Raw genomic sequence first — 71,611 nt, forward strand, 5'->3', positions numbered from 1 at the left:
GCTGGTGTCCCGTGTCTCTCCTACACCTGGGAATTTCCCCGTTCTGCGGGCAACAAAGATCCATCTGAAAATGCGGCTTTCACTCACCCTCTGCGTCTTCACTGAGAGCTGCAATCCTGATTTGCTCCTACCGTGCCATCTTCTTTTTCCCCGTCTCAAATAGTTTTTACCATCTCCTAAAAATATTTACCTTTTTTTCCTGCTGGATTTTCATCAGTTAACTAAATAATAAAATTAAACTCTGAACAGCATCTTTCCCACAAATTTCACACTAAGCTGATTTTTCTGGAACTAGACAATAGCAAAGGAGAACAAAATTAAATTGTTTAGACAAGGAAGAAAAAAATCTATTTTCAGTTTACATTTTATTAGTGGTAGCTTGCCAGTCAGATGATTAAAATTATCCAGAATAAAGAAAGAATGAGGCCGGGTGTGGTGGCTCATGCCTGTAATCTCAGCACTTTGGGAGGCTGAGGCAGGGGGATCACCTGAGGTCAGGAGTTCAAGACCAGCCTGGCCAACATGGTAAAACCCCATCTCTACTAAAAATACAAAAATTAGCCAGGCATGAGAGCAGGCACCTGTAATCCCAGCTACTCAGGAGGCTGAGGAAGGAGAATGCTTCAACCTGGAAGGTGGAGTTTTCAGTAAGCAGAGATCATGCCAGTGTACTCTAGTCTGGCTGACAGAGCAAGACTTTGTCTCAAAAAAAAAGAGTAGTTTTTTGAAACCCTCTTTTAAAATTTGTTCTTAAGCACTCTGCCAAAGAATTATCCATCTATTAAAATTCTAGGTGACTTTAGCAGTGGGCTGAAAAGAGAGTAGAATACCAAGTTTCGCTCTTGCTATGAAGGCCTTTATGAATTTCTTTTATGCACATGCGTAAAAGTTGTTGTAGGTATGTATTAGTGAAATTTCTGGGTTACAGGGTATGTAACTTAGACTCCCAGCCAAATCTAATGGAATCTGGACTAAGGCTGCCCTTTTATTGAGTGATATAAGATCCGTCTCTCCCACTGTCTCCTTTGGACAGATATCATTGAAAATCACAGAATAGAGAGCTCCAAAATGTTATGTCTCCACAAAAGCAACAAATAAGATTGCAAAAATTATCACAATGAACTTTTTCGGAACTTTAGAATCTCATCAAAAACAACAACCAGGGGAGAACTTAATGATGAAAAGAAGCTGCCTTTCAATAAGTAAGCTTTGTGAATTTTGGGCCGGGTGTGGTCGCTCACGCCCGTAATCCTAGCACTTTGGGAGGCCGAGGCGGGTGGATCACGAGGTCAAGAGATCGAGACCATCCTGGTCAACATGGTGAAACCCTGTAGCTACTAAAAATACAAAAAAAATTAGCTGGGCATGGTGGCGCAGGCCTGTAATCCCAGCTACTCGGGAGACTGAGGCAGGAGAATTGCCTGAACCCAGGAGGCAGAGGTTGCCGTGAGCCGAGGTAGCACCACTGCACTCCAGCCTGGGTAACAAGAGCGAAACTCTGTGTCAAAAATAAGTAAATAAAGAAAGCTTTGTGAATTTTAACTTACCTGGTTACTGTCCCCAGCTCCCCAACTCAGCTGCAGACTTGAACACTAAAGCCCATTTTTCTGCTGCAGATTGCTGTTAAGAGAGGGACCAGTACAGACCTTATTCTCAAATAATTGTTGTTCTGTGTTATGACCCATATGGTAGCTACCTGAAGGATCTTCTCACGGGCTTACCTGTATTTTACTTGCCTTTCAGTTTCCTCAGAGTTGAGGCTACTTCCAGGGTGATGTTTGTCAAACCTATTTAAAGGCAAAGGTATTAATTATTGCCACCTGTGGCAAAGGGTAACAGTTGTGTAAGCAACAGAAAAACCAAAAAGCCGGGGGAAAAGGAAGCTGGAGATAAACATACTTCAGCAAAGAAGGGTTTTGAAAAGCTCTCATGTTACTATGGATTGAATGTTTGTTGCTTTCAGAACTCATGTTGAAACTGAGTCCCCACTATGGCAATATTGACAGGTCCGGCCTTTGAGAGGTGATTGGGCCCTGAAGGCAGGGGCCTCATGGATTAATCTATTCATGGATTAATGAATTAATGGGTTGATGAATTAAAGAATTACTATCACTGGAGAGGAACTGGTAGCTTTATAAGAAGAGGAAAAGACACCTGAGCTAGCATGCTCAGCAACCTCGCCATGTAATGACTTGTACCACCTTGGAACACTGAAGAATGTCCCATCAGCACAAAGGCTTTTAACAGAATGAAGGCTCTAACCAGATGTAGTCCCTTGAAGTTGGACTTCTCAGCCTCCATCACTGTAAGAAATAAATTTCTTTTCTTTATAAATTACCCAGTTTAGGTATTCCGTTACAAGCAAGAGAAAATGAATTCAAACACATGTATCCCAGGGAATTGGGCCAGGTGCAGTGGCCCATGCCTGTAATCTCAGCACTTTGGGAGGCTGAGGTGGGAGGATCACCTGAGATCAGGAGTTTGAGACCAGCCTGGCCAACATGGAGAAACCCTGTCTCTACAAAAAATACAAAAATTAGCCTGGCATGGTGGCACATGCCTGTAATCCCAGCTACTCAGGAGGCTGAGATAATTGCTTAAACCTGGGAGGTGGAGGTTGCAGTGAGCCAGGATTATGCCACTGCACTCCAAAACAGAATGAGACTTCATCTCAAAATAAATAAATAAACAAATACAATTTTAAAAATACAAAATACAAAAGTTAGGTGGATGTGTTGGCACACACATGTAATCCCAGCTACTCAGAAGGCTAAGGCATGAGAATCGCTTGAACCTGGGAGGCAGAGGTTGCAGTGAGCGGAGATCACACCACTGCACCCTACCTGGGTGACAGAGTGACACTGTCTCAACAAAAAAAAAGAGTTTTAAAAGAGGAGGACAAAGAGAAAGGGGCAGAGAGAGTATCTGAAGAAATAATGGCCAAAATTTCTCAAAGGTAATGAAAGATATGACTTTTTACATCCAAGAAACTCAACAAACTTGAAGTATTATACACTGAGACACATTATAACCAAGCTATCAAAAGCCAAAGAGAGAATCTTGAAAGCAGCAGAAGAGAGGCAACTCATTATTTACCAGAAATTCTAAACAACATTAACAATTGATTCGTCATTAGAAACTATGAAAGCCACAGGTAGTGGATTACATATTTAAAGTAATGAAAGAAAAAAAGGGTCAACAACAAAAAATTTCTGTCTTTTGAGACAAGGGAGTACAGGCTGGAGTGTAGTGGGATGATCTCAACTCACTGCACCCTCACCTTCCCAGGTGCAAGTGACTCCAGCCTCAGCCTCCCCAGTAGCAGGGACGACAGGCACAAGCCCCCAATGCTGGGCTATTTTTTGTAAAGATGGGGTTTTGCCATGTTGCCCAGGCTGGTCTCAAACTCCTGAGCTCACAACAATCCTCCCGCCTCAGCCTCCCAAATTGCTGGGATTACAGGCATGAGCCAGCAAGCCTGGCCAAAAAGGTTTTATCTGGAAAAACTATATTCAGCAATGAAGTAGAAATTAAGACACTCCCAGATTAACAAAAACTGCGGAAATTTGTCACTAGTAGATCAACCCTACAGAAACTGCTAAAAGGAGTCCTTCAGGCTGATATGAAAGGACAACATACAGTAACTTGAAGCCATATAAAGAAAGAACATCAGAAAAGGTATTATAACTACAAAAGCCAGCATTATGGCATTTTTGCTTTATAAATCCCTTTTTTGTATGATTTAAAAGATAAGTACATAAACAATATTTATAAATATGTTAATCAGCACAAAATGCATGAAGATGTAGTTTGTAGCAATGCAACATAAAGGAGGGATGAAGCAATGGAGGAACAAAGTTTTGTATGCTACTGAAACTAATCTAGTATAAATTCAAACTTGATTGTTATAAATTATAATGTTAACTGTAATCCTCAGGATAATCACTAGGAAAATAACTAAAAAATATAAAGTAGATCCAGGTGGCAGTGCATGTATTTTTTATAAAGATGAGATTTTTGTAAAGAGGTTGAGGTGTGGGGATCACTTGAATCCAGGATTTGAGCAGTTAGCTTTGATCATACCTGTAAATAGCCACTTCACTCTGGGTTGGGCAAGAAAGTGAACCCCCACTCTAAAACACAGAGGTAAAAGCTACATGACCTCGGATTTGGCAATGGTTTCTTAGCTATGAAATAAAAACCACATGCAAGAGAAGAAAAATTAAATAAAATTGGCCAGGAGTGGTGGCTAGTGCCTGTAATCCCAGCACTTTGGGAGGCCAAGGCAGGTAGGTCACTTGAGGTCAGGTTGAATCCCTGTCTCTACTAAAAATAAAAAATTAGCCAGGTGTGGTGGTGGGTGCCTGTAATCCCAGCTTCTCAGGAGGCTAAGGCAAGAGAATTGCTTGAATCCAGGAGGCAGAGGTTGCAGTGAGCCAAGATCATGACACTGCACTCCAGCCTGGGCAACAGATTGACACTTTGTCTCAAAAAAAGTAAAAGTAGATAAATTGAGCTTCATCAAAATAAAAACTTTTGTGCATCTAAAGACGCTATCAAGAAAACGAAAAGACAACCTTTGGAATAGGAGAAATTACTGAAAATCATCTATGTGATGAGTTAATATCTCTAATACATGAATAGCCCTTACAATTCAACAAGAAAAAAGACAAGCAAACCAAATAAAATATAAGCAAAGGACATGAATAGATAATTCTTCAAATAAGACATTATAATGGCCAGTAAACACATAAACATATGCTCACCATTAATCACAAAGGAGATGCAAATCAAAAATCACAAGATACCACTTTATACCTATTAGGATGGTTATAATTTTCAGCTGTTGTTTTTGTGTTTTTGGTTTTAAGAATGGTTTTAATTTTTAAAAAACTTGTTTTTGTTTTCAGGCTGGAGGGCAGTGGTGTGATCACAGCTCATTGCAGCCTTGACCTCCTGGGCTCAGGAGGGTGATCTTGCCACCGCAGACTCCCAGGTATCTGGAACCACAGGTATGCACTACCATGCCTGGATATTTTGGATTTGTTGTAGAGATGAGGTTTCTCCATGCTACCCAGGCTGGTCTTGAACTCAAGTGATCCACCTGCCTCAGCCTCCCAAAGTGCTGGGATTACAGGTATGAGTCATTGCACCCAGCCTAAAACATTTTTTAAACCAGAAAATAAGTGTTGGCAAAGACGTAGAAAATTGCAACTCTTGTACATTGCTGATGAGAATGTAAAATGGTGCAGCTGCTGCGGAAAACAGTTTGGTGGTTCCTCAAAAAGCTAAACAAAGAAATACACACAAGAGTAAGCAATTCCACTCCTAGGTGTTTACCCAAAAGAATTAAAAATAGGAACTCAAAATCGAAAAAAGGAACTAAAAATACTGTCATATTCTTAGCAGTTTTATTCACAATAGCCAAAAGGTAGAAATAACCCAAATGCCCATTAACTGATAAGTGGATAAACAAAAGTAGCATGTCCATATAATGGAATATTATTCAGGCATAAAAAGAATTAAAATTTGGCCGGGTACAGTGGCTCATGCCTGTATTCCCAGCACTTTGGGAGGCTGAGGCAGGTGGATCACTTGAGCCTAGGAGTTTGAGACCGGCCTGGGCAACATGATGAAACCCTGTCTCTTCAAAACTGTATGAAAATTAGCCAGGCATGCAGTGCATGCCTGTAGTCCCAGCTACTCGGGAAGCTGATGTGGGAGAATTGCTTGAACCTGGAAGGCGGAGGCTGCAGTGAGTCGGAAGCTGCAGTGAGCCTAGATTGTTGATAAACACAACTTAGGTGGACCTCAAGGGTATCACGAGTTAAAAAAAAAAAAGCTGGTCTATTCTATGATTCCACTTATTTAACATTCTCACTATGACACATTACAGAGAGGAAAGACAGATGAGTGGTTGCCAGGTACAGTGGAAGAAAGGGGCAGTGTAACTGAAAAGGGAGGTGTTGGGTGATCAAATGTTCTGTGTCATGAAGTAGTGGTGTGCACTCATGCAGGAACCTCCACATGGGACACAATGACATAGAAGTATCCACATATTTATGAATCATCTATTCAATAAGAAACACATCTAGAATATATAAAGAACTCTAGCAATCTAATTTTAGACCATTTCCATCATCCCCACAATAAACTTTGCCCAGGTTGGTATGCAGTGGCATGATCTCGACTCACTGCAACTTCCACCTCACAAATTCAAGCAATTCTCCTGTCTCAGCCTTCTGAGTAGCTGGGATTACAGGTGCATGCCACCGCGCCCAGCTAGATTTTTTTTGTCTTTTTAGTAGAAATGGAGTTTCACCATGTTGGCCAGGCTGGTCTTGAACTCCTGACTTCATGATCTGCCCACCTCGGCCTCCCAAAGTGCTGAGATTACAGGAGTGAGCCACTGTGCCCGGCCAAGTTTTGAAATATTAATTGCTGGTATGCAGAAATACATTTGATTTTTGGTATACTGATTTTTTTTTTTTTTTTGAGACGGAGTTTCGCTCTTGTTACCCAGGCTGGAGTGCAATGGCGCGATCTCGGCTCACCGCAACCTCCGCCTCCTGGGTTCAGGCAATTCTCCTGCCTCAGCCTCCCGAGTAGCTGGGATTACAGGCAAGCACCACCGTGCCCAGCTAAATTTTTTGTATTTTTAGTAGAGACGGGGTTTCACCATGTTGACCAGGATGGTCTCGATCTCTCGACCTCGTGATCCACCCGCCTTGGCCTCCCAAAGTGCTGGGATTACAGGCTTGAGCCACCGCGCCCGGCCATGGTATACTGATTTTATATCCTGTGACTTGAGTGAACTTGTTTATTAATTCTGATAGTTTTATAGTGAACTGTTCATAATTTTCTACAAACAAAGTCATGTCATCTGGAACTGCAGAGTTTGGTAACTGCCTCCACCCAACGGGTTATGTCCGTCCACTGCACAATAAAGACCACAGCAGTGCAGTGAAGAGTTTGACACGAGGCCAGCCATATCTTGTGGGAGAAAGAGTTATTACTCAAATCAATCTCCCGCAGAATTTAGGGACTGGGGTTTTTAAGGATAATTTGGTGGGTAGGGGGTCAGAATGTGGGGAGCGCTGATTGGGTCAAAGATGAAATCTTAGGGAGTCAAAGCTGTTCTCTTGTGCTGAGTCAGTTCCTAGGTGGGGACCACAAGACCAGGCAAGCTAATTTATCGATCTGGGTGGTGCACTGGAATGTAGGGTCTGCAAAATATCTCAAGTACTGATCTCAGGTTTTACAACAGTGACTCCTAAATCTTAATTTCTAATCTTGTGGTGAATTTGTTAGTCCTGCAAAGGCAGTCTAGTCTTCAGCCAACAAGGGGGTTTGTTTTGGGAAAGGGCTGTTATTGTCTTTGTTTCAAAGTTAAACTATGAACTAAGTTCCTCCCAAAGTTAGTTCAGCCTACATCCAGGAATGAACAAGGACAGTTCTTGCCGGTTAGAAGCAAAATGAAGTCGGTTTGGTCAGATCTCTTTCACTGCAATAATTATGTTAGTTTTTGCAAAGGCTAATTTTCTAGATGCCTTTTTGTTTTCTTGTCTAAACACCCTGGATAGAACCTCCAGGGTAATGCTGAATAGATGTGGTAAGAGTAAATATCTTATTTCTGATTTTAAGATAAAATCATTTAGTCTTTTCACTATTATGTTAGCTATAGAATTGTCATAGATGCTCTCATCATGTTGAAGACAGTCTTTTCTTTCTTAGTTTGATGAGGTTTTTAACAAATCAATAGGTAATGAATTTTTTCAAATGCTTTTTTGCATCTATTCTAGTGAGCATGTGTTTCTTGTCTTTTATTAATAAAATGTATTACCGTAACTGATTTTCAGATATTGAACCAGCCTTGCATTCTTAGGATAAGTTTTATTTAGTCCAACTGTATAATCCTTTTTATATGTTGCTGGATTTGGTTTCCTAGTATTTTGTTAAGAGTTTCTTGGCATCTTAATGTCTGGAGAATATTGGTCTGCAGTTATTTTATGTGCCTAGTTTCAGCATCAGGTAATACTGCCTCACAGAATCAAGTGGGAAGCTTTCTTTCCTCTACATTCTGGTAGATTTTGTGAAAGATCTGTAAGCAATTTTTCTTCAATTTGGGTAGAATATGCTAGTGAAATTTTCTGAGCCTTGACTTTTCTTTTGGAGAAGATTTTTAATTGATAATTCAATCTATTGTTTTAGATTTACTTAGATTTCTATTTCTTCTTTTTGGGACAGGGTCTCACTCTATTGCTCAGACTGGAGTGCAGTGGTGTGATCTCAGCTCACTGCTGCCTTGACCTCCTGGGCTCAAGCAATCCTTCCACCTCAGCCTTCCAAGTAGCTGGGACAACAGGCATGTGCCACCACAACTGGCTAATTTTTGCACTTTTTTCTGTAGAGACAAGGGTTTCACCATGTTGCCCAGGATGATCTCAAACTCCTGAGCTCAAGTGATCTGCTTGCCTCAGCCTCCCAAAGTGCTGAGATTACAGATGTGAGCCACTGTGCTCGGCCTCTATTTCTTCTTGTGTCAGTTTCATTGTGAGTCTTGGAATTTGCTCATTTCACGTAAGTTGACTAATTTGTTGCCATGCAGTTATTCAGAGTATTTTTTAAAATAATCTGTAACTTCTGTAAGATTGGTAGTGATGTCCATGTTTTCATTCTTGATTTTAATAATTTGAGACTTCACTGTTTTTTCTTGGTCAGTTAACTAAGGTTTGTCAATTTCTTGATCTTTTCAAAAAACTAACTTTTGGTTTTACTGATTTCTTCTATTTCCTTTCTTTTTATTATTTCCTTCTTTCTGGTTGCTTTGTTTGGGTTTGTTGTTCTTTTTCTACTTTCCAAAAGTATAATGTCAAGTTATTGATTTGAGATCTTCTTTTCTAATACAGGAGCTTACAGCTATTCCCTGTACATTGCTTTCACTGTATCCCAGAAATTTTGATACTTTTTAAAATTTTTTCTTCCTTTTTTGAGATGAGTCTCACTCTGTTGCCCAGGCTGGAGTGCAGTGGCATGACCATGGCTCACTGCAATCTTGCCCTTTCAGGCTCCAGTGAATCACCCACCCCAGTCTCCCAAGTAGCTAGGACAATGAGCATGTGCTACCAAGCTTGACTAATTTTTTTTTTTTTTTTTTTTTGAGACGGGGGTCTCACTATGTTGCTGGGATAGCCTTGAACTCTTGGGCTCAAGTGGTCCTTCTGCCTCAGCCTTCCAAAGTGCTGGGATTACACGGGTGAGCCACCACACCAGGCTCTTGTATTTAATTTTCATTCATCTCAAATAATTTTATAATTTCTATTTTTTTAATCCATTGGTAACACAGTGCATCATTTAATTCTTACATATTTGTGTTTTCCAAAATATTTATGTTTGTATTGTGGCCTGAGAAAACACTCTGTATGATTTTAATTCTTTTAAAATTTTTGAGACTTGTTTTATGGCCAAGCATATAGTCTATCCTGAAGAATGTTCCATATGCACTTAACAAGATGTCTAGTCTGCTATTGTTGTTAGAATGTTCTATAGGCATTCAATAATATTGTTCAAGTGTTCTACATTTTTGCTAATTTTATGTTCAGGTTTTATCTATTATAAAGAGTGGAGTGGCTGGCGCGGTGGCTCACGCCTGCAATCCTAGCACTTTGGGAGGCTGAGGGGGGTGGATCACTTGAGTTTGAGACCAGCCTGGCCAAGATCGTGAAACTCCATCTCTATTCAAAATACAAAAATTATTTGCACATGACAGCATGTGTCTATAATCCTAGCTACTCTGAAGGCTGAGGCAGTAGAATCACTAGAACCTGGGAGGCGGAGGTTGCAGTGAGCTGAGATCACGCCACTGCACTCAAGCCTGGGTGACAGAGTGAGACTCTAACTCGAAAAAAAAAAAAAGAGAGAGAGAGAGTGGAATACTGATGTCTTCATTTGTTTTGTTGAATTTTCTATTACTCCCTTCAATTACTTTCTCATTATTCTTAACAGCAAACCTAGAGTGATCTTTTACAAAAATAGGGATTACGTCACTCCTCTTCAAAACCCTCTACTGCCTTCATATCTCACTCAGAGTAAAAATCAAAGTACCTGCAATACCTAAACATCTCACAAAATGTGCTTCATTACCTCTCCCTGCATTCTACACTACACTCCTTCTCCTGTTACCCAGCCACTGACCTCCCATGCCCTTGCTTAAATGTACCAGACACTTTGTCCACAGGATCTTTGTGTTTCTTCTCTGTAATACTCATCTTTCAGAGACCTGCACGGCTCCCTTCCTCAGTTTCTTCAGATATTTGTTCAAATGTCCTTCTTGGTGAAGTCTTTTCTGCTAACTCTATGTTAAATGGTAATGTCTGCTCATTTCCACTTTCTTCATTTTTTCTCCATGACACTTTTCTCCCTCTGTCATAATGTATGTATTGTAATCATGTAACTAATGTAATATTTATTGTCTTTTCTCACTAGAATGTAAATTTAAAATGCATAGGGACTTCTGCCTGTTTTATTCTCATGTATCTTCAGCACAGTGCCTGTCACATAGGTGGCCAATAAATGTATGCTTCATGAACAAATAAATGTCCTGAGAACTGCTTGAGGAAACCAGTCAGCTGGGAAGTAAACTAAGTCACATTCATTGGTTAATCTCAAATGAACCCTAAACACTAATTCTTTCTTTAAGTCTCTGCAACTGCGAACAATCATTTTCTTAAAATTCTGTCATTCTATTAAAATTACATGTAATAACACTGATATTGTTGAGCCAGCTCATTGCTCCCTTCCACTTTCATCTTTTCCCTCTCTCTTTCCAAATATTTCTTGAGCACTTGCTATCTGCTAAGCACTGGATATAACGTGGTGAACCATACCTAAGGGTATGACAAAGCCCACACCCTTATGAAATCTGCAGTATAATGATCTGAAATTCACCATGCCAAAGTTACTCAGACCACTGTCCCCACAGTTGCTTTATCCAGTTTACTTTCCAGTTTCAAGAATCTTCTCCTAGATAGACCAAAATTAAATAGAAGTCTAGTGAACAATTTACATTAAACCTTGCCAAATTCGTGCACATAAGTCAGCTTTCAAATACAGTCAGCCCTCCACATCATGGGTTGCACATCTGTGAATTCAAACGAAATTTTATGGAAAATATTTGGAAAAAAAATGTTAAATGGCAATATAATAAACAATACAGTATAATACTTACATAACATTGTACTAGGTATTAATGTAGAGATGATTTAAACTATTAGGAGGATGTGTGTAGGTTATATGAAAATACTATGCCATTTTATATCAGGGACTTGAGCATTCATGAATTTTTGTATCTGATTAGTTCTGGAAGCCATTCCCCCAGATATTGAGAGAGGACTGTAGTAGAGAAGGGAAAAGTAAAGCATCACAGGTATTTTTATTTTTATTTATTTATATTGTGAGGGAGTCTTGCTCTGTTGCCAGCCTAGAGTGCAGTGGCATGATCTCAGCTCACTGTAACCTCCGCCTCCCGGGTTGAAGGGATTCTCCTGCCTCAGCTGTCCGAGTAGCTGGGATTACAGTTATGCATCACCATACCCAGCTAATTTTTGTATTTTTAGTATAGACAGGGTTCCACCATGCTGGCCAGGATGGTCTCAATCTCCTGACCTCATGATCCACCCACTTCGGCCTTCCAAAGTGCTGGGATTACAGGCGTAAGCCACCACACCGGGCCACATCATGGGTATTTTTAAAATGAAGAAAATAATTGGTACTAAAATTGCATTTATAGATTTTGAAATCTAATTACAAATTAGTAGTATTAAACTAATGTCTGACAAATGTTCTTCAGATCACATTTTATGCTCCAGCTACAAATCCTAGTGCAAAAACTTTTAAAGGCATTTCATATCAACTGTTGTGCAGAAATATTTTTTTGGCATCGTGGTTCATTGCAGTGGTTAAAGTTATCGTCAGTTTTCAAAAAATAAGGTCTATTTCAAAAATTCCTGGCATACATGAAACTTTAGCCAGAGTAATTTTTCTAATGGCTAAAAAGGTTTTCGTCTTTTGTCAACAAGTACTGTAGTCAAAATATTTCAACCACAGATTCTTCATATTACATCAGAGGACAGCCAAGTATCTGAATGATGGCTCGAAGGCACAGAAAGGACACTATAGCAGTCAGCAGAAATATTTTAATCTACTTATTGGACATAAGTCTAGTTGCTCACCTATTTCATTTGACAACCAGAAAGACTGTTTTGATAAAAATTTTGTGGGTTTCTTTTTAAACAAGCATAACCAACTGCTAGTTCACTGACTTTCCCATAAAATTTTACCTGGTTGATTTGTAAGCAGTTTCACTAGAAATCTAAGGACATGACAGAATATCAGTGAAGCAAAATCAGCATAATTACAGGACAAATTAAAGTAAAAATCCTAGACTTCAGTTAGAGGCAATTCAGCAAAGTTGTACTATGACCTGCCCAGAAACAAAGCAAAACAGAAATAATCCCATGAGTCTGCTGTGTTCCTGGAAAACTTAGCAGAAGCAAGATCACCGTGGGAACGTGTATATTTTGGTCTGGGACTCACCCAAATAACATAATAATCAAAGTTTGCTAAAAAAGGAGATTACTTTAGGAACTTCCAGTGAGGACCCTGGTTTTCCTCTGAGAGAGTCAAAGCAGAACCAGTAGAAGAAATAGTGGAATGGGGCAGTGCTCATAAGCTTTTTGGTCTCGGGAAATTTTTACCTGTCAAAAAATTACTGAGGATGAATAACAACTTTTGCTTGTGTGATTTTATCTAACAATATTAACCATATCAGAAGTCAAAATGAAGAATTTTCATAAAAATAATTTTTTAAATTCTACATATTAACATAAACAACATTTTATAACAACATTTTCCAGAAAAAAATATAAGAAGTGTGGCATTGTTTTTAATGTTTGCAATGTCTTTATTTAATGTCTAGGTTAATCAAAGATAGCTAGATATTCACATCTGCTTTTGTGCTGAATCTATTGCCATATGCTGTTTGGCTGAAGTACAGGAATATGAGGAAAATGCAGCCTCACACAGATGTTATAAAAGGGAGAGGTATTTTAGTAACCTTTCCAGATAACTGCAGCTATCCTTATTTGATCCTATCCCAGTGCTTAAGTGTCAGATTTTTTAAAAGATGAGTTGCAGTGTGAAATCTGAAACCCTAGCAATGAAGTTTTCCTACTCTTCTATATTAAAACTTATTTTTCTAACTTACACTTCAAATGGATGTTTTCTCATTTATTAGTTTGTAACATTATGTACTGGTCATTTGGAAAATATGGTTTACTCAGTTACACAGATTACCCAAATATTAACACATTTGTTATACAATGTAAAACAAAACACATTTGTTATACAATGTAAAACAAAACACATTTGTTAATATCATCACTGATCTCATCAGAAAAATGTTTTGGGAGCTGTAAAGCTCACAGTTATGGATATAAGTTTTCCAAGACACAAATTTTCACTTAAAAGCTCAAATTTTCATTGGCAACAAATATTATCAGTTGTTTTCACTGACGTGGCAATCTGGATTAGCTCATTTTTCAAAAATGTCTGCCAAATATCCAAGTCTGAAGCACCACTGTTTGTCAATCTTTCAAATAAAAACTGTTCAATGGAATAAAGTGGTGGTGAAGTTCAGCTGTCAAGTGAAACAACAGCAAAGTACTTTTCCTCCAGCTAATCATCATACTGATTAGAAGGCACGTTTCATTGCTGTACTTCTCCTGCCTCGGCCTCTTAATGAATGTTATGTGACAAAGCAGGAAGTCTGAAACACTTAAGATCATTAAGATGTGGACAGTGGGCTCTATGACCCTTGCCCCAGCTACTAGAAAGGCTGAGATGGGAGGATCACACGAGTCCAAGAGTTTGAGGTTAGCCTGATCAGACAGTGAGAACCTGGCTCTAAAAAAAGGAAAACATAGACTCAACGGTAAAACATTAAAAGTAAATCATGTCTTAGCATTATTATGAAAACAGTTTGGACTCACAGATCTCTTGCAAGTCCGAGACACTCAGGACTGCACAGACCAGACTTCTGAGTATGGGTGGGCTAGGAGGAGAGAAATGGTCAAGGACAGCAGGAAGGTGATACACTTTGTACTTACCAGCTGCCCGGTGCTGGACAAAACAGAAAAGATGTTCTACGTTCCTTGTCTCATGTGGTAGCAGAAACCCAAATCCCTCTTAAACAAGTATCTGTACCTGCATTTTAAGGGCAAAGAAACAGGCTTACAGAAAGCTGCAGAACAGAGCTGGAAGCTAGTCTGTTGGCTCCAATGCTCTTGCTTTTTTCCAACAATGGAAAACGATATCTTCTCTTTTTTTGAGAGTGTTTTCACTCTTGTTGCCCAGGCTAGAGTGCAATGCTGTGATCTCAGCTCACTGCAACCTCAGCCTCCCTGGTTCAATCAAGCAATTCCCCTGCCTCACCCTCCAGAGTAGCTAGGATTACAGGTGCCCACCACCACATCCAGCTAATTCTTTTATTTATTTTTAGTACAAACAGGGGTTTGAAAATTGGTCAGACTGGTCTCGAACTTCTGACCTCAGGTGATCCCCCTCCTCAGCCTCCCAAAGTGCTGGGATTATAGGCGTGAGCTATCACGCCCAAGGTATCTTCTTCCTAACTAGCTTTGATATAGGGACCCCTCTCTTCTAGAGTGCCCTCTTACAAGCCATATCCCCCATGCAATCTCCATCCTGTGCAAGCCCTTGCCTCTTTGAGTAGAATTATTTCTACTACTAGTTATCTAAATCAGAGGTGACAAAAATATGGCATATGCAGGTGCTTTTCGTCCCAGTGAAATACCTTCATCAGGTATTCATAATCTTTAATTTTCAGTAAGCCTGAAATTAGCCTTAGAACCATCTCAACTCAGGTCCAGGTAGCCATAATCAATCAATCATTCAGAGCTAACAACAGAACTAAAATGTGTTTGTCTGCCTCACTTAAAGTCATTAGGAAGCAATTGTGTGGGATTAGTGGGTGAACGTCTTCCTTCCTTCTTTACAAATACAAAAAGTAACTTTGCCAGGAAAATATGTGCACAGCTCCAGGTGTGTTACCTAGAAAAACTAATATAATTATTAGAAGTGAACATTGTTGACTTCAACTGACCAGTTGGTCTCTTAGAATTCATTACAAGTCCTAACAGTCACTAAGTGCTTCCCATCTACTTCAAAACTCTAATATTGACAACGAAGCTGTTTCCACATTCCAAATTGTGTTTTATTCTTGAAATCTAGCTTGAGCCTCTCTAAACCACTGCAATGGCTTCCCCAACTGCTTCATCACTTCAACACATTTCCCGTCTGAATACTTCTGGCATTTGATTTGGTTCTGCCTCATGCTGTACTGGCCTTAGAGTCTAGAGCAGCTGAAGACATTTTTGAAGCTAGAACAAAAATCAGGATTGAGAGAGAAAAATCTGGCTGCAGACAATAAGGACATGTGCTTGGGGGGTTAAGATTCAATGTGAATGTCCAATCACATAGTTACAAGCCTGTTTATGCTGTAGGCTTTTCAGGTAAAGAATCAGATTCTGAAAGGAAGAACACAATTTTTGCCTTGCTCAATTAAAAAACAGATTTTTAGAACTTCAGGAAAAGTGGCAAAAAAACAAAAATAAAATAAAAAATAGATCTTTGTCTTGTTCATTCTGCTGTTTTTCAGGATCTCAAATAAAAAGTTTGATGGGGACAGGTGCAGTGGGTCACACCTGTCATCCCAGCACTTTGGGAGGCTGAGGCAGACGGATCACCTGAGGTCAGGAGTTTGAGACCAGCCTGGCCAACATGGCAAAACCCTGTCTCTACTAAAAATACAAAAACTGGGTGTGGTGGTCGGTGCCTGTAATCCCAGCTACTCGAGAGGCTGAGGCAGGAGAACTGCTTGAACCCGGGAGGTGGAGGTTGCAGTAAGCCAAAATCATGCCACTGTACTCTAGCCTGGGTGACAGAGCGAGACTCTCTCAAAAAGAAAGAAAAAAATTGATGGAAAAAAGTTTTTCACAATTATTCTTCATAGTTTTTCAATTATTCATAGTATTTCTAACCCTCATTACTTTAGCTGTCATTATAGAGTGACATTTTTCTAGAGACAAGAATTCTCATTATATACCTTCTACATTAGAAACTCCTAATCAGTTCCTATTTGAAATTGCTCTCCTGTCGATCTACCAGGACAAAGAACAAGTAGTGAGTGGTGAGATACTCAAAAGAGGCAACCAACTGGAGCCTCTCACGTAAAGGACAGAACCTTTTTTTTTCTCCCAGCTTGGAAAATTTGTCCTCCTGGAATTAATCAGCCAGTGTCTTCTGAACACCAAAATAAAACAAAACATCAGCTTTGTTAAAATCCCTTCACAGAGGAAAACATGAAGATAGAAATATATAGATGTAAATTTAGCTTAAAGTTGTGTTTTGTGTAGCATTTCACTCAAGCATAGTGCAAAATTATAAATTTCCTTCATTTTAAAAAGCCACATCCCTGTTCACTTGTTGGCCTTTTTTTTTTTTTTTTTGAGATGGAGTCTCCCAGGCTGGAGTACAGTGGGATGATCATGATTTACTACAACCTCCACCTCCTGGGTTCAAACAATACTCCTGCCTCAGGCTCGCAAGTAGCTGGGATTACAGCTGGGTGGCACCACGCCCAGCTAATTGTTGATATTTTTAGGAGAGATGGGGTTTTACCATGTTAGCCAGATAGTCTCCATTTCCTGACCTCATGATCCACCTGCCTTGGTCTCCCAAAGTGCTGGGATTTCAGGCGTGAGCCACCGTGCCCAGTGTTGGCCTTATTTTCTAAGACTATCAGACAACTTTTACTACTCCAAGATCCCGAAGTTGTTATCCATCTCTATGCCTTTACATCAGCTGTTCCTCTGCTTGAAATGCCATTACTATCGTTTTCTGATTAAAGTGCTACTCTCATCAACTCAAACCTCTGTGAAGCTCCCTTTTTTGTTCAAGTGTTCTTCTTTCTTCCCATCTCCTTCCTCTTACCTAGGTGCAGTGGTTTACTTCACAGAACTCCCATGTCACTCATTTTCAGTGTCCTCTATTAAACCACTTAGAATATTGAGATGAACTCACTTTTTTCTTCTACCAGGCTCTTTGTGGGTTCCTTGAGGGCAAGGATCATGTTTTATTCATGTTCATAGTTTCAACACTTAGTGCAGTACCTGATTTAATCTAGATGCTCATAAATATTAAAGGTATTTTTATATTTCCTATTTTCTACATGTAATTTACTTCATATTTCTTCTAAAGTTTCAATCCTTTTCTTACTCTCTTTAAAGCTCTGAAACTAGAGACAAATTGGCCATTAGTGACTCAGGAAACCACTTTGTTTTTCAGATCTGTACAATGGAGGTAATGACACAAACATGTATTTTTTTTTAATGCACTTTAGGTTTTGGGGTCATGTAGAACATGCAGGACTGTTGCATAGGTACCTACACGGCAATGTGGCTTGCTGCCTCCATCCCCCTGTCACCTATATCTGGCATTTCTCCCCATGTTATCCCTCCCCAACCTCCCTACCTCCCGCTGTCCCGCCCCTATTCCCCACAACAGACCCCAGTGTGTGATGCTCCCTTCCCTGTGTCCATGTGTTCTCATTGTTCAACACCCGCATATGAGTGAGAATATGTGGTGTTTGATTTTCCGTTCTTGTGTCAGTTTGCTGAGAATGATGGTTTCCAGATTCATCCATGTCCCTACAAAGAACACAAACTCATCATTTTTTATGGCTGCATAGTATTCCATGGTGTATATGTGCCACATTTGCCTTGTCCAGTCTATCATCGATGGGCATTTGGGTTGGTTCCAGGTCTTTGTTATTGTAAACAGTACTGCAATGAACATATGTGTGCTTGTGACACAAATATAAAACCTATAGTAAAAATAAATGGCTTATCCTCTTGAGAGAAAAATGCTAAATAAAAAAAAATTGGGGTATACTTTAGAAAACCATTTGGCAATATTTTATGAAGTTAGACATACATTCTACTGATATGGTTTGGCCCTGTGTCCCCACCCAAATCTCATCTCGAATTGTACTCCCATAATTCCTACATGTTGTGGGAGGGACCCAGTGGGAGATAATTTGAATTATGGGGCAGTTTGCCCCATACTATTCTCATGGTAGTGAATAAGTCTCATAAGATTTCATCGTTTTATCAGGGGTTTCTGCTTTCATATCTTTCTCATTCTCTCTCTTGCCAGCTGTAATGTAAGACGTGCCTTTCACCTTCCACCATGATTGTGGAACATACCCAGGCACGTGGAACTGTGAGTCAAATCAAACCTCTTTCTTTTGTAAATTACCCAGTGCCAGGTATGTCTTTATCAGCAGTGTGAAAACGGACTAATACACCTACTTTATGATCAAGTGATGTAATTCCTAAGCTGGGCCGAGTGGACTAATACATCAACTTTATGATCAAGGGATGTAACTCTTAAGCTGGGCCCAGTGGACTAACACACCTACCTTATGATCAAGGGATATAACTCCTAAGCTGGGCTCAGTGGTGCACATCCATTGTCCCAGCTACTCTGAAAACTGAGGTAGGAGAATTGTTTGCCAGGAGTTTGAGGCTGTAGTGAGAGCTATGATCACACCATAGAACTCCAGCATGGGCAACATAGTGAGACCCACAAATTGCCATCAAAAGAAGAACAGAAAAACAAATTTTGATATATTCATACAGTGGAATACTACTTTAGCAATAAAAAGAACTGAACCACTAGTACATGCAATATGATTGATTCTTAACAACATTCAGGTAAACAAAAAAAACCACAGGAAAAAGAGAGTCAAAACTGTATAGTACCATTCATATGAAATCCAAGATTAGGTAAAACTAACTTATGATTATAGAAATCAAAATATTGGCCAGGCTCATGCCTGTAACCCCAGTACTTTGAGAGGTCAAAGTGAGAGATCATTAGAGGCAAGGAGTTCAAGATCTGCCTACATAACATAACAAGATCCCATCTCAATCAATCAAAGTATCAATCAGAAATCAGAATATCATATGTTTTTAGGCGGGAGGGAGGTTGATAGGAAGGGATGTCTACTCTATGGTTATACTGGAGCAGGGAGAGGGCAATTCTGGTTCCTTTGGTTTTGATGTGGGTAGGGAGTACCTTCCTAAGAATATGCACATGAGATAGGAGCTAAGGCCCCCAAAGTAAATAGAAGTCTATTAGGAAGAAGGAATGAGTTTGAATAGCTAAAAAACAATATCCCAATGTCCACTTTGTTACCCAACCCCTAATTTAGTATTGGAACTTCTTCAGCATCCAATTCAGCTAAAACAATATATGAATTAAACTAAATATTAGGTACCCTGCATCTAAATAACTCATCCCTAGGGCCTCCAGATTAAAAGAATGGATTAAATACCCTCATCTAATTTTGTTCCCTCTTAGAATCCCATCAAATGTGTGTGTCGGGAGGCTGAGGCAGGAGCATTGCCTGAACCCAGGAGGCAGAGGTTGTGGTGAGCCCAGACTGCGCCATTGCACTCCAGCCTGGGTAACAGCAGCGAAACTCTGTCTCAAAAAAAAATTTGTGTGTGTGTGTCTCTAAAGACCTAAAGCATATGCATAGGGAGGATAAAAAAATAACAGCAACATTTTGAAGGCTGAAAAACAAAAGGACAAGTGCCAGCTGATATAGGTGACTTGAGAAAGCTCAATCCCAAAACAGCAATGAAAAAACCTGAAAAGCAACCCTTTGTGCCCTGCAGAATCTTCTGAACACATAAGAACAGGTAGCACCAATTACCTCCTAGGAGTTTCATAAGAATTAATTAAGATAATATTTGTAAGTGCTTACTGGCATATAGAATGAGCCCTCAGGAAATATTAGCTATCACTACCACCCCCATGCCTCTGGTTAAAACAAGTCAGATTCTCAACTGTCTATAGAAAAAGATTCAGCTTCTTTTTTCGTTTTTTAACCGGCACAGAGGATATTTATTTAAGATGGTGGTTTTCAAACTTTTAAAAAAGTAGCAGACTGCTTGTTTTGTAAACAAAATCTTACATGAACCTTACTACAGGAAAACAGATAAATGTGGTGCTTCTCAGGAAACAGCAAGGGTGTGGGGCCTGGGCTTTAGCCTCTCACTTTCCCCCTTGACCTTTAAAGGAGGCTCTGACATCCCTGAGGAACACAATCAGTTTAAAGGGAAAGGGAAAAGAAATTAAGATTTAGACAAATAAGTAAACGAATAAAATAAATGAATGGAGAAGAACAGAAAGCCTTTCCTTAATGTGAAGTGGAGCTGGAAAATCACCACTCTGTAACCATCACAGTAAAAACTGCTTCAAGAAGCACTGATGAATACTTAATCCAGGAGGGAAAGTTTGTTTAGAAGCAGGGTATTTGTGTGATCTTCACGCGAACAGATTGCACATGAGGGAGAAAACACTGCTTACACTAAGGGAAACATTACTGACCTGCAGACTTGAAAAATGTGAATGTCATGAAAGGCAAGAAAAGGCTGAAGTGCTTCAGATTAAAAGCTAAGAAAGATACAGCAACTATTAATAAATACAACATATGATTTCTGACTGGATCATGTACTTAAAGAAAAACATGCCATAAAGGACATTATTGGGACAACTGACATTTGAAATGTGGATTGTAAATTTGATACAGTCTGGGTGCCTATAGTCCCAACACTTTGGTAGGCTGAGGCAGGCATACCACTTGAGCTCAAGAGTTCAAGACCAGCCTGGGCCACACGATGAAACCCCGTCTCTACAAAAAATTAAAAAATTAGTTGGGTGTGGTGGTACCTGTGGTCCTAGTTAGTTGGGAGGCTGAGGTGGGAAGATGGCTTGGGCCTAGGAGGTGGAGACTGCAGTGAGCTAGGATCATGCCACCACACTCCGCCTGGGCCACAGAGCAAGACCTTGTCCCCCCCGCCGAAAAATTGATACAAGCAGTGTATCAGTGTTTAGTCTCTTGAATTTGATAAATGTACTGTGGTTATATAAGAAAATGTCCTTATTCTTAGGAGACATGAATGAGTACAGTATATGGCCTAAAGGGGAAAAGATATGTGTGACCTACTCTCAAATACTTTAAAAAATATATCTACAGTGTGTTTACATATATGGAGAAAACGGTAGTTCTTAAAGTGGGATCCCTGGAGGAGCAGGGAACTTGTTAACTTGGGAACTTGTTAGCAATACAAATTCTTTGGCCTAACTAGAATCTACTAAATCAGTTGTCTGGGGTGGGGCCCAGGAGGCTGTGTTTAAACCTGAGCATTCCTGGTTGTTCAGATACATGCTAAACTTTAAAAGCCACTAATACAGAAAGAATAAGAAAACAAATGTGGTGAAATGTTAAAATCAGTGAATGTGGGGAAAGGGCATACAGGAGTTTTCTGTATTACTCTTGAAACTTTCCTGTAAGTTTAAAATTTCTTCAAAATAAGAATTAAAAACAAAATTACCCTGATACAGTAAATGTAGTAGAGGTGTGGAGAGGAGACCTGGGAGATAGAAAGGCAAATTACAGGGTTAACGCAGGAACACTGGATGAGGTGATGTGATTTACTACTAAGACTGTTGCAGCTCCAGTGCCTAGTGAGGGTAGCTTATCTGCAGTCTTCAAATACCAAGTCTCCTCCTTGCAGAACATCTGGGCACCAACTAATACTAACCTGAATAGGAGGCTCCCGCAATCTCTGTAGAGAGGTTGCCTTTGGAAAAGCTTTCCGGGAGCATGAGGAAAACAGCAGTCACAGCACTCCAGATTTCTATCAAGGGCTGATCTGAGAGCGACATTCTCATTCATTGCTGTGATTTTCACCAGTTTTTGGAGTTATCCAGTAATGTGTAAGTTATTCCAACTGGGGAGATCCTCAATCAGAATACTAGTGCTAAAACCTCCATATTTGATAAACTTGTGAAGATACATATCTTCACCAAAACCTTTGAGAGGTTTAGTGTCCAAGACTGGCCTCTAAGGTATGTGACATGAGGTTTAAATCACCTTTGCAAAGATTATGAAAGTGAGATAAGTCTAGCATAGCTGACTGCATCCTGCTTCCAGCCTCACAGGCTTGACTCAGCATTCCTTGGCACCATGGTAAAAAACTTTACCATCTATATTTGGCTTTGTTTTGCATCATTCTTGTTTTGCGTGGGCGACACTACATGCTTGTACTCACCGGCACATGCTACATTGTCTCCTGCAATGGAATGCTCTTTTGTCTTTATCTTATGCCCATTCACGTTTTAATTTCTTGGGCATCACTTCTTTTTGGAAGACTCTTTCAGGAATCAAGAATATGACAAAGATCAAGCTACTGAAGGACAAAGGGAAGAGCATGCATCAAGATCCCAAGGGCAGAAAGAACTTGAAGTGCTTATGTACCTAAAGGCGGCAGCAGGAGACACAAGGAAATGAGGGAGGAGATAGGAGGCCCCAAGTGAACCTGAAAAGATAAGCAAGATCTAGTTTATGCAGGACTTTATAAGACAAGGTATGGAATTTAGATTTTATTCTAAGAGCAACAGAAAGCCTGTGGAGGGCTATAAGCAAGGGTGTGATATAATCAGGTTTTTATTTTTAAAAGATCACCCTGGCTACTATATAGCAAATGGAGAGAACAGGGGCAGGAGAGAAGAAAAACTGGCCATAAAGACACCATTGCTGTAGTTCAGTATGAGAGTATCAGTGGCGGTGGCCACAGAGATGGAAAGAGGTAGGCGAGCTGGAGATATATTAGTATTTTACAATCAGAACTGGAACAAAACTTTCCAATGGATTCCATATGGAGGGGATAAGGGGAAACTCAAAGAGGAAACCAAGGTTTCCTAATTATACCATTTACTGAATGGGAAGGAAATACTGGGGCAGAAACAGGCTTCGGGGTAAAAATCCAAAGTTTTTTGTTGTTGTTATTTGTTTTGAGACAGAGTCTCACTTTATCGCTCCAGCAGATGTGCAGTGAAATGTAAATGGCTCACTGTAGCCTCAGCCTCCTGGGCTCAAGTGATTCTCCTGCTTCAACCCCCCCACAAGTAGATGGGACTATGGGCGCATACTATCAGATCCTGCTAATTTCTGTATTTTTTGTAGAGACAGGGTTTCATCATCTTGCCCAGGCTGGTCTCAAACACCTGAGCTCAAGCAATCGGCCTGCCTGAGCCTCCCAAAGTGCTGGGATTACAGGCATGAGCCACTATATCTGGCAGAAAATAAAGTTTTACGAGCTGGGCATAGTGGTTCACACCTGCAATCCCGGCACTTTGGGATGCTGACATGGAAGGACTACCTGAGCTCAGGAGTTCAAGGCCAGCCTGGGCAACAAAGGGAGACTCCATCTCTACAAAAAAAATTTTTTTTAATTAGCCAGGCGTGGTTGTGCATGCCTGTGATACCAGCTACACTAGTGGCTGAGGCAGGAGGATGGCTTGAGCCCAGGAGGTAGAGGCTGCACTCCAGCCTGGGCAACAGAGCAAGATTCTGTCTCCAAAAAAAAGTACCCTAAAACTTAAAAAAGGACATGTACAATTAATTTTGGCTACTCTAGACACTCTGCCTATGGGATAGCCCTACTCCACAAGGAGCAGTTTAAAAAAGAAAAAAAGCCTTTGGACATGCTGAGATGCTAAAGAGTATCTAAGAATAGATGTCAAGTTGAATAGAAATTTTGATGAAAGGCTGGAATCAAATAAATCAATCTGGTAGTAAGCAACAACCAGAGATAAAATTTAAAATTATAGTTACAGGAGTAAACAGAATTACCCAGGAAGGCAATATAGAAAGAGGAGCAGGGGACTTAGCTCCAAGATCCAGGGAAAGGTAGTGACTATTTATACGACAGGGAGAGGAGGGAAAACAGCAAAACAGACTGTGGAGTGGTCAGGAAGGGTAGTGTGTCATGGAGGAAGAGGTGGCCAACAGAGTCCAGTGCTTTGTGCAGATCATGAAAGAACAGGGAATGTCTTTTGCCTTTGGCAACATGTAAGCAGTTGATGCCTTGACAGGAGCAGCTTTAGTGACATGACTAGTACAGAAGTCAGATGAAACTGAAAAATGAATGAAAGATGACAAAGAGATAGTAGTGCTCATATATTAAACTAAACGACACTGCTGAACTTTCACAATTTTTGATGTATAAAACCAAACATTTCACGACTCCTCTTTTCTGTTTTCATTTGACAGAAGAAAAACGAACTATAGGGCAATAGTTAGTAGGGAATGTGAGATCAAGCAGAGTCAGAAAGAAGAGGGTTGCAGGTTTTAGGTGGAGCACCAGAGTGTGTTTTTACAAGGTTAAAAATGAGGCAGCTGGCTGGGTGAGGTGGCTCACTCCTGTAATCCCAGCACTTTGGGAGGCTGAGGCGGGCGGATCACTTGAGGTCAGGAGTTCAAGACCAGCCCAGCCAACATGGCAAAACCCTGTCACTACTAAAAATACAAAAATTAGCCAGGTGTGGTAGCACATGCCTGTAATCCCAGCTACTTGGGAGGCTGAGGCACGAGAATTCCTTGAACCCAGAAGGTGGAGGTTGCAGTGAGCCATGGTCATGCCACTGTACTCCAGCCTGGGCAACCAAGAGAGACTCTCAAAAAAGAGGCAGTCATCAGCTGAAAGAAAGGCGGGAGAAGGAAGGAAGGTTTGATAATCAAAGAAATGACATGAAATAATCTTTAAATATAGAGTAATTTATAGTGAGACAAACTAGCAAATGTTAAGAAGGTTTGCTTATTTCTGCTTGAACCCCTGACTGTGATGAAATGAAATGCAGCTCCTCAGGAAGAATCTTAAAACAGGATAGATGGTAATCCCAGCACTTTGGGGGGCCAAGGCAGGCAGATCAAGAGGTCAAGAGATTGAGACCATCCTGGCCAACATGGTGAAACCCCGTCTCTACTAAAAATACAAAAATTAGCCAGGCGTGGTTGCACGTGCCTGCAGTCCCAGCTACTCGGGAGGCTAAGGTGGAAGAATCGCTTGAACTCAGGAGGCGGAGGTTGCAGTGAGCCGAGATTACGACACTGCACTCCAGCCTGGCGACAGAGCAAGACTCCGTCTCAAAAAACAAAAAAACAGGACAGAGCACATGGCCCCCCATGTCACTTGCCTGAGTTACAATGTTCCTGAAATAGTAAGTGAACTTGACCTTGTCTTTTCCTACATGAAGATAATGTCTGAGAGGGTTAGTGATTATGCTTCTACAATCTATAACCAAATGTACTTAAGTAATCTATAAACAGATGTACTCTTACACCCAAACATTAATGAGATTTCACACATACAGAACCCCCACAATCTACATAGAAGCAATGGGCTGAAACATCACTGTGCAGCCCTTTGAAAGAACAGCCCTCAGGGTGTAAACGTTGGTCTACAGCCCTCAGTGAGACTTCTGAATAAAATTAACTTTAATTATGTAAAAGCTTGATTTTTTAAGTTGACAGCAGTTAAGCAGATTAACCCCAGAATTGCAGTGGGGATGTTTGCAGTTAAGCAGATTAACCCGGGAACTGCAGTGGGGATGCTAAACAGTAAAGTACCCATTTGTTAATGGTTGATCATGAATTTATGGGATGGGTTAAAAACACAAATGCCAACAAGGGCCAGGCAGGTAAATGACTGAAGCAGACTGAGTGATGGAGGAACTCAAGAACGCATGCCCCATCTATAGGGGCAGCCACTGGAGGGCTGCCACCCAGACTATCAGCTCTATGCTGCCAGACCTCCTGATTTTTCAATGGAATCTAGCAATTTTGATTATTTTTTTAACATCTTAATTTTCAAAACATTCTATGGGCTCAGAAAAAAAAAACATATCTAAGTGCAAAACACTGCAGTGCGCAGATGACTAGTTTGTGATTTGTCATCAAACCAGATGATCTGTTTACAAGATTTTCTTCAATGGTGCTCAGCTGTGGAGGTACTGTCATGATTGCATTTATCCAAGGTTCTATACATGCTAAGAAAGTCATGGGGGCCGGGTGCGGTGGCTCACGACTATAATCCCAGCACTTTGGGAGGCTGAGGTGGGTGGATCACCTGAGGTGACCAACCTGGCCAACATAGTGAAACCCCATCTCTACTAAAAATAAAAAATCAGCCAGGTGTGGTGGTAGGTGCCTGTAATCCCAGGTACTCCTCATGAGGCTGAGGCAGAATTGCTTGAACCCAGGAGGCAGAGGCTGCAGTGAGCGGAGATCATACCACTGCACTCCAGCCCAGGCAACAAGAACGAAACTCCCTCTCAAAAAAAAAAAAGAAAGAAAGAAAGAAAGTAATGGGAAAGGAAAAGTGACCCGAGGTAGTGACTGCTAAGGGAGTGATTGTAATGATGAACTACAGAAAATTAAGTTGACCAAATATGAATATCGAAGCTAAGGGCTAATGGTTACAGTGAAAGTAGAGGAGTCAACGTATTGAAGGAATCAGTACTAATCCTACTCCTCCAGTTCTTCAGGAAATGATGTAAGTGCTGATGACACTGGTCACAGAATGTATACATTTTAAAAATGGTGCCAATGCAGTTTTTAGAAATTACAACTTCCAGATGCATTAAGAGAGTGAGTGGAAGAAATGCAAATTTCAAAAGCGATATTATTTGTATTCAATCAGATAAGGATTTTGTTACTTAGCTGATTTTTTTTTAAATGCATCCTAAGGATAATACATATAATCGTGAGAAAAACATCAGACAAATCCCATGATTAGGACATCCTACAAAATATAAGACCAGTACTCCTCAAAACTGTCAAGGTCATCAAAAGTAAGGAAAGTTTTGAGAAACTGCCACCGCCATGATAAGCATATATGGAGATGTGATAACTAAATGTAATATGGTATTCTGGATGGAATCCTGGAACAGAAAAAGGATATTAAGTAAAACCGAAGGAAATCTGAATAAAATAACCTTAGTTAACAGCAGTGCAACAAATGTAACCTATTAGCATAAAATGTTAATAACAGGGGAAACTGGATGCTGGGTATATGGGAATTCTCTGGATTCTCTAAAAAATTAGAACAGTCTTAAAAAGAAACCATATTGAGAAAATACATATTTTTAAAAGTGTAGTGAATAAAACAATGGCCACCCATATATTTAATATCTTAATAATGGTCAATACTGTTAGAACCTCCCTTCATTGTCCCCTCCTTACCAGATATGACCGCTTTTCTAAATTTGATTTTCATTCTCTTGTATTTCTTGACTACTTTACATATGTATATATAACTAAGCAATTTGCAAGTTTTAGAGTTGAATGTACATGAATTGTCATACTATTTTTCTACATCTTTCTCTTTTTGCCTCATCACATTTCTGAGTTCAGTCCTGTTATATTGGCGAATAACACTACATCCTATTAACATCCCATAAAGTATTTAGTCTCTTATTGATGAACATCTCTAATTTTTTGCTTCTACCCACAGCGCTGTTACATACATCCTTGTTCAGTTACCAAAGTTTCTACAGGACGTATAGGTAGGAGCAGAGTGCTGGGCTTTAGTAATTGAATATCTTGTTTTACTAGGTTTTGCCAAATTGCTTTCCAAAGAGGTTTTAACATTTGCGCACCTACTGGCAGGTGCATATGTTTAGACGTGTGGAGGAAAAACTCTTTAAAGACATACAAACTAGATAATATACTTGCTTCTTTCTCGTTTGACTTTCGTACCCACGCAAATTATTTCTGGAAACAAATAGGTAGCAGCTACTAACCCTTTCGGCAGCACCAGCTACAGCCTTCCGCAGAGAGACGCAGATACAAAGCAGCTTCCGGCGTAGACAGTGACGTAAAGGAGGACGTAAGCACGCTCGGACGTCAGCGTCCTGTTCGCCGTCCTCGAAGGCCCCTTTCCGGGCTGTCTGACACGATACAGGTGTCAGTTTGTGTTGGCCGGTTGCCTTTCTTTCGCAAGAAAGGAAACTATCCTCACAGACTCTCCTTATTCTCAGAGACTATTTCCTTCCCTAGAAAGGAGTCGCTTTTGGCCGGCGTTTCCTTCAGGCAGCGCCGCGGGCAGCTCACAGGCCCTTGTAAGGCTCGCGCCGTGGCCCCACCTCCTTCTTTTTGGCTGGAACCGCCATCTTCCAGGTAGGGCCTGTGCGTGGCTCCCGGGAGCTAAGCGTTTGACAGACTTGAACTGCTACCTTGTGGCCGCAGAGGTAGCATTGGGACCGTGGGGAGACTGCCTAACCTATTTGGGATCCATTGGCATGGGCAGGTTAAGCCATGTTCTGCTAGACGGAGGAGCGTGCGCCGGGTCGGGCCTGGGCCGTGGGCTGAGAATACGACTGCGGTGTCGCGGCTATGCCGGGGGACATTTGCTAGAAAGACAAGGCTCAGTCGCTTGGGGTGAGGCAATTCGAGTTAATCTGGAAAAGACTTCGTTTTATGTCCCCGTGGCTGCATCCCCGGTACCGTGAGTGGCTCTCTCAGATAGGTTTTGTGGGGGCCGCGTGGCCTGAAGCCTTTCTAACTCCTTTCGGTGTGACGTTTTTTGTTCCTAATCTTTTGATACTGTTGGTTGAGGACTTAAGGGGTAGTAGGAATGGGTTTGAAGTCAGGCGTCTGCTTTAATCGCCTGTGAGGCCTACATGTGTGAAAACCCGGGCTCTTGGTTGCAGAATGGGTCCCGGAGTTGTCCTGGGTAATGAACCCTCCCAACTCGTGGTTAATGCATGAGACGATTTCTTACTGTTTTTAAAATTTTGACCCCACATGGTGATTGGACGAAGCGAAAGTATTTTGAGGTTGCAACACCAATATTTGTACCAAGAGGAGTTACTGTTTTGCTAATTCTAGGGCAGCATGCTTTGAGTGAAGGGAAACATTTAGCCATAGTTCATCTTTTTGTCTAGTTTGTGGATGTTAACAGGCAGAGTCAGGCAAACTGCAGATTACTCCTTATAGTGGATACTAGTTGCCATGATTTTAATACTGCTGCAGACTGAAGGGTCACTGTTTTGGAAAGCGGGTTCAGTTTCAACTGTACGGGGTCCATGTGGAAAATGTATTCCTTACTCAGGAATATGGATCTAGTTTGGAGTCAAGAATAAGTTAACTAGTTCTGCCAGTGGGTGATTCCACAGAGTGGCTTGAATCTACATAGTATCACTCCTTGTTTACTAACTTACCACAAGTTTTTGGAACTTTATATACTTGTAAAGGCTTTGGGGATTAGAACAGGGTACCTGCCATTTAAGGGATTCGTCCATTATAACAATGGTTTGGCTTTGGTGAGTTCAGTGAAACATGTTTCCTTGTTACTCAATTTTTATTAAAATGGTACTTTGAGAGCCATTCTTAAGGAATTGTTAATAAATTTAGAAACCAAATTGTATTAGAATATTGTTAACACACTAAGCCTGACTGGCGTATTTTACCTTATTGTATGAGTAATGGCCAGGAATAGCGCTTTTTTTTTTTAATCTTTTTTTCTTTCTAATTTTTTGTTTGTTTGTTTTTAGCACTTCTGTTGGAATGACCAAAGAGCCATCAAAACTATTGTTGTGGCCTTTTGGGAAACAAGGAAGGTTAATTTCTAAATGCCTATGGGTAAATTCTTAGATAATGATAAATTAGCTGCCAGTTACTACCAAGCACTTTACAGGGGACAAGAATTTCTGAGTTCTTTGTGTTACCTCAGTTATGAAAGTGTTCACCCCCATTTCGCATGTGAAGATGAGAGGTGAAATGTGCACTTCGCAGCTAGTAAGTGGCAGAGCCTATGTCAAATTTAGGTCAATGATTATAAAGCCTGGGTTTCCCTTTCTTCTACCCTAAATACATTTTGTAGTAAGTAATCAGAAATGTCAAGTGACTTGAGATTTCTGACAGTTAAATAAATGCTGTTTGAAATACACTGTCACAGAAAATTTGGTTGACAAGAAAGATTTAATTCACATAAAAATGTACGTCTATTCCATTGTGTTCTCCAATAAATTATTTTCTGGTTAGTAATTACATGCCTTTGGTATTCTAGATTGAATGGTAGAAGTCCTTTTGTGTTTTTATATTCTCATAGGGAAATGGTACTGGTTTGAATTTTTGTATCAAGTTCTGCTACATAAGAGTTTTGATGTTACAGATCTTGGACACTTTTGCCAAAAGACCTTACTTCTGAAAATAATGGTTTTTCACCTTTCAGCAGAAGTAATTGCTTGGTGATCCAGCTTTCACTTTGCAGTTCTCACATTGCTACTGAAATGCAAACATTTGAAATTGCAGGGGTTTTGGGGAATAATGCCAGTTTTCAATTGTATTTGACTGTTATGCTTTTTGATTTCAGTAATTCGCCAAAATGACGAACACAAAGGGAAAGAGGAGAGGCACTCGATACATGTTCTCTAGGCCTTTTAGAAAACATGGTAAGTAGGTTTACCTTCCCTGAGAGAGAGCATGGCACCCATTCGTGTTCTGTTGTGTTCAACATGTTGTGGTTCATAGAATGTGTATCAATAGCATCTACCCAACTTATTTTATAATAAATAAGCGTGAAGTTTATGTAGTTTTGTGACTAAATATTGATGCAAGATTAAACTTTGGAGAGAGGTTGTGATTTAGTAGGCTTATTTTGCTTTCAGGAGAAATTGTCCATTGGCAAGATATTAAGCATGTAACCATAAAAAATGATGGATGTATGTGTTAAAAGCTAGTAAAATTGCATTTCTTTTACTCTAGACTTTTAGCCTTAATACTCGCTATATCAAATTTATTTTTGCAGGAGTTGTTCCTTTGGCCACATATATGCGAATCTATAAGAAAGGTGATATTGTAGATATCAAGGTAAATATAAAATTAGGGAAATAACACTACAGAAGTTAGAAAAGTTGGATTTAATCTAGTGTAGGAATTCGAATACTAGTGTCTATTGCATCTGTAGGAGTATGGAATAGATTTTTCTTGAGACAGTTTTGCTTTTGTTGCCCAGGCTGGAGTGCAGTGATGCAATCTCAGCTCACTGCACCCTCTGCCTCCCGTATTCAAGTGATTCTCCTGCCTGAGCCTCCCAAGTAGCTGGGATCACAGGCATTCGCCACCATGTGCACCCAGATAATTTTGTATTTTTAGTAGAGACAGGGTCTCACCATGTTAGGCTGGTCTCCAGCTCCTGACCTCAGGTAATCTGCCTGCCTTGACCTCCCAAAGTGCTGGGATTATAGGCATGAGCCACCATGCCTGGCCTATGAATGGATTTCTTTAAAGTATTCTTAGAATTAAAATTTTTCTCATTACCACTTGGAGTTAACATCTAGTGGAAATGGGGTGGTAGGGAGGGGGATTATGAGAGCTTCTCTAGGTAGAAAGGAATACGTTAAAGTTTAATGGTTGATGAAAATTACTGTTACTGTGGTTGTGGTTAAGAACCGTCCCAGTGAAAGCTGTGACCTAGATTAAACGTATCCCAGCACTCTAGAGCTTAGTGATGATTATTTCTTTGATTGCTTGAAGCAATGTGAAAAACACATTTCACCGGCTCTGAAAGCTCTTGAGTTGCCATTTGGAAGAAATCTTAGAATATCATATCGTTACTTAAAGTCAGGTTTTTAAAGAAAGAGGAAATGCTGGTATATAATGTTTGTCTCTTTAACAGGGAATGGGTACTGTTCAAAAAGGAATGCCCCACAAATGTTATCATGGCAAAACTGGAAGAGTCTACAATGTTACCCAGCATGCTGTTGGCATTGTTGTAAACAAACAAGTTAAGTAAGTAGTGTTGCAGTTCTTCCTGGCTAGTTGGTATTCCCTCATACCCCCTTTTCACTTTGCCAATTGGACTTAATGTCTTTATTGGTCATTCAAGTGGGGCAAAGGAAATAATCCTTTTAAAACTCAGGCAAACTGGGTGTTTGTCTTGTGTCCTGTCAAAGGAAACATTGAAATAGATTTACTGGAAAGTCTTACACGGTTTGGTGCTAAGCAGTTTTTATCGAATAAAAAGAAATTTAGTAAGCTATAAATTTTATTAGCTCTCTGGTTTTGGTTAGATACTAGAGTTTAATAGGCTGTCATCTCATCAAAGAGAGCTTAAAAGTAGGGATGTTCTGCAAAGCCTCTTCTGATATGATTAATAATTGATTGTAAATTAAGTAATCGAGCCATACTTTGTTGATTTATCATATCTGGGTGAAAGGTTCATGGTTTATTTAACAAATGAAACTGCAAAGGCAGTTTCTATGTTTCCATTTTATTTTTGATAAAGTACTTAAAAGAATTTCTGTTCTGTCCAGGGGCAAGATTCTTGCCAAGAGAATTAATGTGCGTATTGAGCACATCAAGCACTCTAAGAGCCGAGATAGCTTCCTAAAACGTGTGAAGGAAAATGATCAGAAAAAGAAGGAAGCCAAAGAGAAAGGTACCTGGGTCCAACTGAAGCGACAGGTGAGAATTTAGTGTGTACTTCATTGGTCCTGAGAGTACTTTAAGGTTGTTTTAACACTTCACATAATTATTTTATTCCCTTTTTTTTCCTTTAATAGCCTGCTCCACCCAGAGAAGCACACTTTGTGAGAACCAATGGGAAGGAGCCTGAGCTGCTGGAACCTATTCCCTATGAATTCATGGCATAATAGGTGTTAAAAAAAATAAAAGACTTCTGGACTGTTAAAAAATGTTTTTCTTCATTGAGTAGAAGTGTGGTGTCAATGTATTTTTTGCTGAAAGACATGAGGTAGCTTATTGCAACAAATTACTCAATTGGTTAGAAAATGGCCAGCTGTTATATATCAAATATTTGTACTGGTTTGAAGGTAGTCCCTCTAAATCATCAGGGAAGAAATAGAGTATCAAATAAGTGGAAGGTAATGTATTATATTACACTTAAGCTCCAGATCCAGAATTTGCTTTTGAATCCTAAAAAAAATTGATTGTTGGCCGGGCACGGTGGCTCACACCTGTAATCCCAGCACTTTGGGTGGCCTAGGTGAGTGGATCACAAGGTCAGGAGTTTGAAACCAGCCTGACCAAGATGGTAAGACACCACCTCTATTAAAAATACAAAAATTAGCAGGGCACAAGGGCAGGTGCCTGCAATCCCAGCTACTCAGGAGGCTGAGGCAGGAAATGGCTTGAACCCAGGAGAAGGAGGTTACAGTGAGCTAAGATTGCACCACTGCACTCGAGCCTGGGAAACAGCCTCCGTCTCAAAAAAAGATTGTTTAAAGCATCCATTCTTTGTGTGTTGCATGTTAGCTTGGAATTGCTTTGACCATACATGGATCAGGACTCAGAAAATAGTGGTGGTGATAGCACTTAGACTTTTGCTGTAACAATATACCAGAGACCTGGGTAAAAAGTAGAAGCTTATGTGGTTGTTCCAGAGACTGCAAAGTCCAAAGGTAAAGGTGCTGGCAGGTTTGGTGTCTTAAAGGTTTGACCTTCACTTACCTCTTGATACTGCCAGGGTGGGAGGTTTTTTGTTTTTTTTTTTTTTTAGTTGAATCTTTATTTTGAGATAGTTGCAGATTTACGTGGAGTTATATAAATAGAGATCCCATGTGTGCTGTATCCTGTTTGTCAGTGATAACATATTGTAAAACTATAGTGCAATGTCACAATCAGGATATTAATAGGCTGGTCATAGTGGCTCATGCCACTTTGGGAGGCCGAGGTGGGGGGGATCGCTTGAGGTCGGGAGTTCAAGACTACCCTGGCCAATATGGTGAAACACCTGTATTAAAAATACAAAAATTAGCCAGCTGTGGTGGCTAGCACCTGTTATCCCAGCTGCTCTGGAGGCTGAGATGAGAATTGCTTGAACCTGGGAGGGAGGCAGAGGTTGCAGTGAGCTGAGATTGTGCCACCGCACTGCAGCCTGGGCAACAGGAAGACTGTCTCAAAAGATAGTAACAAAGTCAATATATAGAACAGTTCTAACACTACAAGATACCTCATGTTGCCTTACACAGTCAGACCACCTCTTCCTCTTGTCATCCCCACTGACCCCTGGCAAGCACTAAGTAGCCTTCATTTTGTCGATTCAAGAATGGAAATGATAGGGATCATGTAAGTTAGATGTGACTGTTTCTTTTGAATTAGCATAATTCCCTGAAGACGCATCTAGGTGGTTTTCTGTATTATTTATTTCTATTGCTGAGTACAATTCCATGGTATGAACATACCACAGTGTGTTTAATCATTGACCTGTTAAAAGACATTTGGGATATTACCAATTGTTAGCTATTGGTTTTTGGGGTATTTGTTCTGTTTTTTTTTTTTGAGGTGGAGTTTTGCTCTTGTTGCCCAAGCTGGAGTGCAGTGGGATGATCTCAGTTCACAGCAACCTGCACCTCCTGGGTTCAAGTGATTCTCCTGCCTCAGCCTCCCAAGTAGCTAGGATTATAGGCATGTGCCACCACACTTGGCAAATTTTGTATTTTTAGTAGAGACGGGGTTTCTTAATGTTGGTCAGGCTGGTCTTGAACTCCTGACCTCAATTGATCTCCCCACTTGGCCTCCCAGCATGCTGGGATTCCTGGCCTGAGCCACTGTGGCTGGTGTGTTAGCTATTGTTTTTAGGGCTGTTATGAGCATTCATATACAGGTTTTTGTGTGAATGTAAGTTTTTATTTCTCTGGGATAAATGTCCAAGAGTGCATTTGCTGTTCTTGTAGTAGTTGAATGTTTAGCTTTCTGAGAAACTGCTAAACTGTCCAGAGTGTTTTCTACCATTTTGCATTTCTACCAGCAGTGCATGACTGATGGCAGTTTCTATGCAACAGTAGAGATTAAGTTTCATCATGAATTTTGGAGAAGACATATTAAAACAATACCATTCAATTGGAAACCTTTATTTACCAAACATGGGTCCTTGAAATGCAACCTCACTAATCTTGCTGATAGGCATTAAGTCCATTTCATCCCCTAGTTGATTTTATCCAACCTTTGAGATTCTGCACAGTCTTCTGTTGCTACCTTCTTGGGGTATATTTGCTGTGTAAGACAAAGACCTAGTAATACATGCTAAATGCTATGAATGAGGTTGGGTACAGTGGGTCACAACTGTAAGCCCAACTCTTTGGGAGGCTGAGGTGGGAAAATCAGAGTCCAGGACGTCAAGGCTGCAGTCAGCTATATTGCATCACTGCACTCCAGCCTGGGTGACAGAGCAAGACCCTGTCTCAAAAAAGTACATTTTTTAATGCTGTGAAGGGGAGAAGTCTAGCTGGCCTTGAGTGTTTTGTCTAATAAAGTGAGGTGGGTGATATGTACTGCTTTGGAATCCCCCGCACCTGGATATGAATCTGAATAACTGCCCCTAAGGATCCACATTCTAGTAGTGGAGAGTTATTTTTAAACACAATTACCACATTAGTCCTGTTTATTTTCCGATGGTGGTTCATGGCTCAATCATGCATCTAGTTGAAGTCATTACACCCTGTTCCTTTAGTCACACTTCTGTTTTTTCCCTTCATTAAAGCAGCTTCCAGGCTTCACATTTACTCACTCTGTTGCTACACTGCAAATTGACCTATGTAACTCAGTTTTCTTACCTGGAAGGGGATAATAAAAATGCCCCTAAAAGGGTGATTGTAGGGATTAGATGGGAATGCTTAGAAAACACATAGCTTGATGTCATGGTAAATACTCGGTAACTACCAACTTTTATTTCATAATCTAGTGCTGATTGAGAACTTAACTACATCATTTCTCCACAAATGCCTGCCGGGAGTATTTTGAATGTCCAAAATTAAGCCATTGCTTTCCGGCAAATCTAGAATTTATTAATATTTAGGTTTAAAGAGTATGTATGGCCTCCTTTTGTGGGAGGGGGTGTGATATATTTTTCTATTTACTATTTACCTGCTTGAGAGGGCATACATAAAGCTGAGCTCTCCATTAATGAATGATCGTTGTATGCTTAACATTTGATGACCACTTGATCTATTTCATCCTCCTAGCTGCTTTGAAATGTGGGGATTACCATGTTTTATGAGTCAGATAAAAGACTCAAGAATGGAGGATAACTCACCAGTGGTCACACTGCCAGAAAGTGGGAGAACAGGGACTTGAAACCATTATCCTCTTATGTCAAAGAGTTCCTCTATTTGCTGTACTGTTTGACTACCAAGTGGATCCCTAAAGACTCCGATAAGTTAGTGTGTGTGTGGGTACATGGTGGGTGCCAGATAGTGTCTGGAAGAACACATTATTTTTGTAGCAGCTTTGTCGAGCTATGACTGATAAAGAACAAAAACTGTACCTTTAATGTGTACAGCTTGATGAGTTTAGACAATTGGATGAGTTTGTGCAAACACATGATGCCATCATGTGTATCATTCTTTGTAATCTGGTTTCTGCTTGTTTTCCTGTTACCGTCTTCCTACTTTATGCTTGAGGTATTAGGAAAAAATATATTTTTTCAAGTTCTTTTGCAACATGCACTTGCCTTTGCCTGAAACACTTAGGCTTTCCTTTGGTCACTTGATGAGTCCCTGTGTGTCCCTCAGCATTCACCCAGTGTTATCTCAGATGGTACCTTCCCTGATGCAAGTATTTAAGGAGAGGAGTGAAGAAAGCTCTTGGAATCAGAGAAGAGAGATTACTTCTGCTTGTAATAAAATCCCCATCATCTTTGTTTCTATGACAGATGTTTCTGTTACAGTGTTTTTAACTTGTGAAGTTCTGTCTTCCCCAATACACCTGAGTTTAGGGACTAGTCTTACTAAATTTTGCACTCCTTGTGCCTGGAATATAGTAAGCATTCAATAAATGCTCTTCGGATTAATGAGAGAATAACGAGAAAAATGATCTTTAAAAAAAATGGATATGTCTGTGTGTTCAGTCTTTACAAAACTATAGTGTTTCTCTGAATTTTGAGGGTTTGTAACCATTTTGCATCTGAGTAAGTAGGATTGTTAAATCTGCCATGTAATGTGCAGAGATCAGGAGACGTTAAACATTCTTTTGTTCATTCTCCAACAAGTCATGTTACCTTCACCTTTTGTTGCCCTTATCAGAAAAATGATATCACCTATCTGAGTATAAGGGATTGTATAAAATGATTCCTGGAGGCCCTTTGTTTACTTGATTTCGTGTTTTACCACAACCAGGTGGAATAAGTAAATTGTGACTTGTCAACAAGGAAATGGGGATATGAGGTGTCTCAATTCAGAGGGGCTGATGAAGTTGGCCATTGAGAGAGAAGGATGTCAAGCAGAATTGGTTTAGGGCGACTACTATCCTTAGCACAGATATTCAGGAAATAAACTCTTCTGATTGATGTACAGCACAGCAATTTTAAAAATAATCAGTGGCAATACTGTTAATATGCACAAAAATTTTAGTATTTTGGATGAACCTTCAAAAATAGATTTTATCACAAGCGCAATGTTGAGTTAAAGAATATGTTTTTCAAATTGTTGATTCATTTTGAGAATTGATTTACAAACAGATTATACCAGTTTGCACTCCACCCTCCAGTGAACATGCTTGTGTCATAGTACTCTCATGAGCATTGATTATTTTAATTTAATCTTTGTTATTTTGGTGGGAGAAATGTTTAATCATTGAGTATGGCTTCAGTTAGCTTCTGGAACCCTCTCCTGGTTTCCTTTTACCTGCTCGCTCTGCAGTCTTTGCTGGATCTGTTTCTGACCTCCAAATATTGAAGTACCTTTATACTCCAGGTGAGATTTAGCCTCATGGCTTTGAATACCATTTATATTCTGACTATTATCTTGGTCTACAAAACCTTCATTATCTGTCCTGTAGCTGCTTTTGCAACCTATACTTGAACCACTTCCAGCCCCAAAGTCAGATTCAATTATAGGAGCTTTGCTGTGTCTTTTTTTTTTTTTTTTTGAGACAGAATTTCTGTCTTGTTGCCCAGGCTGGATTGCAATGGCATGATCTGGCAATCTCTGCCCCCCGGGATCCAGTGATTCTCCTGCCTCAGCCTCCTGAGTAGCTGGGATTACAGGCATGTACCACGCCGCCTGGCTAATTTTTGTATTTTTAGTAGAGATGGGGTTTCTCCATGTTGGTCAGACTGGCCTCAAACTTGCAACCTCAGGTGATCTGCCTGCCTCGGCCTCCCAAAGTGCCGGCATTACAGGTGTCAGCCATCGCACCTAGCCCTTGCTGTGTCTAATATGCCAAGTATGTTCTTGCTTCAGGGCTTTTATAAGTAAGTTGAAGTACAAAATGTGAAGGAATGCTTTGGAAGGAGCACGTCATTCTATGAACAAATGCTTTTCCTTCATTCTTCGCCATGATTTGTCCCCTTTAGTCAGCCTCTGCTCAAATTATATCAAGGTTGTCTCTAAATATCCTATAAGACTTTCTTCATTTTCTATATTATACCTTATAGTACTTATTACCCAACATAAGTTTTCTTTAGCGGTCTGAGTTTTCATCAACTTGTATCTGTAGATCTTTATCAAGGGTTTTTTTGGTTGTGTTACTGTTTTTTTTGAGACTGTCTCCCTGGACACCCTGGCTAGAGTGTAGTGACACTATCACAGCTCACTGCAGCCTCAAACTCCTGGGCTCAAATGATCCTCCTGCCTCAGCCTCCTGAGTAGCTGGGACTATAGGCGCATGCCACCACGCTCGGCTAATTTTTGTGTTTTAGTGGAGATAGGATATCATTGCCCAGGCTTATCTCAAACACCTGGGCTCAAGTGATCTGCCCACCTTAGCCTCCCAAAGTGTTGGGATTACAGGCATGAGCCACCATACCTGGCCAGGAAAGGGTTGTTTACTAGTACCTACTCTACTGTGGAATGAAGGGAAAGGAGATGGATACCATAAAGCTTTATTAAGGAGGTGACAGTATAGGAGGAACAGTAAGACCCAACTCCCTTCATAAAACAAGGCGAAACAAGGTATCAAGTGGGGCAAAGGAGAACAGAGGAAAGAGTTGATATTGATGGGGCTCTTGCCTCTGCCCTCTTGTTTCACTGATTATCCTGGTCTGTGTAGTGGTGCAAACTTGGCTCACTGCAACCTCTGCCTCACGGATTCAAGCAATTCTCCTGCCTCAGCCTCCCGAGTAGCTGGGATTACAGGCATGCACCACCACACTTGGCTAATTTTTTGGTATTTTTAGTAGAGATGGGGTTTTCCCATGTTGGCCAGGCTGCTCGAACTCCTGACCTCAGGTGATTTGCCTGCCTCAACCTCACAAAGTGCTGGGATTATAAGCGTGAGCCACCGTGCCCAGCCCAACTTGCTGCTTTTTTGACTTCAGCCTGCAGACTTGGAAAAACCAGCAAATATACCAAGCAGCCCTTCCTGTGCCTTCCTCCTCCCTTTCATAGCTAAATTTCCTGGTCGCCCACTGCAAATCTGGCTTCCGCCTCCACTACTGTGATGAAACTGTACTCTTAAAGGTTACCAAAAACTTGCTAATTAACAAATGTAGATACTTTTTTCTAATTTAATTTTATCCACGTAATATTTGGCAGCCAACAATTTTTTTCTCTTGCAGAGGTTTCTGCCATCATACTTTACTCAGTTTCTTCTCCCTATCTGACCCCCTTCTACCCTCATTCTGGCTCCTCCTAGATGTTCCACATTTGCTCTCTCTTCCTTCTCTATAAATTATTCCTGGGTTACCTAAGACAGAGGTTCTTAAAGTATGATCTCCCAGCTAGCAGCATCACCATCTTCTGAAATCTTGCTAAAAATGCAGACCTGCCCCAGACCCACCAAATTGAAATTCTGGGATGGGGCCCAGCACTCTGTATTTAACAAGCTCTCAGTGAATAAGATGCATGCACAAGATTGAGAACCATAGGTCTATGTCTTTAGCCTTCTCTTAATACTTGAGACTCAGTTGCAGAGCTCACATTCTCTGAAGCCCCAGATCTGTAGTTCCATATCTGTCTTGGGCAGCTCCATCTGGATAGCCTGCAGGTTAGGTTTTATAAGTGGGGAGATAATTAAATGAAACCTCCAAGCTTTGAGTAATGTGTTTGTGTGTGTTGATAAAATTGCATGTCTGCCTTGCAGGTCCTGAACAACAACCACAGATTGTGAATTTATAAATTAACCTCTTACTGTCCAATTTCCCTTACACTTGTCAGTGAAAATGAAGAAAAATATCCTAACTATAAATGTTTCACCCTATGTTTAAGTAATAAGAGCCATGATTGTAAGTGAGGCTGTGTGCTTCTTCGAACTTTGAATTCAGTCTGTTCTGATCTAGCCAGGTATCCTCTAAGGCTTTCTGTTTTTGTTCAGTTCAAACCAGTCTCAAGGGTTAAATAAAATATATCACACTGTTTTTTGAAGTTTTCCTCTGAATGTTGCAACAGAAACACACACTTAGGTTCTTATCTCTTCCATGTTCCTACTCCTGTAGTATTAGCATTTTCTGTATACTAGGATGGAAAATTTGCTAAAACATAAAGAATTGCTAATATTTAGCAATAAAAATTGCTAAAATATAAACAAGGTAGTTTTACTGTTTTTTTTTGTGCATAAGACAGGATTTGAAACTGGGTTGGATTTATTTGGAATGAGTGTTTATAGCATATTTCTTCACCCCAGCTCCGCTTAAAGGAGAAAAAAATTGATAGCAAAAACCCTTCTCCACAGAATCTGTTCAACCATTTGCTAGGTTATGAATAATAACAGTGAGGCAGCATCTGCAGCTGCTGTTGCTGAGGTGCAAAATGTGCACAGAGGATTGAATAAGCAGCCGAGGCTCTGCACAGAGGATTGAATAAGCAGCCGAGGCTCTGCACTGTGATTCTTTTCAAACAGCCATGTGTGGTGAGGAGCTGCTGACAGGCCTCCACACAAAACCGCTAATGGAACAGGCATGCAAATGCTGACGTACATGCTTCTCCAGCAAGACTCGGATTTATGGAACTCGTTTGGATTGGAAAATAAATGAAGTGGAGTACTCTTTACTCTCTGTAAAATGAGATGATGGCTTAGTTCAAGTGAAGATGTTTGAATTTTTTTGGTTCCACCTAAGAAGGAAGAGAGGTTCAGATTAAATTAGTTGCTCATGGGAGATGAGTAAGTAAACAGTTTTAAGATCTTTGAGGTCAAAGACCATATCATCTTCTTTTTTTTTTGGATTCAGGGTCACCCAGGCTGGAGTGCAGTGGCACAATCACAGTTCACTGCAGCCTTGAACTCCTGGGCTCAAGGGATCCTCCCACCTTGGCTTCCCAAAATGCTGGGATTACAGGCATGGACTGCACCAGGCCCATATCCTATTATTTGTAAGCTCCTAGTACTCATACTGTTGTGTGTATAGTCTACTCTTTGTATCTGTATCTGTAACTTCTGCATGCATGGATTCAACCAAGCTGGGATGGAAAATACTGGGACAAAAAATTCCATCTGTTCTGAACACGTACAGACTTTTTTCTTCTCATTCCCTAAACAATACAGTGTAACAACTGTTTGCATAGCATTTACATTGTATTATGTATTATAAGTAATCTAGAGATGATTTAAAGTGGGAAGAATAGGCCAGGCACAGTGTGGCTCATGCCTGTAGTCCCAGCACTTTGGGAGGCCAAGGTGGGTGGATCATTTGAGGTCTGGAGTTCGTGTCCAGCTGGCCAACATGGTGAAACCCCATCTCTAGTAAAAATACAAAAATTAATCAGGCATGGTGGTGCACGCCTGTAATCCCAGCAAGTAGGGAGGCTGAGGCTGGAGAATTGCTTGAACCCGGAAGGCAGAGGTTGCAGTGAGCTGAGATCATGCTACTCCAGTCTGAGTGACAAAGTGAGACTCCGTCTCAAAAAAATAAATAATAAAGTAGGAAAGATGGATATAGGTTATATGAAAATTAAACACCCTTTCATGTCGGGGACTTAAGCATCCCTGGATTTTGGTATCCTCAGTGTGTCCTGGAACTAAAGCTGTGCAGATAACCCAAGAAACAACTGTAGAAGGAGCTCTCCACCTCAAGAAACTTAATTAATGACTTTCTATGGCCTCTCAATAAACTTTTTAATATGCCGTTCACAGGCTGGTTCCCAGCCTTTTGGGTCACTTACCACATCCTTCTCACCATTGAGACTACTCAGAGTTCCTCACACTTGCCATATACCTTCATGATTTTGCACATGCTGTTCCTGATATGCCTTCGCCCTCCTCTGGTTTCCACCGATCACACCTGACTCACTTGCAGCCTAGCTCATGCCTCCCTGAAGCTTTCCCTGATACCTGAGTCAGATCTAACTCTCCTGTGGCAGCTCTGTTGGAGATTGCATCCTGACCTGCTCTGGCCTTCCACTACTGACAGTGGTCTGCAAACTGCTTGTTTTATTTTGTATTTATTTTTTGAATTTTGATTTTTTGGAGACAAGGTCTTATTTTGTTGCCCAGGCTGGAGTGCAGTTGTATGATCACAGCTCACTGCATCCTCAATCTCCTGGGCCTAAGTGATTTTCCTACCGCATCTTCTTGAGTACCTGGGACAACAGGCATGCACCACCATGCCTGGCTAATTTTTCTTTTTATTTCTTTTTCTTTTGTTGTAGAGACAGGGTCTGAAACTCCTGGCTTCAAGTAATCGTCCTGCCTTGGCCTTCCAAAGTGCTGGATTACAGGTGGGAGCCACTGTGGGTGGGCTCTTCATCCTGCCCTCTACACCTGTGGAATGTCCCAAGATTAAAAATCAGAGGGCTTGAGACCTGAACCACTATACGGCTCTGTGACTTTGGATAGGTTGCTCAATTTGTCTAAACCACAATTTAGAGAATATTCTTTACCTGTTTCACAGGATTCATTAAAAACTAAGATAATATTTGAGAATTATCTCGGTACACGCAATAGTAATTTATAAATGGTAATTTGATTAGTGTTTTCACTACAGGGGTGTCTGTGAAGGCAGGCACGAGTGTGTTACAGTTCCCTGTCTTCTTGGTAAATGTTTGCTGCTCTTTGTGTTCTGCACCAGCACTTATCACAGAGCCTCACACGGTCCGTTGTCAGTCATTTTGCCTGATAAGTTGCAGTAAAGTGGGGCAGAGGCATGATTCTGGTTTAGGGAGAGCACCTCAAAGGCAGAGGCTCTGATGCTCCGGTAGACTCAGTAGTCAAAGACTTAGGATATACAGGAAAGACAGTTGATATTGGACTGTGGATGGGGGTGGGGGAGTTGTTTGTGAACAAGAGGAGGACCCGTGGCAAAGTTTTGCTTGATGTCTAGAATTCAAGCTTTTATTTGACTGGTAAAGAGTTAATGGCTTCCTAAGTCTGCTATTATTTGCATATTACCAAACTCTGCCCTTTATACTCATTCTGAACACCCACAGATTTGTATATCTGTATCCATGCCTACTCATTTCTATTATCTTTTTTAAAACCACTTCAGCAGGCCCGTTATATTGGTTGCACCACAGTTTTACATAACTCGGGACACAATTTTAAAATGAAGTGGCAGAACACAAGCAGCAGGGGTTCAGGCAAGGCTATTTATAATCCTACAGTTCAGTTGCTTATTGTCTTCACTAGAAGGTCACGGATTATTTTGTGTATTTGTACATGCAAAGAGCTTTTCCAAGGAGAATGAAATAGCATGTTGAGCTCTTCTGAGCATAAGTGCAATGTAAATGCAAAGTGGAACGTAATTATCACTGGGCAGAGAACAGTCAGAAATCTTCCTTATTGACTGACCTTAAACTACAGTGGTCTTATTCCAGACTGGGAACGTAAAACAGAGAGAGAGGTGAAGAGAGACAGAGATACTCGACATTCAACCAAGAAAGGGCTCTTTTCCCTTGAAAGTGCTGCATCTTCACTCCAGGGAGGTGAATAGGGTTTATAGCAGATCCCCTTGGCAGTCATTCTCTCTGTGAGTTCTTGATTTTGAATGGGGGTGGTGATGTGTCCCTCTAGAGGGAGGAATGATGATTGTCTAAACTAGTCGTGGCCATCCCAGTCTTCTTTGCTAGATATTTGAGTAATCTCTTTCCCAGTTTCTTTCTCTGGCCAGTGAGATGTAAGAGAATGCTGAGTTCTTGTGAGAACTGCTTTATTTCATAATTAAAGAGAACAACTAAGAGAGTACTCCCTCCCTTCCTGTTTGGGTGAGGACTTGATATTGCAGGAGCCACCTTGCATCCATGAAGGAGAAGTTAAGGGAAGCTGAGAGACAACTCCCATCACAGAGCTGCTTGTGACCCCGGAACTTGACAGTTTCCACTTGTTCCCCAGACAGTCATTGTCTTTATGGTGCCTTTTCCCCCATCAGGGAGGGAGGTGCCCTGCTTCAAGTCTTTCCAATTAAACTGCAGTTTAATGGGGGAAATTGCCTTGTGAAGAGCCAAAAGCCAATACAACTTAAATACGGCAGTTCATCTCAGGACATCTCCCAGCACCCTTTCTCCTGAGAGCAAGCTGCTGTGGAAACCAAGGCAGTGGGAAAATGGTCGGAAACATGACTAATGTCTTTTCCAGTTCATACACTGAAGACGTCAATCATTCATTCATTTGGAAAGTCAGCCAGTGAACAAACATTTATTAAGGATCTTGCCAGTCCCAGGTGCCACTATGTGCTGGGTATTAGAGTCACAAGCTGAGTCCTTGTCCTCTCGGAGACAGACATGAAACAAATATTCCACCAGAAAGTAATGATAGTTGATATCAGTTCCCTGAGAGCGAGTAACTTCAAGACAGGGGTGGGGACAGTGGCAGTGAACAGAGACAGCTTCTCCAAGGGAGGAACATGTAAACTGAAGTCACCATCTAGTCTAGTCTAGTTTACTTCAGGATTATTTAGAATTCTCCAGATGAGAAATTAGGAGAGCAGCAGGGATAGAGAGAGAGAGACAGCAAGAAAGGCAGGAAAATTATGGAACTTGGCGATTAATCAATGTGGAAGTGAAAGAGTAGATGTCTAGATGTCTAGAATTCAAGCTTTTATTTGACTGGTAAAGAGTTAATAGCTGGTAAAGAGCTAATAGACATCAAGGATGTCTCCCAGGCTTGGGAGATGGAGACACATTCATTAGCATGGTCAATTACAAAAAATGGACATCATTCTCCACCACTCTGCTTCCTAGTCCTTTCACTCCTGACTTCTGCTCTTTCCACAAAGGGGCGGAGTCTATGTCTCTACTCCTTCAATTTGGGGCCCATGACTTGCTTTGGCCAACAGAATGCAGCAGAAGGGATGGCTTCCACCTTGAGGCCTAGGTCTCAGGAGGCCTTGTCCATTTCCACCCACTCTGTTGGAACTCTGCTCAGCTATCATGAAAGTAAGCCCTGGCCAACCTGCTGAATGAGAATCTGCTCAGCTACCATGAAAGTAAGCCCTGGCCAACCTGCTGAATGAGAAGAGACACGTAACTCACTCACTGCCCTCCCTCATCACAGCCAACAGCTGCCAGATGTGAGTAATGCCATCCAAGGGTAGCCAGCCCCCACCCCCAGAACCTGGAATCTCCCTGCAGATGCACCAAAGGGCTCAACACCTGTCAGTGATTGTTGTTCTAAGCCATCTAGTTTGGTGTGGTTTGTCATGCAGCAAAAACTAACTGGTACAACCAGGCAGAGAAAGGTGTGAATAAGGGTGGGGCTGTCTAGGCAATTAGGCAGGTGAGGCTGGAACACAGGAGGCCAGAAGCATGAAGAAGGTCTTCTAACTGTTCAAGGTAAAAGCCCTCAGGCTTCTGCCATGCCACTTCTGGTGGGATCCAGAAATCCAAGAACCAGTCTATGGCTCTCTTTTGTGTCCTCTTCCTCACACTGCCTCCCACCCCACCCTAGACTACTCCATCATGCACCTAGAAGTAAATACTTGCATAATGAAGCAAATGCATGACTCAAGCACATAGGATAGTATTATTGATGGACAGTGCAGAGCCAGGGCCCCCAGTGGAGTGCTCTTAAGTGTTCAGGAATGAGCCAGTGCAATCCCTGTCTGCAGAGAAGGGGCTGGGTGTGGATGCTGAGCTGCTAACAACCACTGCCCCTAAGGGGACTTCATCTATCCCTAGCAAGGTCACAGTGACTGCAGTTGCCTCCACTGATAGTAATTCAGAGCTCTTGCCCCCTCCATCCCCTTTTCCATATTAATGTTACCCCTTAGCACCTTTTCTTTCTTTTTTTTTTCAGACGGAGTTTCGCTCCTGTGGTCCAGGCTGGAGTGCAGTGGCACGATCTCAGCTCACTGCAACCTCCGCCTCCTGGATTCAAGCCTCCCGAATTCAAGCCATTCTCCTGCCTCAGCCTCCCGAGTATCTGGGATTACAGGCGGTCGCCACAACGCCCGGCTAATTTTTGTATTTTTAGTAGAGATGGGGTGTCACCATGTGGCCAGGCTGGTCTTGAACTCCTGACCTCAGGTGATCCACTCGCCTTGGCCTCCCAAAGTGCTGGGATTACAGGCGCGAGCCACCGCGCCCGGCCCCTTAGCACCTTTTAAAATAAAAAGGGCGTTTTACAGGTATCTGTGTCTCCCATTGCTGCAGAAACATCCAACGGATCGCACTTTTTCTTCTTTTTTCTTTCGCCAACTCGTAACTCCTATCTCAAGTTCACCAACAGGTCTAGTGACTCTGGCTGGCGGCTGGGGGCGAGGAGAATCGCAGAGTGCCTGACTATTGGCCCTCCGCGCCCTCTGGACAGTGGCGGTATCTCCTGGGTCCGGGCCCCGGAGCCGCACTCCCGCAGCAGGGCGCCTGGTGGAGCGCACGGCCTCGGCGACAGTCAGCTCCGCGGCCTCTGCTCCCGCCCCTCCCCGCCGCGCCGGGAAGGGGCGGAGACGAGGAGGAGCTGGGGCGGCCGCCGAGCTCTAGGGCGCACCAAGCCCTTTAAAAGCCGCGGGCCTTGACAGCTCGGTTGACAGCGGTCCCGCGTCCCTCGTCCGGCACTCCCAGCTCGCGAGCCGGCTCCGGGTGCGGCGAGGCCCAGTCCGCTCGGCTTGCACGCCGGACCGCGGGACGCGCTCCATGCGACTGCTCAGCATGTCCGGGCACTTTCTGCTCACACCCATTCCCGAGTCCTCCCCGGACCTCCTGCCCAAGGACATCAAACTGGCAGTGCTGGGCGCCGGGCGCGTGGGCAAGAGCGGTGAGTGCGGCGAGGACCCCGAGTCGGCTTCGTTCCCTGGCTCCTGCCGCGGCCACTGGGGGCGCTGCGGAGAGAGGGACCCTCGGCCGAAGCTGCGGGCAAGGGGCAGGTGGAACCCGGCTGCTTCCGCGCTCGGAGGGTCCCCGTCAGTCCGGCCTGCTTCCCTGGCCGTTTCCTGGGGCATCTACTCCTGGGCTCTCGGCGGGGTTCACGCCTGTTCGGGGATGGGGTGCAGAGGGGTGTCCCGCCAGTCGTACTCGCGGCGAAGCCCGCGGCTCCTCGGCTTTGCGGAGCCTCTGGAAGGGAGCCGTGCCCGCGGTTCTGCGCCCCTCACTCCCTCCAGTTCTCCCGGGAGTGCCGGGGCTTGACCGGCTTGTCCTACTCCTTCGGTTGATTTTCCCATTTCCTTTTCAGCAATGATCGTGCGCTTCCTGACCAAGAGATTCATTGGCGACTATGAACCGAATACGGGTGAGAATACTTTCACGCTCCCTGCTTTTATGTTTGCATGTTTCTTTTTCTTTTTCGGGATGGGAGTTTGAGAATTGAAAGCAAATTCTCCTTCATTCTCCAGGCAAATTGTATTCACGGCTGGTCTCTGTCGAGGGGGACCAGCTCTCCCTGCAGATCCAGGACACTCCTGGGGGCGTCCAGGTAAGGACCTCCAGGGGCAAAGAGCTCACCCCAAACCCTCAGACCACCCCGGAGGGCACAGCACGTAGGGTGCCCACGCTGGGCGCAGTGGTCTAAGCAAGGCATCTAAACAGACCTGTGCATTTAGAGGTAGGAATGGGCTGTCCACAGGTGGGGCCAGTGGTTGGGGTGTCAGAAACTCTCTAGGGGGGAGGCGTGGTTAGAACCAGCCTCCTTTTGTTAGCAGCTGACTTAACTTCATTTTGCAACCCTGGTGGGCCATCACTACTTAGGCACCTCTTCCGAAGGTAGCCATGGAACCATTAACAAAGAAAAAAAAAAAACATTTAAAAAACAACAGCAACAGTTAGGATTCTGCTGGGAGAGTCCTCTCCCCTGACAAACACTGCTTTTTTTCTGAAATGGAGTTTTGCTCTGTTACCCATACTTGAGTGCAGTGGCTCCATCTCGGCCCATTGCAACCTCCGCCTCCTGGGTTCTAGCAATTTTCCTGCCTCAGCCTTCCTAGTAGCTGGGACTACAGGGGCCTGTCACCATGCCCGGCTAATTTGTTGTGGTGGTTGTATTTTTCAGTAGAGGTGGGGTTTCCCTATGTTGGCCAGGCTGGTCTCGAACTGCTGACCTCAAGCGATCTGCCTATCTCGGCCTCCAAAGTGCTGGGATTATAGGCTGAGGCACAGTGCGGGATCCAAGCACTGCTGAAGTGCTGCTGTTATTGGCTGCTCCCTCAAGTCAGTAATTGCAATTAGATAACCCCTTGGCAGAGGATCTAGGATGTAACTTGTTTATTAACCAGTTACTAATTGCTACTCCCTTCTCCAGAGGAAAGGTCTTGTGGAAGAACCCTAAGCAAGGAATTTCTTTCTGTAACATTCTTAAGAAGTGCATGTTAAAAATATTTGTATGGGTTTGGGAATAGATATTTATCTTGGCTTATTTTCAAAGTTTTGTTTATTATGAGTTAGTGTTTTCTACAAATTGAGCCATTCTGGTTTGAGGTCATTCTTCAGTCAGCCATGGTTCACCAGAGACTGCCTGTCAAGCAAGGGGTTTAAAAATAATGCAGGATAGCAGCTAATAAAGCAACCCAGGCAGGGAGTTTGCCTGGGAATCTGCCCTTTCCGTTATCAAAAGCCTCCTTCTGCAGAAGCTGCGCAGAACCTGAAAACTGTATTTGGTGATTTCTTTTTCAAGTGTTTCTTCAAAGGTTGCTTTGATGTTGCTTTGAGTTTCTCTCCCACGGAGGGTTTTCTTGACTGGTTCTCATTTTGATGTTTTTCTCAGATCCAAGACAGCCTCCCCCAGGTCATCGATTCTCTGTCCAAATGTGTGCAGTGGGCCGAGGGCTTTCTGCTGGTGTATTCCATCACAGACTACGACAGCTACTTGTCCATCCGACCCCTTTATCAGCACATCCGGAAGGTCCACCCTGACTCTAAAGCCCCTGTTATCATCGTGGGCAACAAGGGGGACCTTCTGCATGCCCGGCAGGTGCAGACACAGGACGGTATTCAGCTAGCCAATGAGCTCGGCAGCCTGTTCCTTGAAATTTCCACCAGCGAAAACTACGAAGATGTCTGTGATGTGTTTCAGCATCTCTGCAAAGAAGTAAGCAAGCTGCACAGTCTCAGTGGGGAAAGGAGAAGAGCCTCCATCATCCCTCGGCCCCGCTCTCCCAACATGCAGGACCTGAAGAGACGCTTCAAGCAGGCTCTGTCTCCCAAAGTCAAAGCCCCCTCTGCCCTGGGGTGAACCATCTCAGACAGATGCCTCTTTTTTTAAATATGCATTTGTGCAGCTAAAAGACTGGGCTTTTCCCTTTTTAATCACACATTCAGAGTTTATTTTTATAAAAAAAATTGATTTTCAAGTATATGTGTATTTCTGAAAGTTCAAACAGTGATTGCCTAGAAGCTGGATAAAACTTTGTTTTGTTTTAATAAAAGAACTGTTTTTTGTTTTGTTTTGTTTTTTTTACTGTAACCGCTGGCCACTTTTCCATTAAAGGCAAAATGGCAACATTGCTCCTTGTTTTCTCAATGTCTTTTTATAGAAATTCTACTTGCACCAGAGGCCAGAACTGCTCCGTGCTTGCCCTCATTCTAAACCCTGATTGGTGTCTCACAGTGGGGAGGAGTTCATGTAGAGGGAGTCTGTTGTGGGAGAAAGGAAAGTATGTGGAGGAGGAGAGGGATTTGAATAACTACAGGATGTCTTTAATGAGGACACTGGCACCAGTCATGAAACTGACACCGATTTCGAGGGAAGGGGTACAGTGTGAACTGATGCTAAAACGTTACAAGTCATGCGTAACATTATTTACTGATGCAAATGTAAGTTTGTACTCTCTACCCATATCTAAAGAAAAGCCAAAAACCCCTTTTCTAGTATTTCTCCTATCAGTAAGTAGGCCCTACCGTCCAAAACTTCTTCCCTTCGAATAGGGCACCAGATATGTCAGTTCTTGCTCCTGTTTTTCTCTAAAGCCTCACTCTCCCTTAATCTAGACCTCCCCTTGACTGGCAGGCAAGAATCTAGGCAAGACCCATGTTTCTTGGCTTCTAGAATGACAGCTTCTAAACGTCATTTTACATCCGAACAACTTTGCTAAAACTAACCCTAATCATTTTATTTCTGTAAAAAACTCAGTGGATTTCCCCTTACCTACTGGTTAAAATAGACATGAGACATAACATCAAGACTCTTTACCACCTCTCCAAGCTTATCAACCCCTCCTTCCGACACACACACCCCAGCAGTCAGTCCATTCCAACACATGTCTTTCCCAGTCTACTCCAGTCTTTCATGTCTCCCGGCCTTGGCACAAACTATCCCTCTGCCTCAAATTTTTTTTCCAATTCTATACCTAATGGCTTGCTAACACATCTTTAAAAACTCGAGTCTCATGCTACATTCAGCTCTGAAATGCCTTCTCTGGTCTTCCTCTATTCCTGGAGCATTTGCATTATAACTCAACCTTGTCATGTAGCTATTTGTTACCCCACTGGAAGGAGCCCCCTCAAGGACAGTAACTGCATTTTATGATCTCGTATTCCAAACTTCTAGTTCAGTGCTTGCCCGTAGAGTGGTAATTTTTAAGTAAATATATAATGAATAAACGAATGAAAGCACCATTTGTGGTGCCGAGGGTCAATGATGGGATATTACCATGAACCAAGTTGTTACTTCTGCAGGGCAAGGGCAGGTGTCCTGAGTAATTAACGATTCTTAGCTGCGACGGAGAGGAACTGACATGCAGCTTCTGACAATCACAGACCATTATCCTTCCATCTAAGAACACCTCTGTGCAGAACTGTGATGTCAGTACCATGTTTCCGTGTAGTTGAAGAGAATCTACCTATACAAAATGGCATGAAGGGTTAGGAAAATCAGATAACGCATGTCTAAAAGAGTGTCCAAATAATTAAATAAAATATTAATTTGGATCCCATCGTCTTTTAAAAAGTGCCTCACATTCTCCTTGTTTGCATGCTCTCCGAACAAAAGCTCTATCATCATCTGTTCTGCTGCCTGCCATGATTCTTAACACTGTAGGTGTAGACACAAGAACAACGGATTCTCCTAGTCCCTGCCATGCCTACGACGTGTCCAGATTGCCATCTGCCACCAGGGGCTTCTTTGCCTTCAAGGAACTGAGATCAAACATCCCATGGGAAAAAGTTAAATCATAATCTAAAAGCTAAAGAATAAGACAAGCGATGTCCCCAGGCCACCTATGATCAAGTTTCAAGTGAGAACAGAAAGCAGCCTTGAGCTCTTCAGGGGAGCAGGCTGTGGATCAGAAGGGTCAAAAGATGAGTCCCACGGCCATTTCAAAGGGACTCATGGGCTCAGGCAGGCTGATGGGCCAAGCAGAAACTCCCTACTCTGTCTTCTTTCTCTCCCAGCATCGTAAATAATTGACCTCCAGGGCTTCACCGCTTCCTTCATTCTCTGGTCCCCGGAACTGGCCCAGCACAGGAGCCGGCTTGCTGGTCACGAAGAAGCTTCATTGCCTGTGGTCGTTCTTTCCCGGGCCTCCTGCTGATCAGCAGTGGGGTCTCCTGGGGATCATGGTGCTTAGGGAGCATCTGGAAGGCTCCTGGGATGGTGGCCCTGGAGATGGAAGAGATGAGCATGGAGTAATTGGAAGGCGGTTAGACTGGGAAGTTGTGTAGGGAAGAGAGCTGAGGATAGGGGCTGGGCTGGGTGCTAAGGAAGCCCTAACGGGAAGCTGAGCTGTAAGCCAACATCCTCTTCCCTCACCAGTAGGGAGGGCATAGTTGAGAGAGTCATGAGTGTCATTATTTTGCAGGCAGGGGCAGAAGTCCTGAAGTATTAGACAGAACACTGGGTAGAACATTAAACAAACTTAGGTGGATGTGGAGAGAATGGTATCTGTGGTTTTTTTTTTTTTTTTTTTTTTTGAGAAAGAGCCTCACTCTGTTGCCAGGCTGGAGTGCAGTGGCACAATCTTGGCTCACTACAACCTCTACCTCTCAGGTTCAAGCGATTCTCCTGCCTCTTGAGTAGCTGGGACTACAGGCACACACCACCTAATTTTTGTATTTTTTAGTAGAGATGGGGTTTCACCATGTTGGCCAGAATGGGCTCGATCTCTTGACCTCCTGATCCTCCCACCACAGCCTCCTAAAGGGCTGGAATAACAGGTGTGAGCCACCATGCCCGGTCTGGCTGGTATCTATGCATTTTGTCCAGTAGTTTTGCTTTACCTCTGAGGTGTCATGGCCCGTGCAGGAATTTACTTCCATCCTCATGAGAGAGATGGGACTGCAGCTTCCCCCACCCACTTCACCTCCCTCCTCCATCCCTGCCCCAGTGGGAAAATCTGTTTCTGAAACCCGCATGCTTCCACTGCTGGCACTTGTTCTCCTTCTGGTCATGGCTCAGTCACTGATTCTGCTTTAAAACTCTTGCTGGTCATGGAAAAACATGCAGAATGATTTAATTAATGTTGCAATCAGTATCATTCTGGAGAAATGGATGCGATCCAAAACAGCTAAATTGTACATCCTGCAAACATTCTGTACTTCACATGCAACTCATGAGAAGCAAACTCGAATAATGGAAAAATAAGTCAATTATAATAGAAGAAAATAAATTTGTTTTGCTTGTGATTAGGCGAAGGGCACAGTGGAAGTTCTAAAGTTTATTAATATCTGTTTAGAGGAATGGATTAAATAAATACCGAGGAAGGCAGTGGGAAACAAGAGAGCAAATAAAAAAGACAAGATGACTCTTTAGTCATAAATTGGGGCTTGAATTGCTTTTTTGCTCCTCGTATATGTTGCAATTTCAACTTATTATTATGCCAAGTTACCAATTCAAATTTACAATGCAAATATATTTTGTGTGATTAATATACCATTATTACCATTTACTCTCTCTCCAAAAGGTGGAACATTTTGAAAGACTTTGTTAAAATTAGTCTCATGGTACTCTGGCACTTAGGAAGAAAGGTGTGCTATGAAAAAAAAGATTATTTTCCAGACATCATTAATTGAGCTAGGGCCCTAGAAAAAAATTAATCTATGTAAGTGATGATTTGGCTGCAATCGCAAAGCAGTTTCAGCATAACAGAGTAGAAATGTGCCTGTCTTGGACGAAATGTTTAGAAGCCTCCCAGTTCTGGATTTCCTGTGTACTTCTCCCCTAGTAGAAAAGCAGCTCTGTTAGGATTTGAGTAAATCCTCATTTGTCTTCAGCTCCGTAGCACCTGTTCAAGTGTCCAGTACACAGCAGGATCTTCACAAATACTGACTAAATTGAACTGTTAGAAATATTGGCTGGGCACAGTGGCTCACACCTGTAATCCCAGCACTTTTGGAGGCCGAGGCAGGTAAATCACCAGGTCAGGAGTTCAAGATCAGCCTCACCAACATGGTGAAACCCCATCTCTACTAAAAATTCAAAAATTAACTGGGTGTGGTGGCGTGCCCCTGTAGTCCCAGCTACTCTGGAGGCTGAAACAAGAGAATTGCTTGAAGCTGGGAGACGGAGGTTGCAGTGAGCTGAGACTGCACCATCGCACTCCAGCCTGGTGACCGAGCAAGACTCCATCTCCAAGAAAAAAGAAAAGAAAAAGAAATATTGGAGTCCCTAAAATTATTTTTGTATTGTTCATGAGTACAGGGGTGTGCTAGTCAGGGTTCTTTAGAGGGACAGAACTAATGGAACAGATACACACACACACACACACACACATACATACACACACACACATATACACACACGTATATATACATATATACATATATATATGTGTATATATATATGTAAAGGGGAGTTTATTAACTCTCACAATCACAAGGTCCCACAGTAGGCTGTCTGCAGGCTGAAGAGCAAGGAGAGACAGTCTGAGTTCCAAATGAAGAACTTGGAGTCTGATGTTTGAGGACAGGTGATAGTACTGGAGCACGCTTCTCTCTCTTTTGTTTTTATTCACTTCAATATTTTATATCCTGTGACTTTAATTTGTCTTTGCATCTAAAGTGTGTGTGTAGTAAACACCATATATTTAAATGTAGAATATTTTTTATCTGTTCCCCAATTATTTTTTTATTATATAATGAAAGAAAACTATGTTTGTTTAAAATAATCACAAATAATTTTATTTTGTCATTTTTCTGCATGTTTTTTACACACTATTATTTCTGACTGTTATTTTCTGTGTTTCCTTGCTACTTTTGTACTGGAATAATTAAATTTTTATAATTTTTGTGAATATTTTATATACCATCTGTGAGTGTTTATAGGTGCTTGTGCCAAAAATATTATTTAACCAGTTATTATAGGTGATAAGAAAAAATAATGAACCTGCTATAAAAACCTTAGAGAATGTAGAATGTATACACAGTTAAACCTAGCGCATTACAAGGTAACTCTGGTTTTGTTTTAACAAAGAAACTGATGGCATTTTGCCTCTACCTTAGACATTTACAGGAAACTTTGAACTTCAGAAAGATAATTTAGGGTATCTGGCTGAAGAAATTTCTAAGCAGCATAGCATTTAATTTGCCATCAAATAATACACGTAAAATTCCACACATGACTCCTTCGTTTTGTTTATCGACTTTCGTATTTTTATATCTCTATAACACTATAAAGATGACAGTTTAGATTTTCATAATCTGATACTTATTTCCAGAAATGCTTCTGCCTTTGTAATAATTGCAAGCATCTTACTGTTAAAGGCATTTAATTTCATAATTGGAGCAAATTTGAAAAATTCTGTACTGACTATGAAAAAAATTCAGGAGAGAAATACAACCTGGCTACAGAAAGTTCTATAAATTTCCAGGAGCTGAGTGTTAATTATCAAGATCATGATAAAAGTGTCTCCAGGCCATGTCAAAGGTCTTCACAACAGCCCGTACTGTAACAGGCCCACAATCTCTGAAGAAAAATGGTGGTTTGTTGTACCTGGCCCAGGGTTCCATTCTGCGTGAAAACTAGAGATTTTGTTTTCTTTGTTTTAAGCAACTCTAGCTTTGGCACAATTAGGACATTGTAGATTTTGGGCTTTGCATCAAAGGGTGGAAGCTCCAAGCCATAGCAGGTTCCATGTGTCATTGAGCCTGTGGCCACACAGATTACATAAACTGAGGTTTGAAAATTTATGTTTAAATTTCAGAAGATATATGGAAATCCCTGGCTGTAGAAGAAAATATTTTCTGCCGAAGTGAGGCCCTCATAGAGAACCTCTTCTAGGGCTGTGTGGGGAAAAAATGGGTTAGGAGCTAAGACACATAGTTTCTACTTTAGCATTGCCTAGGGGATCTGTGAAAAGAGGACTACTGTCTTGCTGATTCTAATATGGTAGATCCACCAACAGCTTGCACTGTGCCTGGAAAAGCCACAGGTAAAGAGCTGCCCAACTCTACATGAATTCATCTTTTCATCAGTGTGACTTTGATGTGAGATATGGAGTCAAAAATGATCATTTTGGAACTTTATAGCTTGATTGCCTGACTGGATTTGGGACTTGGATGGTTTTAGTTCAGTTCACAAGCATTAATGATGTGTGAACTTTTCTCAAGCTCTGAGGATGGATTAGTGCATCTTAAATCTAATAATGAATTCTGCTCAGCATAGTTCAGTGTCAAGAGCAGACTAACTGAGAATCAAAACGTATGAATTTTGTTTTGCACATACTTCAACATGTATTCCATTCCTTGTGCTGATACCCAGATTTTCTTCAGGACCTCACACTCTCTCTCATTGACCTGTTTCAACTCTATCTTCATGTTATAGCGCACAAGAGCTTTGGAATTCTCCAGAACAAATGAATTGCATGAAGTGATTTCCTGAATTCGAACCATAACTTCTTGTGTGAAAGATTTAGGCCCAAACACCTGAGAGACAAGGCCTTTCGCACATGCTTCTTGGGCATGTATCTTCCACCCATTGATCAACGTTTCGTTGGCAGCTGCTCTACCCATTATTTTTGGAAAAGTAATTGTGGAACAGCCACCTGGACTCTGCCCAAACCTTGTGTAAGGGGTTTGAAACCAAGCCTTCTCATTAGCCCAAACCACATCACAGAGAGGCAGTATAGATGCACCTAGTCCAATGGCTAGGCCATTGACTGATACGATGATAGCTTTCTGAAACTCAATAAAAGAATTCACAAAGTTTTTGATGGTGTCCACTAGTTTAACACTAGCTCTTTTTCTATTATATTTTAAATGCTTCACAAAGTTATCGAAATCAAGACCACAGCAAAAGACACTGCCAACTGCACTGAGCAGCACAAACTTACTGTCATCAACAGCCGCTCTATCCAGAGCACTCTGTATTTCATTCATTACCTCTCTATTCAAGGGGTTCTTATGTGTTGATCTGGTTGATAGTAAGATCTGAGTGAAACCATCTTTCTTCCTCACCACAATGTCTTTGTATGTGCTGGCACTTTTCATCAGCCTCACGCTGAAATGCACCCTCTTGTCAAAACGCTGGTCTCTTCCATCATCCATGACTTTTCTCTTTTTACCTCTCATAGTTGAACAGATATTGGTGTTTGTTTTTCGATTTGCTGTTAACAAATCTGTAAATGGTACTGCGTCCACTGCTCTACCAATTGCTGAGCACAAATAAGTCTCTCCCACTTTCTATGCCCTCTTGGGGTAGAAGTTGTTTGAAGCAGCAGTTATAGTATGTGATTTGTCTCTCTGTGCTTACTCCCTGGTAGGACACTTCAGGCATTGACCCAGGGTGCCTCTATGCAGGGTTAGGTAACCTCAAGAGAAAGCAGCTGAGTCCATGGCTTCCACTCCCTTGTTTAATGTAGAAAGCTTTCTAGGGAACCGTAACTATTTCCTTTGTGGTTCCTATAACAACTAAATTTAACATTCTAAAGTTATAAAACTTATGTCACACTAGTTTTTCTTCAGTAACACACTAGAATTACAATTTTTATACTTCAATGCCCGTCATCTCACTTATTGAGTTCTCAGATTTACTTTTGCATGCATTTTGTGTCAAAAATGAAAAAAAGCAATAGTTGTTTAAAGTACCTCTGACTTTTTAAATTGGGTAAGAAATCGTGTAGTTGTGCATGAATAAAACATTTTATTGCTTCTATAATTGCCCATGTATGCATCTTAACAATCACCTTTATTTTTTTTTACAACTGTCTAGTGTTCTTTTATTTCATCCTATGTAATTCATGAAGGATTTTTCTAAATTCCGTCTAGTTTCAACAAACTTTCACAGCATTAATCTGGGGATGTCACAATTGTTAGAGAGTTGTTTTGGCATAAGATTTCTGTTTGTAAGGTTTTTTATGTCAACACTCAGAATATACTGGCCCAATGCAATTTTGCTTTTCATTACAGCACCTGGAATAGATACGCTAAATGCTCTTTGGGCCCTCATATTTCCAGTAAAGAATCTTTGGATTATCTATGAGAGTGCCTTTTATTTATGAGGGCCATTTTTTTTCTGTAACAGTTTTCTTCAAGTCATACAAAAAGGAATCATAGTAAAGTTCAATGTGTTAGACACCAACTTACTTTAATTACTGTAAGTTAACTAACTAAAGAAGTTCTCCACTTAAAACAAGTGTGTTCAATTCATTCTTGCCAAAACTTTATATATGTAAAACATTAGAGTTTTCTAAGTTTTAACTGGATATAAGACAACTGCAGTTCAATGGATGATTCTGACTCATAAAACTATGCTATAAGTATAAATATCTGTTTCTCTCTCTAGGAAATAGTGATGATAGGTTTGCCAGTATTCAGAGTTTTGTTTTGCAATGGAGTCAATGAGATGATGTATTTAAAATCACTGTGAGTACTATAAATCCCTATCTGGCTTATGTAAAATTACAGACAACCTAAACATCAATCACCATCTTAGGGGTAAATTACAGAAATTGGAGCACATTGAACTCTAAGTTATATAGCTAAATAATAGGGAAGGAACAGACATTCTTATACTGATTGGTGTGTTACTACGTATAAAACTAAGTTTAAAATACTCTATGTTGTATATTTACATTTTATACAAAGTGAATTATAAACAAACAGCTATATGTATATAAATGTGCTTACAAGGAGATAGTCTCTGTACCAGGAATATTAAATTGTTAAAACGATAAAAATTTTTAGTATATATTATGTTTATTTTATATTTGAAAATACAAAATCGCCATGCATAAACATAAACAAATAAATTGACAACACGTCTTCTTAAAGAATAAACTTCTAAAGATGTTTCCTTACAATTTTAATGTATTAGCTAAATAAATCAAATGTAGCAAGAAAAGAAATATTTCTTTTTTTTAAAATTTTTTATTACATTTTAGGTTTTCGGGTACATGTGCAGAACATGCAAGACAGTTGCATAGGTACACACATGGCAGTGTGTTTTGCTTTCTTTCTCCCCGTCACCCACATTTGGCATTTCTCCCCAGGCTATCCCTCCGCAGCTCCCCGCTGGCCCTCCACTTTCCCCCCAATAGACCCCAGTGTTTAGTACGCCGCTCCCTGTGTCCATGTGTTCTCATTTTTCATCACCCGCCTATAAGTGAGAATATGCGGTATTTCATTTTCTGTTCTTGTGTCAGTTTGCTGAGAATGATGTTCTCCAGATTCATCCATTTTCCTACAAACGACACGAACTCATCATTTCTGATTGCTGCATAATATTCCGTGGTGTATATGTGCCACATTTTCCCAATCCAGTCTATCATCAATGGGCATTTGGGTTGGTTCCAGGTCTTTGCTATTGTAAACAGTGCTGCAATGAACATTCGTGTGCATGTGTCCTTATAGTAGAACAATTTATAGTCTTTTGTATGTAATGGGATTGCTGGGTCAAATGGAATTTCTATTTCTAAGGCCTTGAGGAATCGCCACACTGTCTTCCACAATGGTTGAACTAATTTACACTCCCACCAACAGTGGAAAAGTGTTCCTTTTTCTCCACATCCTCTCCAGCATCTGTTGTCTCCAGATTTTTTAATGATCGCCATTCTAACTGGCATGAGATGGTATCCCAATGTGGTTTTGATTTGCATCTCTCTAATGACCAGTGATGATGAGCATTCTTTCATATGATTGTTGGCCTCATATATCTCTCCTTTTGTAAAGTGTCTGTTCATATCCTTTGCCCATTTTTGAATGGGCTTGTTTGATTTTTTCCTGTAAATCTGTTTGAGTTCTTTGTAAATTCTGGATATCAGCCCTTTGTCAGATGGGTAAACTGCAAAAATTTTTTCCCATTCTATTGGTTGCCGATTCACTCTAGTGACTGTTTCTTTTGTGGTGCAGAAGCTGTGGAGTTTGATTCGGTCCCATTTGTGTATTTTGGCTTTTGTTGCCAATGCTTTTGGTGTTTTGATCATGAAGTCCTTGCCTAATTCTATGTCCTGGATGGTTTTGCCTAGATTTTCTTCTAGGGTTTTTATGGTGCCAGGTCTTATGTTTATGTTTTTAATCCATCTGGAGTTAATTTTAGTGTAAGGTGTCAGGAAGGGGTCCAGTTTCTGCTTTCTGCACATGGCTAGCCAGTTTACCCAACAACATTTATTAAACAGGCAATCCTTTACACATTGCTTGTTTTTGTCAGGTTTATCAAAGATTGTATGGTTATAGATATGTTGTGTTGCCTCTGATGCCTCTGTTCTGTTCCATTGGTCTATATCTCTGTTTTGGTACCAGTACCATGCTGTTTTGATTACTGTAGCCTTGTAGTATAGTTTGAAATCCGGTAGTGTGATGCCCCTCACTGTGTTATTTTTGCTTAGAATCGACTTGGCTATGCAGCTCTCTTTTGGTTCCCTATGAAGTTCATGGTGGTTTTTTCCAGTTCTGTGAAGAAAGTCAATGGTAGCTTGATGGGGATAGCGTTGATTCTGTAAATTACTTTGGGCAGTATAGCCATCTTCATGATATTAATTCTTCCTAACAATGAACATGGAATGTTTCTCCATCTGTTTGTGTCCTCTTTTATTTCGTTGAGCAGTGGTTTGTAGTTTTCCTTGAAGAGGTCCCTTAGGGTCCTTGTGAGTTGTATTCCTAGGTATTTTATTCTTTTTGTAGCAATTGTGAATGGCAGTTCATTCTTGATTTGGCTTTCTTTAAGTCTGTTATTGGTGTAAAGAAATGCTTGTGATGTTTGCACATTGATTTCATATCCTGAGACTTGCTGAAGGTGCTTATCAATTTTCTGTAGTTTTTGGGCTGAGGCGATGGGGTCTTCTAGGTATACTATCATGTCATCTGTAAATAGAGACAATTTGGCTTCCACCTTTCCTATTTGAATGCCCTTTATTTCTTTTTCTTGCCTGATTGCTATGGCTAGAACTTCCAGTACTATATTGAATAGGAGTGGTCAAGGAGGGCATCCTTGTCTAGTGCCGGATTTCAAAGGGAATGCTTCCAGTTTTTGCCCATTCAGTATAATATTGGCTGTTGGTTTGTCATAAATAGCTTTTATTACTTTGAGATATGTTCCATCAATACCGAGTTTATTGAGGGTTTTTATTATAAAGGGCTTTTGAATTTTGTCAAATGCCTTCTCTGCGTCAATTGAGATAATCATGGGGTTTTTGTTTTGGGTTCTGTTTATGTGGTGAATTACGTTTATAGAATTGTGTATGTTGAACCAGCCTTGCATCCCTGGGATGAATCCTACTTGATCACGATGTATAAGTTTTTTGATTTTCTGTTGCAATCGGCTTGCCAATATTTTATTGAAGATTTTTGCATCTATGTTCATCATGGATATTGGCCTGAAGTTTGCTTTTCCTGTTGGGTCTCTGCTGGGTTTTGGTATCAGGATGATGTTGGTCTCATAAAATGATTTGAGAAGGGGAATCCTTCCCCTCTTTTTGGATTATTTGGAATAGTTTCAGAAGGAATGGTACCAGCTCCTCTTTGTGTGTCTGGTAGAATTCGGCTGTGAACCCATCTGGACCTGGGCTTTTTTTGTGTGGTAGGCTCTTAATTGCTGCCTCGACTTCTGACGTTGTTATTGGTCTATTCATAGTTTCAGCTTCCTCCTGGTTTAGGCTTGGGAGGACACAGGTGTCCAGGAATTTATCCATTTCTTCCAGGTTTACTAGTTTATGTGCATAGAGTTGTTTGTAATATTCTCTGATGATGGTTTGAATTTCTGTGGAATCTGTGGTGATTTCCCCTTCATCATTTTTTACTGCATCTATTTGGTTGTTCTCTCTTTTCTTTTTTATCAATCTGGCTAGTGGTCTATGTTGTTGATCTTTTCAAAAAACCAGCTCTTGGACTTACTGATTTTTTGAAGGGTTTTTCGTGTCTCTATCTCCTTCAGTTCAGCTCTGATCTTAGTTATTTTTTGTCTTCTGATAGGTTTCGAGTTTTTTTTGATTCTGCTTCTCTAGCTCTTTCTATTTTGACAATAGGGTGTCAATTTTGGATCTCTCCGTTCTCCTCATATGGGCACTTATTGCTATATATTTTCCTCTAGAGACTGCTTTAAATGTGTCCCAGAGATTCTGGCATGTTGTGTCTTCGTTCTCATTGGTTTCAAAGAACTTCTTTATTTCTGCCTTCATTTCATTGTTTATCCAGTCAACATTCAAGAGCCAGTCGTTCGGTTTCCGTGAAGCTGTGTGGTTCTGGGTTGGTTTCTGAATTCTGAGTTCTAACTTGATTGCACTATTGTCTGAAAGACAGTTTGTTATGATTTCAGTTGTTTTGCATTTGCTGAGGAGTGCTTTACTTCCAGTTATGTGGTCAATTTTAGAGTATGTGTGATGTGGTGCTGAGAAGAATGTATATTCTGTGGATTTGGAATGGAGAGTTCTGTAAATGTCTATCAGGTTTGCTTTTTCCAGGTCTGAGGTCAAGCCCTGGATATCCTTGTTGATTTTCTGTCTGGTTGGTCTGTCTATTATTGACAGTGGAGTGTTAAAGTCTCCCACTATTATTGTGTGGGAGTCTAAGTCTCTTTGTAAATTTTTAAGAACTTGCCTTATGTATCTGGGTGCTCCTGTATTGGGTCCTTATATGTTTAAAATTATTAGCTCTTCTTGTTGTATCAATCATTTTACCATTATGTAATGGCCTTCTTTGTCTCTTTTGATCTTTGTTGCTTTAAAGTCTATTTTATCGGAGATGACAATTGCAACTTCTGCTTTTGTTTACTCTCCATTTGCTTGGTAAATCTTCCTCCATCCCTGTATTTGTAGCCTTTGTGTATCCTTGCATGTGAGATGGGTTTCCTGGATACAACACACTGATGGGTTTTGGATTTTTATCCAATTTGCCAGTCTGTGTCTTTTGATTGGTGCATTTAGTCCATTTACATTTAGAATTAATACTTTTATGTGTGAATTTAATACTGCCATTTTGATGCTAGCTGGCTGTTTTGCCCGTTAGTTGATGTAGATTCTTCATTATGTTGATGCGCTTTAGCATTTAGTGTGATTTTGGAATGGCTGGTACTGCTTTTTTCTTTCTATGTGTATTGCCTCTTTCAGGAGCTCTTGTAAAGCAGGCCTGGTGGTGACAAAGTCTCTGAATACTTGCTTGTTTGCAAAGGATTTTATTTTTCCTTCACTTCTGAAGCTCAGTTTGGCTGGATATGAAATTCTGGGTTGAAAGTTCTTTTCTTTACGGATGTTGAATATTTGCCCCCACTCTCTTCTGGCTTGTTGAGTTTCTGCCGAGAGATCTGCTGTGAGTCTGATGGGCTTCCCTTTGTGGGTGACCCGACCTTTTTCTCTGGCTGCTCTTAGTATTTTCTCCTATATTTCACCCTTGTAATTCTGACGATTATGTTCCTTGGGGTTGCTCTTCTGGCGGAATATCTTTGTGGTGTTCTCTGTATTTCCTGCATTTGAGTGTTGGCCTGCCTTGCTAGGTTGGGGAAATTTTCCTGGATAATATCCTGAAGAGTATTTTCCAGCTTGGATTCATTCTCTTCGTCATATTCTGGTATACCTATCAAACGTAGGTTAGGTCTCTTCACATAGTTTCACATTTTTTGGAGACTTTGTTCATTCCTTTTTGCACTTTTTTCTCTGACCTTGGTTTCTCATTTTATTTCATTGAGTTGATCTTCGACTTCTGATATTCTTTCTTTTGCTTGATCAATTTGGCTGTTGAAACTTGTGCATGCTTCACAAAGTTCTCTTATTGTGATTTTCAGCTCCTTCAATTCATTCATATTCTTCTCTAAGTTATCCATTCTTGTTATCATTTTCTCGAATCTTTTTTGAAATTTTTTTTCAAGGTTCTTAGTTTTTTTGCCTTGATGTAAAACATGTTCTTTTAGCTCACAAAAGTTTCTCATTATCCACCTTCTGAAGTCTAATTCCGTCATTTCGTCACAGTCATTCTCCGTCTAGCTTTGTTCCCTTGCTGGTGAGGAGTTCTGTTCCTTTGTAGGAGTTGCGGTGTTCTGGTTTTGGGTGTTTTTCTTCTTTTTGCGCTGGTTTCTTTCCATCTTTGTGGATTTATTCACCTGTCGTTTGAGTAGTTGCTGACTTTTCGATTGGGTCTCTGAGTGGACGCCCAGATTTTTGATGATGAAGTATTTCTGTTACTTGGTTTTCCTTCTACCAGTCTAGCCCCTCCACTGTATGACTGCTGAGGTCCACTTCATGCCCTGCTTGTCTGGGATGCACCTATTGCAGCTGCAGAACAGTGAGGGATGCTACCAGTTTCTTTTTCTGCTATCTTTGTCCTGGAATGATGCCCGCAAAATGTCAGTCTTCTGGATATAGAGGGGTCAGGGACCTGCTTGAGGAGACAGTCTCTACTTTATAGGCGCTCAAGTGCCGGTCTGTGATCTCTGTTGTTCATTCAAGTCTGTTAGGCAGCTACATTTAATTCTGCTGCAGCAGAACTCATAAAAAAAAACCTCTTTTTTTCTCAGATGCTCTTTCTTGGGGTGTTGGGTTTTATTTTATGTGTCCTTTGTGCTGTCCTGCCCAGCTAGGTGGCAGTCTAGTCACTATTTGCCTGCCGAGGCTCCATTGTGCTTGGGTGAGGTCCGCCCTGTTGCTGCAGGCTCTGCCCTGCTGCTGCGGTTTCCACCCTGCTTCCAAGAACTGCGCCCTGTGGTGGAGTCTTTCTGTTGTGGCTGGTTGCCTCAGTAATGGCAAACACCCCTTCTTCAACAAGCAGCACTGTCCTGGGTTCAGCTGTGCCGGCAGTGAATTTCTCCGCCCGGTGCGTTTGGAATCGCCATTTTGTTTTTCCCACTGCCCTGGCCCAAACGCCGTTTCCCTGGAATCTCCTGAACTAACTCACTGTCGAAGTCCCGTTCAACCAGATGGATATACCAATCTGCCCTCTCAAGTCTCAGGTTGCCGGTTCAACAGGGCACCTGCACCTGTGCGCTTTGTGCGGAATGCTGTGGAGCGCCGCTGTGCTGCAGCACTGGCCACCAGCTGCTCGGGCCGTCGGCTGACCGAGCCAAAACCGCTTCGCTGGTGTCCCACGTCTCTTTTATACCTGGGAATTTTCCCATTTTGTGGGCAACATAAATCCGTTTGGAAATGCGGCCCTGACTCACCCTCTGTGCATTCACCGAGAGCTTCAATCCTGGGTTGTTCTCACCGTGCCATCTTGAGTCAGTCTCTGGGTCGAAAAAAAAATCTTTAAACAGGAAAAAAAAGCCTCCTCCTCTATCTCCATAGATTCCACAGGACAATTAAAGTTCTGACATTTTAAGCACTGAGTTTACCCCCAATCTCTTACAATGTGATTCAGAATACCCTCAAACTGAGAAACATGTCAAACTACTTGATGAAAAAATATAAATCACAGTCAATATATTGTAAATGACAAAATAAAATGTTAAGGTATTGTTAATGAACAAAAATACCCTTATACAATAAATATTCACCATTTATTGCTGTGTTTAAACAATTTAGTATCAGTTTGAAATTTCTTACATAAGCTAATAGCTCGTGCTACAATTAGTTCAAAACCAGCATAAATAGTAGTAGGTAAACCGTAGCTTGAAAAAGCCTGCCAACCTGACAGTTCTTCGCTTCTTTTATATTGCTTGAAATTGTGTATTCAGAAAAGATGGAATAATTAATTGATTCATACTAAGTTGAAAGAACACATAACATATTACTACAAACGATAGTGTGGAAAAAACATGTGATTTCAGAGAAAATACCTCTAAGTTTGTTGAAAACAATTGAAGTTATTACTATATCTTGTAATAATTTCACTTTATATTTGAAAAAATAATTTTGACAAAAATACTCTATACAATTTAATGTGTGGCCTCTTTCCTAGAGAAGACATTATACAGTAATTTTTAAAAGTAAGAATTTTACATTTTATGAAAATGTACTTTTTAAATTTACCTTTAAAATCACATATAAATATAAATTTATTTACATAGAATGAGGGCACTAAAATGATATTATTTTTATAATATTAAAAGACATGAAACTCATCACAAAATATTATATACATATGTATATATATTATATAAATGTGTATATATATATTATATATATAAAGCTGTGCAAGATAGAGTTCTTTAATGGAATTGTATTTAAAACTCATGTGCAGTGCTTTTTTTCTGTAATCCCAAAACTTTGGAAGGCCAAAGTAGGTCTTCTTTGAGGTGGTTATTTTTATTTCAGGTCAAGGTTTTTAAATAAGCCTGGCCCACGAATAGAACCAAATGCTACTAAAAATACCAAAACTTGGTCAGGCATGGTAGCACATGACTATATTTGCATCAAATTGAAAGGCTGAGAAATGAAAATTACTTGAACCTGGGAGGCAGTAGGTTGCGGTAAGGCAAGATAATGTCACTGCACTCCAGGGTGAGCACCAAAGTGAGATTAAATGAAATTAGATACAATAAAAAGACAGAGGGGTGGCCAACACACCACCTCAGCCCTCACCCCCACCCCCACCCCCTCCTTGAGTTTCTGTGAATTAAAATATTTGCAAATCCAAAGAGATGCCTTCCAGGATGAACAAAGGCAGAGCAGCTCCGAGGGGCGGGTAGGGCGGGGCAGGAACTCCCTGGCTGACATCTCTTTGTTCTCCAGCTGTTTCGAATTCATACCTGTTTATGGGGCAAAGTTTTCCCACAGGGTGCCCCCCTCCCCCGCCATTGGTGCTGGGAGCCCCGGAGCCCCAAATGAGAGCCCCACTGATGCTGGGAGCTTTCAGAGCCTGGAGGCCCCAGGGTTCCTGCCCCCACTGGTGTGTGTGTGTGTGTGTGTGTGTGTGAATGTGTGAGTACAGATGTGAGGAGGTGATCACACACAGATGGGTAAGCCCGCTGATCTACTTGTAGTCACTCAGTGTAATCATTAGGCGATCTTCAAGGAACCATTGTGCAGTCAAAAAGAGGATTCAATTATTTATGAATAGGGTGTGTAAATAAAATAGTCATTTAATAAAAAAAAATTAGATACAATAAAACTCAATTAAGGAAACTGAATTTATATGAGAAAAATTATACTGCACATTGATTTTTATAGCTTTTTTTATCACTTCTGATTTGTAATTTTTATATCTCTTAAATAAAGTGAGGCACACTGTTTACATTTTCTGTAAACTTTTCAGGATTGGAAGGCTTTGAAAAAATAAAGGAGGCCAGGAAAAAAGAAAGAAAATCAAGATTATGACTCAAAGACATAATACTTACAGAGCTCAACTACATAGATTTGCTGAGAAATATTTCTAAGGTCATAATACATAGTTCAGTACAAAACTTCAGAACTTAATTTAAATAAATTCAACATATCACAACAGTGATACATTTTCTCCTGAGTTTGAACCTTAGTGTCTTTATTAGTACCCCAAGAAGGACTTCGAAAGCTCAGTTCTTCAATGCCCATTTCACGTGTTTTCAACACTATCTGGCAAAAGAAGATATATTATAGGCCCAACTTAAAATAAGAATAGAGAAAGAGATGGGGAGTAAAAGCAACATAAAATCTGCGGGATCTCCTGCACAATTTTTCAAACCTTTCAAGTTGATTTTGTTCTTTCCTTAGAAATCTCTAGAATAGACAATATCAGCAATTTTGCTCTAAGAATACACAAACAAATTTGATTTTCACATCTGTGGGAAAAATACGTTGCTGTGACACTGTGCAGAAGGGGCCAGAAATGCTGGTCAACATCCTACAATGCACAGCAAATGCTCACAATCAAAAATTATCTAAAAACAAAATTACAAAAGGCAGGATTTATAAATATTGTTCAATAGCTAAGACTTATCATTTACTGGCATAAAAATACTCATCTGAATCACAAACAATGCAGAAATATATTACAACTCTGTGTAAGAAAAAATAAAACACTAACTGAATTCCTCTTTTCTAAACCTAATAAACCATACCATCCAAGTTTTACTATGGGTGTAGCTTTACGTTTAGTACAATCTTCATACAAGATGTTCACCAACACTTGGTTAACAGCCACTGTTCAAAGAATAATTGGAATAGAAGTTCTGATATTATAGACTATGTTACGCCTACAATGTTGAATTTAACCCATATGGAGATGGCTAATCATATTGGCAGGAAGTAAAAGAGACAGACCAAACATAAAATTTTAAATTGGTTATTCCACATTTGTGGCTGGTTGCTTGGGTTTCATTTTGTTGAATCACTGCAGTGTGGCATTCATATCTGCCTGGTTATATTTTCTGTGCAATAAACTTCTCCAGGACAGAAACTAGGCATTGTGTATTTCTGCATCACAAAGCAAAGACAGAAGAAATCACACAAAAATCTGTTAGATATTTTTAAAACAATGGTGTTTTGCTTTGCTCTGTGGCTACAATATTAGGACTTTTGAAGTTTTTGTTTATGCTCCCCCTGCTTTCTTTCACTAGCTACTGTGAATTGTTGTATTTATTAAGTCTTAATAATTCTTATTCCATTATGTAAATGATCTCATGTAATTTGCAAAACTGCATTATTCTCAGAAAAGTAACTTAATCATAGAAAGGCTGAGTAACCTATTCCTCTGAAGAGACTTACATGGCAAAGGACTCATTTATCTCATCTCCTGTCTACTTGCCCTAATTTTACAATATTATGTAAGTGTGTATATTATTTTGTTACTCTTTTAAATAACTTTTCTGTGACTGCATAGTAGCCCATGATTGAAATAAGCAATAATAGTAAAAATGAGATGCAAAATGCTTTGAAATGAAGAAATATAAAATAATGCATACTTTTCTTCAGTTACTTTTAGTATTTGCTTTTATTTCTTTCATTACATATTTTAAAGTTAAAGTAGTAAATCACTGACCCATTTTGGGTTTTAGTCTTGTTGTTCCCCTGAGGAGTTTATTTGAATATCTGTATTAACGAAGACAAACCAGAATTAAATAAGACACGAGACAAAAAAGATTACTCCATTAGAGTCTTAAGACACCTTAAAGTCATCTCTGTTCATTTAGCTGTTTTTCAAACTACGATACTATATACCCAGAGAATTTTGGTAACAGTGAAGGTAAAATTTACGTGGGTGATTATTTCAGCCTTATGAAAACCTCAGTACGTTACCTAAACACTAAGAAGAAAATGTCTCAATTTAAGGGACATTACATTAAGTGTAATTAGTCAGAAATTATAAACACCAAGTATTGCATATTTTTATTCACATGTGGGAAAGAAACAAGTTGATTTCATGGAGGTAGAAACTATCATGGCAGGTCACTGTAGGCTGGGAAACACACTATGCAAACAAATAAATGAGTAAGTTAATAAGTTAAAAAATACAGTAAGAAGAAATAGTTTATAAAGTTTGATTGTATAGCAGGGAGATTATAGTTATAAATAATTTATTACGTATTTCAAAATAATGAAAAGTATAGATTTCAAATATTCATGACTAATAAGGGCTGCATTTCTGCAATGACGAACATACCAATTACCAAGATGCCAATTAAGAATTTGGTCATTTCTCATTGTGCATGTCTATCCAAATATCATTTGCACTTTGTAAATATGTAAAATTATAATGAAGCCATTTTAAAAATCAACAAATGGAGGTTCATTTCAATAGGAAATTTTACTAAATCAGGCCATTTCTGAATTGTAAAAAGCTCTTTCTCTCATAACTTCAGGACAGTGAGGTCTAAATTCTGATTTTGGAAGTTCTTGCCACATGTTCTTTGGGCAGACTAAAGCAATGGCACAAAACTCACACCTGCCACTCTTCAGCACTGGGAGGAAATTTTGATTCAGGAAATTCCTGGAAGCCATGAAACAGTATGTATAATTTGAATGATAATTACAGCCGTGTCTTGCCTTGGTGTTGAGACTGCTTCTATGACTGAAGACCGTGAAATAATTTAAAACCTGCAGCACTTATAATACCATGGGAGAATTAAGAAAACAATTAAATGAGGAAGTCCTCAGAAGAATTCAAAGATAACATAAAAAATATCTTACCACAGAAGTGTAAGGATGTGCTCATCCTGTTCAAAAGCAAGTTGTCCCTTATTTTCTCAGATCAAATTTGGACCCACCTCAGGAATTACTGAATCCCACAGTCACATCGGCAATTCCCTTTGAGGAACCTCCTATTCAACGCCAACAACCGGCTTGGCTGACTAATGTCAGTTTCAGGATCAGAGAACAATGCTCCATTTAGCAGGTTTTCATAAAGAACAGAAATGAAAAGACTAATTGAAAGTGGAGTGAGAAAATTAGCTCCATGATTGAACTGCAAGCTGTTATTTTACGATTGATTAAAAATGTGAAGCCATTATTTTTAAAAGAAATTCATGAGTAGTAAATAGTAACCAATGTCCGGACATGTAGACAATAGAAAAGTCGGCTAAAAAGAAGGTGAAAGGATGTGACACGTGTACATTTAACAAGCTGTGTCACATACTAGCACAGCTGCTTAATAGTAAATTTAAGAAATATACTAAAAAAAGACATGTTGGTATCCATTTGAATGATCCTCTGTAGGATGATTGGGAAATGATTAGAACCAGTGACTAGACACTATGATGTATCCCCTTGAGGTGACAGCATTATAAATGTGCAGCAGTAATGCAGAGTCAGAATTAATCTATATATATTTCTCTTGTACACTTTACAGAACACAAATTCCAGAAACTTGTCTAGGCCAGAAGAGAAACATAGATTGCAAATACCTATAGCCCAAACAGAAAGACTCTTAACATAGCTGGGTTACAATGTACGATAATCAGTAGTGCTGAGAGTGTATCTATACGTCTTGACTAATGTAGACAGCATGTTGCATTTATAGTGATAGATATTACTGATTTAAATAATATAAAAATCTAAACATAACACATTGTAACCAATCTGAACAGACAAAGCGCCCTCTTTTAAACTATGCAACACATTTTCTGGGTTTTTGTGTCTAAAAATAACCATAGAGATTTTACATCAAATTAAAACCTTATATGAATTATATAAAATCAGAAGAGGCTATATTTTAACTGAGTTTCTACAACCAATAACAAAAATTTTAAAATAATAAAGAAATAAACTATGACAATTATTGCTTTTTAGAGAAACTGTGATTGACTAGCAATTTAATCAGAAATCTTGGTTCAATGGCACTTGAAACTACTGTGGATTCTGATGATATGCACTTCACTGGCATTACATAAAGCAAAGTTTTAGCAGCATCACCTAATGTATTCTTCCAAGAAATACCTCAAACACATAAAATATAATCTCCTATGCTTCACACATATTGACATACAAAATTTTTTGCATATTCGGTTTACTATTTTAGAATTTCTATTATGAGGACATTGACATTCTTTATCTCAAAAACAAATGGAATTATCAAACATTAAATGTGAAGTCTATGTGTAGAATTAAAATCTGCTTGTTTTTCACATTTTCCCCCCATTTTATATTTTCTACCCATGATTCAACATTCTAGACATATGTGTCCAATTCGTAATTTGAAATCTTTGGGTGTCCAATGTGGTTTTAAAGTGGTCTGCTGAAACAGATTCTTTATTTCATCACTAAATTACACTACTATTCCCTCAATTTACCAAATCAAATCCCAAACGTAAGTCTCATCACCGCCTTGCTGCTTGTCCACTTCCTCCAATATCCAATTATCAACATCTCTCCACATACATGTCCAGATTACAGTTTTCCTAATACGAAAAATCCGCAAACTTTTTCCAATTATAATTTTGAAAACGTCCTTGCCATGGTCTATTGTTATAACCAGTGACACATTTCTAATTTAGTCTGCCTGTAATCATGTAAGGATTCATCCAGTCAAACTGAATATCTCACATAATTGCTAAAAAAACAACTTGTGTCAATAGTAAGTCTTTACCCACTAGTGACTGTGTTAAAAAAAAGAAAACTTAATTATCGATCCTTTAGTCCTGCAAAATACTTTCTCATCTCCA

General features: G+C 40.6%; 3 protein-coding genes and 2 non-coding genes across 12 annotated transcripts; 4 read left to right on the top strand and 1 right to left on the bottom strand.

Annotated features, from left to right (window-relative positions):
* Positions 1–28,140: 28,140 nt before the first annotated feature.
* Positions 28,141–32,691, top strand: RPL21 (ribosomal protein L21). 8 transcript variants are annotated; one of them, XM_078375218.1, is made up of 7 exons: positions 28,141–28,242; positions 29,548–29,635; positions 30,369–30,447; positions 30,804–30,865; positions 31,674–31,786; positions 32,311–32,461; positions 32,560–32,691. In XM_078375218.1, exons 3-7 carry the CDS (start codon positions 30,381–30,383, stop codon positions 32,647–32,649), a joined length of 483 nt encoding a protein of 160 aa, XP_078231344.1. In that variant the 5' UTR covers positions 28,141–28,242; positions 29,548–29,635; positions 30,369–30,380; the 3' UTR covers positions 32,650–32,691. The 8 variants fall into 8 exon arrangements, with proteins under 8 accessions (XP_078231344.1, XP_078231343.1, XP_078231341.1 ...); XM_078375217.1 differs by having other exon boundaries at positions 29,548–29,613; XM_078375215.1 differs by having other exon boundaries at positions 28,141–28,171.
* LOC118154338 (small nucleolar RNA SNORD102) lies at positions 31,497–31,567 on the top strand. Its single transcript, XR_004744205.1, has one exon. It is a non-coding gene; the product is annotated as a small nucleolar RNA SNORD102 (small nucleolar RNA).
* LOC118154367 (small nucleolar RNA SNORA27) lies at positions 31,831–31,959 on the top strand. The gene has a single exon (XR_004744234.1). It is a non-coding gene; the product is annotated as a small nucleolar RNA SNORA27 (small nucleolar RNA).
* A 14,154-nt stretch (positions 32,692–46,845) lies between the features above and the next one.
* RASL11A (RAS like family 11 member A) lies at positions 46,846–49,752 on the top strand. The gene is made up of 4 exons (XM_002748940.5): positions 46,846–47,074; positions 47,489–47,545; positions 47,649–47,728; positions 49,013–49,752. Exons 1-4 carry the CDS (start codon positions 46,954–46,956, stop codon positions 49,478–49,480), a joined length of 726 nt encoding a protein of 241 aa, XP_002748986.2. The 5' UTR covers positions 46,846–46,953; the 3' UTR covers positions 49,481–49,752.
* Positions 49,753–55,855: 6,103 nt separating this feature from the next.
* Positions 55,856–57,007, bottom strand: LOC100411179 (testis-specific chromodomain protein Y 1-like). Its single transcript, XM_017971766.4, has one exon. It carries the CDS (start codon positions 56,746–56,748, stop codon positions 55,873–55,875), a length of 876 nt encoding a protein of 291 aa, XP_017827255.1. The 5' UTR covers positions 56,749–57,007; the 3' UTR covers positions 55,856–55,872.
* Between the last annotated feature and the right edge of the window lie 14,604 nt (positions 57,008–71,611).

The sequence above is a fragment of the Callithrix jacchus genome, chromosome 5, assembly GCF_049354715.1.
Source record: "Callithrix jacchus isolate 240 chromosome 5, calJac240_pri, whole genome shotgun sequence".
In the NCBI taxonomy this organism is placed as follows: Eukaryota; Metazoa; Chordata; class Mammalia; order Primates; family Cebidae; genus Callithrix; species Callithrix jacchus.

Coding starts and splice junctions, on each gene's coding strand:
- RPL21 (XM_078375214.1), top strand. CDS start 30,381: ATGACGAACACAAAGGGAAAGAGGAGAGGCACTCGATACATGTTCTCT. Junction 30,448..30,803: donor TAGGCCTTTTAGAAAACATG/GTAAGTAGGTTT, acceptor TTATTTTTGCAG/GAGTTGTTCCTTTGGCCACA. Junction 32,462..32,559: donor GGGTCCAACTGAAGCGACAG/GTGAGAATTTAG, acceptor TTCCTTTAATAG/CCTGCTCCACCCAGAGAAGC.
- RASL11A (XM_002748940.5), top strand. CDS start 46,954: ATGCGACTGCTCAGCATGTCCGGGCACTTTCTGCTCACACCCATTCCC. Junction 47,075..47,488: donor CGGGCGCGTGGGCAAGAGCG/GTGAGTGCGGCG, acceptor TTTCCTTTTCAG/CAATGATCGTGCGCTTCCTG. Junction 47,729..49,012: donor ACACTCCTGGGGGCGTCCAG/GTAAGGACCTCC, acceptor TGTTTTTCTCAG/ATCCAAGACAGCCTCCCCCA.
- LOC100411179 (XM_017971766.4), bottom strand. CDS start 56,748: ATGAGAGGTAAAAAGAGAAAAGTCATGGATGATGGAAGAGACCAGCGT.